The sequence below is a fragment of the Geotrypetes seraphini genome, chromosome 8 (genome assembly GCF_902459505.1).
Source record: "Geotrypetes seraphini chromosome 8, aGeoSer1.1, whole genome shotgun sequence".
Taxonomy (NCBI): Eukaryota; Metazoa; Chordata; class Amphibia; order Gymnophiona; family Dermophiidae; genus Geotrypetes; species Geotrypetes seraphini.
The window spans coordinates 69,301,299-69,373,387 of NC_047091.1; the positions used below are offsets into that span (position 1 = coordinate 69,301,299).

Sequence of the window (72,089 nt, forward strand, 5' to 3'; positions counted from 1 at the left end):
CACAGCATATTCTCTCATGCGGATGATGTCATCCACGAAACTTGGCATGGATCGTCTAAAGTGAACTGTCACTTTAAGAAATCAAAACACTGCCCGTACCACGCATGCATGGGTGCCTTTCCACCCACTGCCAGCTCTCAAGTCCATCAGTTCTTTGTTTTCTGCAGTACGGAGAAGCCATCTTTTGGTTTTCTCTTTACATGTTTTTGGCGTGTATTGTTTGCATTTTTCACATGTATATTATATGCTTTCTGTGTGTATTAGCTACATATGTTTTGTGTTTTCCCATTTTAAATTTATTTTCTATTTATTTAATTTGCCAGTATAACTGAAAAGGTTACTTTTAGACCTCAGCCTACTAGCCTCCTCCATTCACCCTCTGAGGAACCTCATGTGGGCAAATTTTCTCTCAGGGTCTTTCTCCTCCTGATAATTTTTAAACTTTTGGGTCAGTTTTGAAGTGGCATCAAGGATGTCTAGCTCCGACATGGAGGCTCCTCTTTGCATTCCTACTCCAGGGCTGTCGACTTCAACATCCAGCTCTACCTCAGCTACTTTGGTACTGCTTCTGTACCAAAATGTCTATTCCAAATAGATTGCTTCTGTACCAAGAAAGCTAACACAGGAGTCTACTGTGAAGATAGTTATTGTGCGGTAGGCAGCTCAAATTGTGCTTGTTGCTGCACTATTGCCCCCTCCAATGTTGCTGCAACATTAAGCATCTACTCTGGCAAAAAAATAAATGACCGGATGTCTCTGCTCCAGTGCATTCTATGCCGAATACCGCACAGACATCAGTTCCAGTATCTGTGCAGCAACAAGCACAATTTGTGCTGCCTACCGCACAAGCACTATCTTCACAGTAGTCAGTGCATTTTGTGCCGCTTGTCACACAAACAAAATCTCTTCAGCAGTAAGTGCATTTTGTGCCACCGACCGCACAGTTACTCCACTTCAAGCAACAGTACCATCTATACCAACTACCATACAGGCTCCTGCTCTTCCAGATCATCCTAATATGCTGCTGTGAAATGGGCTAGCCGGGCTACTGCAGTCGCACTCTGTACTATAAATCCTGTCAACACGCCCCTTGCCTCGACTGGGTCTGAGCAAGGTAAGCGAGATAGCGTAGGCCACCACTCTCAGACTCCTACACATGCATTGGACTGGCATCAGCACCCAAAATAGTGGTGGTGGTGGCAGCGATACTTCACTCATACAGTTTCCACATTTTTTCCTTACTTGAATGACTGGTTGATCAAAGCCTCCACACCCCAACAGACTTTGCACACAACAATTCAATTTCTCGAGTTCCTGGGATTTGCAGTTAATTATCCCAAATCCCATCTGGAGCCCACTCAGACTTTGGAATTTATTGGAGCTCTGGACACAAACTAGACACGTGCTTTGCTCCCTCAGCAGAAACTTGCCACAGTACTTCAGCTATACCAGGGAGTCTCTTCTCGTCATCACATGTTAGGACTTCCAGGTCACATGACCTCCACAGTATATGTGGTCTCATTTGCCCATCTTCACCTTAGATATTCTCAGTGGGCATTATCCCAGGACAAGCAGGCAGCATATTCTTAACTGATGGGTGACGGCGAGTGCCTTCCCTCCCGACGGAGACGCGCGGTCCCCAGTTAAGATAAGCCAGCTAAGAAGCCAACCCGGGGAGGTGGGTGGGACGTAAGAATATCTGCCTGCTGTCCCTGGATAACACCTGTTACGGTAAGTAACTGTACTTTATCCCAGAACAAGCAGGCAGCATATTCTTAACTGATGGGTGACCTCCAAGCTAACAAAAAGAGGGATGGAGAGAAGGTTGGCCATTAGGAAAATAAATTTTGTAAAACAGATTGGCTGAAACGTCCATCCCGTCTGGAGAATGCATCCAGACAATAATGAGATGTGAAAGTATGAACTGAGGACCAAGTAGCAGCCTTGCAGATTTCCTCAATAGGCGTGGATCTGAGGAAAGCTACAGACGTTTCCATAGCTCTAACCTTATGGGCCGTGACAGAACCTTCCAGGGGCAGTCCAGTCTGAACATAACAGAACGAGATGCAAGCAGCAAGCCAATTGGATATCGTATGTTTAGAAACAGGGTGACCCAACTTATTGGGATCAAAAGATAGAAAAAGTTGGGGAGATGATCTATGAGGCTTAGTGCGCTCTAAATAGTAAGCCAAAGCACACTTACAGTCCAAAGTATGCAAAGCCTGTTCCCCAGGGTGGGATTGAGGTTTCGGGAAGAAGACAGGCAAGACAATGGACTGGTTGAGGTGAAAGTCAGAGACAACCTTAGGGAGAAACTTTGGATGTGTACGTAGAACCACCTTGTCATGGTGAAAAACTGAAAGGTGGATCAGCCACTAGTGCATGCAACTCACTGACCCTCCTGGCAGAAGTGAGGGCAATAAGGAAGACCACTTTCTAAGTGAGAAATTTGAGATGAGCCTTGGCCAATGGTTCGAAAGGAGGCTTCATGAGAGAGGAGAGAACCACATTAAGATCCCAGGTAATGGAAGGGGGCTTAAGAGGTGGTTTGACATTGAAAAGGCCCCTCATGAACCTGGTAACCAGAAGATGAGCTGTGAGGGGTTTTCCTTGAACGGGCTCATGAAAAGCAGTAATGGCACTGAGGTGAACTCTGATTGACGTAGACTTGAGGCCAGGTCCGATAAAGAAAGCAAGTAATCCAACAGCTGTTCTACCGGTAGTGAAGTGGGATTATGATGATGAAGGAGACACCAGGAAGAAAAACTAGTCCACTTTTGTTGGTAACATTGAAGAGTGGACAGTTTCCTGGAGGCCTCTAGAATGAAATGAACCGGCTGAGAGAGAGACAGGAGCAGTGGTTAGGCCGAGAGAAACCAAGCTGTCAGGTGGAGAGATGGCAGGTTGGGATGAAGTAGAGATTGCTGATGCTGAGTAAGTAGAGTAGGAAATACTGGCAGCAGTATGGGTTCCCTGGAACTGAGCTGAAGAAGAAGGGAGTATCAATGTTGACGAGGCCACTGTGGGGCGATGAGAATCATGGTGGCCTTCTCCCTCTGAAGCTTGAACAATGTCCGCAACATGAGAGGAAGGGGAGGAAAGGCATAAAGAAATCGGTCCGCCCAATTGAGGAGAAAAGCATCTGGTGTCAGGCGATGAGGGGAGTAGAGTCTGGAACAAAATAGGGGCAGTTGATGATTGTGGGTGAAAGGACACATTTGAAAGGATAAGTTTTCTGTCTCTGTCTATGCTGGAGGTAATCAAAAACTTGATGTTTGGGAAGAGGTCATTTAATCATGTTAACGAAGTTAGCTGTCTGAGACAATGAAGGCTCAACCCCCCACTGCCATGTACCGGTTGAGATAGATAAAGGAAGCTTTGAACACCTTTTAATTTAAACAATGAAGTACATATCCTGCTCATTCACCCACACCACCCTTTTCTATTGTTGATTACTTCTTTGAAGCCTATGTATCCTGTCACCAGATATGGTTTGTACTTACGTCATCTGCTAATACCACTGACCCATGTTAAAAAAGTATAAAAGCTGGATGTACTAATAAAAGATTAGGCTATCCCTTTAGGACACTGTCTGCGTATTCTTTCTTTCTAAGGGGAATTGCCTCCAGACGTCTGAATAGATGACAGAGTGTATGCAGGACGATTTCGGGACCAAGAAACGGATCTTGTTCGTTTCAATTTGGGGACTACGTCCGGGATGGACTTGACATTACCAATATTTTGTGAGTATTTCTGAATTTTGGATTCTGTTCTTTAATACTCACTGGTATTGGCGTCCTGTTCCAACCCTTTATTTATATTGTAGGGTTTTTGGTAAACCCGCCGCGGTTACTGTTCTTTTGGGAAGAATAATATTAATGTGGAGTTTTCGGTAAGCTCCCGCCGCAAAAATAAGCAGCTGCCATTCTTTCAGGAAGAATGAAATTAAGTGAAGACTTTTGGGAAGTCTCTATTGTGGATTTATAGAAACGTCTGCTCATTCTGTCATCTGTACCATTCTTTGCATGTGCTTTTCTCTTCTATCGCTTAGATAAGATTTTATAGAGTATAAGATTATATTGTATATTATTAATGTACCTCGCTTATAAGGTAAGGTAAGTGAAAATTTCTGCACTGTTATATTTTTGTTATTGAAAAAATTCCTGCATTGTGATATTGTTTTTGTTATGGGTCATAAAGGCACTTAGGATTCTCCCCCTCCTAGACAGATGAGACTTTGTTCGCTTCAGTAATAATACTAATTATAATGGTAATAACTTTATTCTTCTATACCGCCACAATCTTGCGACTTCTAGGCGGTTTACATTCAAGAGAGCTGGACATTCAGCGATTTACAATATGTGGAGGGAGTACAGAGACTATTAGGAATCAAAATTACAAAATATAATGTTTGCTAAGAATTTCGGAGCGGACCTGTAAAGAAAAATCGCAGCTTTCCTGAAAAAAGGGAAAAAATTACAATGTACAGTTTGTTTAGAGATTCAGAAACAGCAAGAATTAGGATTTCAGAGAGCATTGTGAAAAGAAACAGAGTACTTGGTGAGGCTCTGTTTAGGTGATGTATCTGTCGAATAGGGTAGTTTTTATGAGTTTTCTAAAGGCATTGTAGGTCAGTTCGGCTTTATTAATGTGACTGTCTAACCAATGTTGTTGTTTATTTGCATGGAGCATGAAGGTTCTGTCCAGAAAGGTTTTGTATTTACAATTGGTTATGCTTGGGTATGCAAAAAGATAGCTGTTTCTGGTTTGTCTTGTTGGGTTGTGGAGTGCGAAGTGGGTTTGTAGATACGTAGGTGCTAGTCCCCAAACTAGCTTGAAACATATGCAGGAGAACTTGAATAATATTCTTGCCTCGACTGACAGCCAGAGTGCAGTGGTTTGTGGTGGGGGATGACATGGTCATTCTTTTTTAATCCATATATCAAGCGGACAGCTGAGTTCTGAATGATACCCAAATAAACGATATTACAATAGTCCAGGGTAGAAAGCACTAGTGATTGCACTAGTAATCTAAACGATAGTGGGTCGAAGTATTTTTTGATGGTCTTTAATCTCCATAACATCGTGAAACATTTTGTTGCCACTATATTCGTGTGTTCAATCATAGTGAGGTGTGTGTGTCCAATGTGACTCCCAATAGTTTTATTGTGTTGGTAATTGGGTAATCATGGTCTTTTATATGTAGCTTTGAATTGGTAATTTTATCCGTTGGGCTTGCAAGGAAGATTTTTGTTTTTTTTCTGTGTTAAGTTTCAGTTTGAAGTTGCTTGTCCAATGTTCTATTTCGGTCATTATATGAGTAATGTATTTTGAGGTTTCATTTGTTATGCTGTTCACTGGGATTAGGATGGAGATGTCGTCTGTATATATGTAATAGATCAGGTTTAGTTTTTGCAGTAAGTGTCCTAGAGATGATATGTAATAGTTGAATAGGGTAGGTGAAAGTGGTGAACCCTGTAAGGCTTATGTTGCCCGTGTGTGTGATACTCTCCTCCCGGCTCACATCTTTCTGTGTCACCGGTCCTTTCCCGTATGTGTTTGCACTGCTTATAGGTTTAAATTTCTGCCGTTTCTTGTGCTGTGTCGCCGGAAAGAAAAAAAAATTTCCGTTTTAGGTTTCAGGTTTGTTTGGGGAACTTACCGAAACAAAATGAAAAAGGGTAGAAATACATTTGTGTATTGAGGCGTTATCTTTCTTTCTTAGTGATGCCTTTATATAATGCATTGCAACAGGATCGAGATACAATGCAGATAGAATTGGAAAGAGTAAAAAGTGATTTGACAGCCAGAAAAAAAACAGTGTTAGTGCATAGGGATGTCCTGACTTTCTGTATCTAAATACCAAGGTCACTCAAACCTTCACAGCCCTGCCGGACTCCTATCACTTTCCTGTGGACTCACTTTTGGAGACGCAGGATAAGGGAAAGAAGTCAGACTCTGAATTCAGCTTGAGGTATGTGGCACCTTTGATTTTGGACACTTGTGGCCGCCCCAATGTTAATACTACCAAAGAGGGTCAGGATAAATTAACTTTAATTAATACAGGGGCCAGAATCAGTTTTACAGATAGAGCAAGAAAAAATATGGAAATTTGTGAGATTCAAGTTTCAAGTTTATTTTTAACTTATTGAATAGCTTAATTTAATTTGCTAAGCGATTTACAAATAAAAACAAAAGGTGTACACATAAGCTTATTTATAGTAAATTACATGAGTCTGACATATTGACATACAAACTAACAGATACATAAGGAAAAAAGGGCAGAACTACAATTGTATTAATAAAGCACAAAAGAAGACATGAATGGTGAAAACAATAGGAATGGGGAATAAATAAATTAAAGGCGTCTTTAAAAAGGAAGCTCTTCAGATTGCCTTTAAAATGGTTTAGGTCATTTTATTCTCTTACATGCTGAGGTAAGGTGTTCCATAATTGTAGGGCCATTACAGAAAAGATATCATGACGATGAGTTCCGATAACTTTCAGTGATAGAATTGTTAAGAGTTTTTGATTAATGGACCTTAAAGAATGTGATATACTATGGGGAATAAGTAGTTATTAATGAATTGGGGTTCGTTCAAAGACAGTGTTTTAAAAACTAAAAGTAGGATTTTAAAGGTAATGCGATGAGCAACAGGAATCCAATGTGATTCGAAAAAGTTTAATGAAACCTGGACCCAAGAGGCAGGTCTTAGTGCCCATGCAAATATGGATTCCCTATTTATTCAGACTTTCCTTTCTAACCTCCGTTCTCCTTTGCAGATTCTGGTCAAACAAATTATTTCAGAATGGCCCACTAGTTCTCGTGCAGAATTTCAGATTGGAAAAAGGAGCAGTGCGGGGTTTGACCCCCCAAACCTCAGGTTCCTTAGGCTGTAGCGCTAACCACTACACAACACTCTCCTACGCTTTGAGATCTCTAAGCCTCAAGAAATCCTGCATTATCAGGGCCAGCTACCTACCTGGGGATCGCGCCTGTCCGCTCCTCGCGGAAGAGGGGATCACGGGTTTCGTAGGGGACGGGCCCCTGCCTCCGATCGAGGTGGTAATGATCCATCCAGAAGTACTGGATGTTTTAATTGCGGAGACCCTGGTCACTGGCTTAATCAATGCCCATCTGGCTGGTGCCCAAAGCCGCCCTTCGGACGGACTTTGGTGCAAAGAGGGGAAACCCTGTATACCAGCTGCCCTTGTTATTGTTGACATGTTCTTCCGATAACCTGAAGTTTTTTCCCCACTACAAATGAAACTGCTCAGACTATGGTGAACATTTTACTTTGCGAAATCATCCCTAGGTGGGGATGTCCCACATACATCAACTCAGATAATGGTCCTGCTTTCACTGCCAGAGTATACAAAGATTTAGCTATCGCACTCCGCATTGAGTGGAAATTTCATCTCCCATATCACCCACAGAGTTCCGGTATTGTCGAACGCATGAACAGGACTATTAAAGACAAAATCTGGAAAGCCACAGCTGGCACATTTGTGAATTGAAAAAAATTCCTTCCTATTGTTTTAGCTGAAATTAGGATGTTGCAAAATTAAAATTTTTTTCTTTTCTTAGCAGCAGTTCGGATATATACATAGCCATCCCAGTTTTGGCACAAGGATATTTCTGGTGTTTTCCAGGGATCCTCTTTGTCACTGCAGAGATAAAGATGATTCAAAGAGACATTAGCTTTTCTAAATATGGGGGCGCCTCGAGGCTGGCAGGACTGGACTCACTGCAGGATCAGCAGGAGGACGCTCCAGGGAAGAGGAAGACTTCTTAGCCGGCTTACCTGGGGGATGCAGGGTCGCCATCAGGGCAGTACTACCAGTCCTGCATTCAGGGGCCCGGAGGTGACAGGGGGCCCGGGCTCCCTCAGGGTCCTAAGCAGTGTTCCCTCTAAGGCAGCGGTCTCAAACACGCGACCCGCGTGTGGCTCTCCAGGTTTTATTTGCATCATTCTCTTCCTTTTGGAGCAGCAGCCGGCTCGTTCGTTCAAAGCCGCGGGTTGGCGGCTCCTTGCGCTATCCACTCCTGCATCGGAAGCCTCTCTGACGTCACACCATCTGAGAGGCTTCAGAGGCAGGCGCGGATCTCGCAAGGAGCTGCCACCCGCGGCTTTGAACGAATGAGCCGGCCAGACACGCTGCTGCTCCAGTGGCGTACCAAGGGGGGGGGGCGGTCAACTGTTCTCGTCTAGAGCAGTGGTGCCCAACCTGCTTCTCTTCCCTTCTCACTGCTGCCATCGGGGATCAGGCCGGCACCGTGTCTTTGATCTCCCTGCTTCTCTTCCCTGCTGGGCCGACCAACTCTCGCGGCAGCCCGACGTCAATTTTGACGTCGAGAGAACGTTCTGGCTAGCCAATCGCTGCCTGGCTGCCCGGAATGTCCTTTCCGACGTTAGAATTGACGTCGGGCGGCGAGAGTTGATCGGCCCCGTGCAGAAGAGAAGCAGGGAGATTTCGGCCTGTTCCCGATTGCAGCAGCGGCAGCAGCCTATTCTGCGGCGGTGGTGGCATGGGGGAGGCAGGAAGGAAGAAAGAAAGAAGGTGTGTGTGTGTGGGGGGGGGAGACAGGGAGCCAGAAAAAAAAAACAAAAAATGGGGCACGGAGGAAGGAAGGAAGAAAGAAAGAAGGAGGGGGGACAGGGAACCAGAAACAAAGCAAAAAATGGGGCACGGAATCAGAGAAAGACAGACATAGAGAAAGAAAGAAAAAGTTGGGGGAGGGAATGAGGTCTGGAGGAGAGGAAGCATACAGGAGGATGAAAGAAGGGAAGAAATATTGGATGCACAGTCAGAAGAATAAAGTGCAACCAGATGAAATTACCAAACAAAGGTAGGAAAATGATTTTATTTTCAATTTAGTGATCAAAATGTGTCTGAATTTATATATGCTGTCTATATTTTGCACTATGGCCCCCTTTTACTAAATCGCAATAGTGTTTTTTAGTGCAGGGAGCCTATGAGCGTCGAGAACAGCGCTGGGCATTTAGTGCAGTTCTCTGCGCTAAAAACTGCTATTGTAGTTTAATAAAAAGGATGGGGGGTATATTTGTCTATTTTTGTATGGTTGTTACTGAGGTGACAATGCATAGAGTCATCTGCCTTGACCTCTTTAAAAAACCCAGAATAGGAATGATAATTAACATTTTCTCAGCGTATAGTGTGCTTTGTGTTTTTTAATTTTATTTTTGGTAGATCATTTTGACTTGGTCATTTTAAAGTAGCTCGCAAGCCCAAAAAGTTTGGGCATCTCTGAGCTAGAGCGTTGAAACTGTGTATTTCTATTTTATCCCCCCTTTTACAAAACTGTGGAGCGTTTTTTAGCGCCAGCCGTGGTGGTAGCAGCTCTGATGCTCAGAATTCTATGAGCGTCAGGGCTGTTACCACCGTGGCTAAAATCCACACTACAGTTTTGCAAAAGGGAGAGGGGTTCGTTTGTGATGACATATTACATACTAGGCGAAGGTGTTTTCTGTGTTCTGTGTGTTTGAAAGACATGGTTTTCTGTTAGGATTGACGATGTAGGATTGATCTGTGCTGGTCTGGCTTGTTTAGTTTTACAATGGGTGTATTGATGTGCTGCTCACTGCAATAAATAAGATGCTGCCTTTTCCTAGGTACTCATGTGTGACGTGGCTTGTTACTAAAAATCATGTTTTTCTTACAGATGGGGGGGGGGGGTGCCAAAAAATGATGGGCCCCGGGTGTTACATATGCTAGGTACGCCACTGTATGTAAAGATACCAGAAAGCTGGCGTAGCAAAAACTTTAAGTAAATTGTTATTCTTCTAAGTTTTGAGTATTTAACCCTCCCACAATCTCACAGGCACTCGTTTCAAGTTTCAAGTTTATTGAGATTTTGATTTAAACGCAATATCAAATATTTTCAATGCGTATAACAAAAATAAATTTGGGGAAATAAATAAAACCATTTGAACAATAAACATACAAACATATCCATAGATGATTAAAAATACATAAGGAGTACAAGGATAAATCAGTACATTTGTTTAAAAATGCGTCCTCCGTGCCTGCTCATAAATTTATGGAGTATGTAACTTGTCGCTCATGCATATTTTTTTTTGCACACACCTCATCAATCCTTAGAGGAAACATTGGTCCTAGGCCACCATAGCACAAATTCCTGTATTAAGCTTCTGCTGTGCACAACAATAAACAATAAACACTGCTGTCATACTTTTTTTTGTCCCCTGCCGATTTCCTGATAGCACTCCCCCGGACAAAAGTGGGGGGGAAGGGGTGCGTGTGGGGGCCCAATAGGATTGCTCAGTAAGGGGCCCAGAAATTTCTGATGGCGGCCCTGGGGGGATGCAACCCCGGAGTAAGCTCCGACGGTGTCGAAAGAGTCGGTGCTGATTTAGAAGGGGCAGCCGACGTCGGAGTGGATGTCGATGGTTCCGTCCCGGCACCGAAGAGAAGTCGTTGTTGGATTTGGCGGTTCTTCAAGGTGCGCTTTTTAAGAGAAGCGCAACGGTGCAAGAGGAGGCGTTGTGATCCGGACCTAGACACTGAAGGCACCAGTTGTGGGGGTCGGTCAAAGAGATGGGCCGCGCACACCGCTGACACTTCTTGAAACCTGGCTGCAGGGGCATGAAGGTGAACACGGCCTCCGCTAAATCGAAGACGGAGGCTTCGATTGTGCCAACAGGTCCCGCCGGGGCGAGGCGAAGAAAAGATCCAAAAATAAAGAAAAATTCTTTTTTTTTTTTTTTTTAATACTAAACTGAAAGAAAATGAGGAAGAAAAACTTCCAGACAGAAAAAAACGCACGAGCGGGAAGGCAAAGAGGATTTTCAACGGCTGTTGAAAAAAACTCATCTTCTTAGCTCCGCGGAAGCTAAGAAACTGGGGACCGCGCGCCTCCGTCGGGCGGGAAGGCACTCGCGCGTGCGCGGTGCGGCCTGCTGGAACTTTCTAAGTTCTTAGAGTGCAATCACTCTAAAATTGTCCGTACCGGGGCTCCGTCGGTGCCGTCACCCATCAGTTAAGAATATCTGCCTGCTGTCCCTGGATAACACCTATTACAGTAAGTAACTGTGCTTTATCCTCCCAGTGGTCTCATGCAACTGGTCTTCTCTCCCAGCGCTTGTCAGAGGCTCACTTCTGTGGTGGATGTCTTCAACCAATCTCTCCAGAGGTCTCCTGTTTCAATTACCACCTCATCAAAAGATTCTGATGACAAATGCTTCCATGTTAGGATGGGGAGCTCACTTAGATGGTTTCCACTCCCAGGGATCTTGGAGTTCTGTGAAGACACATCTTCACATCAACTTCTTGGAACTGCAGGCAATTTGCAATGCCCTATTCACATTCTAAGATCATCTCAGTCAAGTAGTACTGATTCAAACAGACAACCAAGTAGCCATGTACTACGTGAACAAGCAATGTGGAACAGGATCTCAACGCCTCTGCCAAGAGGCCATTCAAATCTAGTCCTGGGCCATTGCTCACAACATCTTCCTGAAAGCAGTCTACATAGCAGGAAAGCAGAATATATTGGGCAACAAATTGAGCAAAATTCTGCAACCACACCTTCATCTTGTGACAGATATTTGTGGCTTGGGGGACTCCAGAAGTATTTATTTATTTATTTAAAAAATTTAGACACCGTTTAAACCTAAACAGTTTACATCCTTACATACATAATTCAGTAAGACAAATAAAATCAAACAAACATTAACATATAACCATCAGAAAATCACTTAAAGTGCCCACCAAAAGAACAATCGCAAAGATCAGTTGCTAGAAAAATGCATTTTAACAAATAACTGCGTTTTTAATAGTTTTCTGAAATTACCCTTGTCATAACATTTTCGTAATTGACCTACAAGTGAGTTCCACAGTTTGACCCCTCACAGCAAAAGACCATTTTACTGGTCCCAGCATATTTTGGTTTAACATTTGTTTTTAATAACGCTAAATTCTCAAAACACAGAGACATAGATGATAAAAAGTTTTGACGACTGACAATCACAAGTTCCCTTGTTTCTGCTGCAGGCTCCAAGCTCCCAATCACTTGGAAATTAATGTTTTATCCTCGACTGGTAAGGCAGGTTTCTCTATGCATTTCCTCTTATCCCCATACAACTGCTCAAGCTTCCTCAGGAAACAGCTACCATGATACTCATTGCAGCTTGGTGGCCACATCAGTCTTTGTTCCCTCTCCTACAAATGAACAAACAGGAACCAGTCACTCTGCAAATCTTTCCAATATTGCTGACACAGAACAAGGGCTCTCTATTGCATCCCAATCTACGTTCTTTAGCTCTCACAGCGTGGTATCTCACTCCCAACTAGTAGATACTCTTTCGCTGTCTCCAAGAAGCCTTACATGCAGTGCTGCTACCACTTCAAGTGGACTCACTTTTCTTTGTAGTGTACTGGCAAATATCTAGATCCAGTGACATGTCCTCTTCCATCCATACTACATTATCTCCTACACCTCTCTGATTCTGGACTAGAGATTAATTCAGTAAGAGTTCATCTCAGTGCTATAAGTGTTTTTCACACAAGCCCTGGAAATGGAGGAGAGGAAGGACCAGAGCTTGAAATCCCAAAAAGTACTGGATCCGTGATCACTAAGAGGTGTAAGGTACTGGTAGTTGGCGATTCCCTTCTGAGGGGTACAGAAGTGTCCATCTGCAGACCAGACATGATGTCACTAGAGGTATGCTGTCTGCCTGGTGCCAAAATCCAAGATATTACGGAGAGTTTGCCGAGACTCATCAAGCCTGATGACTACTATCCGGTGCTGCTTATCCACATTGGCACTAATGATACTGCCAGGTACCCCTGCAAACGTGTCAAAAGTGACTTTGTGGCTCTGGGAGAGAAGGTGAAGCAGTCAGGTGTGCAGGTGGTGTTCTCGTCCATCCTCCCTGTCGAGGGTAAAGGCCAGGGCAGAGAAGCTCGCATCCTAGAGATGAATGCGTGGCTACGTGGGTGGTGTCGTTTAGAGCGTTTTGGCTTCCTGGACCATGGGATGATCTTCCAAGGACTGCTGAGCAGAGATGGTGTGCATCTATTAAAGAAGGGAAGAAGTGTCTTTGCCAGCAGACTGGCTAATCTACTGAAGAGGGCTTTAAACTAGAAGAGATGGGACAGGGTGATCAAAGCTCCCAGGTGAGTATAAGCCCTCAAGTAAGTAAATCACTGAATACCTCTACACTAGTGGTCTCAAACTCAAGTGGGGCCACATTTTGGATTTGTAGGCACTTGGAGGGCCACAGGAAAAATAGTTAATGTCTTATTAAAGAAATGACAACTTTGCATGAGGTAAAACTCTTTATAGTTTACTAGTATTTTAGTCCGTTACATTAACGGGTGCTAGAATATATGTCTGTCTTTCTTTATTTCTGTCTCTCTCTCCCTCCCGCTGTCTTTTTTTCTGTCTGTCTCTCTCCCTGGCCCCCTTTGTCTGTCTGTCTTTCTGTGTCTCTCCCTGCCCCTGTGTCTTTCTTCTTTTCTTTCTGTCTCCCTTCCGCCCGCTGGCTGTCTTTCTTTCTATCTATCTGTCTCTCTCCCTGCCTCCTATGCAGCAGCATTTCTCTCCCCCCACTTCCCTATGCAGCAGCCACAGCAGCATTCCCTCTCCCTAGATTTCCCTGTGCAGCAGCATTTCCCCCACCCTCTTCCCTGTGCAGCAGCAGCATTTCGATCCCCCCCACTTCCCTGTGCAGCAGCATTCCCTCCCCCTCCATTTCCCTCCCCCCACACCACTTCCTTGTGCAGCAGCAGCGTTTCCCCTACTACCCCTTTTCCCTACCCGCGGTCTGGCTGGCTCCTTTAGTCTCTTGCCGCCCCCCCCTCCCCTTCCCTTTAGGCGGTCCCAACAAACCTGCCGACTCCAGCAACGTCTGCAGCACTCTACACACGCTGCTTCGGGGCCTTCTACTGCCCTGATTTACTCTGGCACGTCCCTAATGACATCATCAGAGATGCGGCAGAACAAATCAGGGCAGTAGAAGGCCCCGAAGCAGCGTGTGTAGAGTGCTGTAGATGCTGCTGGAGTCGGCAGGTTTGAAATCGGGACCGCGGGAAGGGAAGGGGGAGGCGGCAAGGGACTACGTGAGCCAGTCAGACGTCGGGAAGGGATGGGAGGGTCAGACAGCTAAGAACTTACTTTTTTTAAGTTTAAAGGTATCGCCGCAGCTCCTCTCGATCCCCGCCAGCGTCGGAAGCCTTCTCTGACGCTGGTGCGGCTCGTGAGAAGAGCCGACACCGCGATCTTGTAGAGAGCAGGGAGTCCAGCACTGGCGGCCAGTCCTGCCGGCGAGTGTAGTTAGGTGCTGTAAGGCTGGAGACTCGCGCATGCGCACTCCAGTGATTGGCTGGCCCGGAACTTCCTCTACGATGTTAGAATTGATGTCGGGTGGAGAGAATTGGTCGGCTCCGCGCTGGGGAAGATAAGCAGGGAGAGCTAAGACCTCGGCGCTGGCCTGTTCCTCTATTGCGTGTGGAGTGTGTGGCGCAGTGGTTGGATCTACAGCCTCAGCACCCTGGGGTTGTGGGTTCAAACCCCGCGCTACTCCTTGTGACCCTGGGCAAGTCACTCAGTCCTCCATAGCCCCAGGTACATTAGCTAGATTGTGAGCCCACCGGGACAGAGAGGGAAAATGCTTGAGTACCTGATTGTAAAACCGCTTAGATAACCTTGATAGGCGGTATATAAAATCCTAATAAACTTGAAACTTGAAACTTGGGGGAGGACAGTGAGAAGGGAAGGGAAGCAGTTTAGGGACCCCTGCTTTAGGCGAACCGCGAGCCATTTGCCGACATTCCCTCCAGAGAGATGCAAGTCCAATTACAGCAGTCGCAGTCTGTACGCGATTGTCCTCTCCACAATCGGAAAACTTGTAAAGTGGAGAGGACAGACCGCGGGCCGCAAAATAGTCCCTGGAGGGCCGCAAGTTTGAGACCGCTGCTCTACACGGATGGGAAAAGGGGGCAATGTCTGGAAAGCGGTATATACTAATACTCAAAGTATGGGAAACAAGATTATCCCAGGACAAGCAGGCAGCCTATTCTCAACACGTAGGTGATGTCATCCACGGAGCCCGGATTCGGACAGCTTCACAAGCAGACTCGCTTGTAGAACTTTTAGAAAGTTCGTGACTGCCGCACCGCACATGCATGAGTGGTTTCCCGCCGAACGTAGGTCGCACGTCTCCTCTGTGGTACCTCAGTTCTCGTTTATCTGCGGAGCTAAGAAGCACCTGTTTTTCTTAGCTCTGCCCCAAATTCGAGTTGTGTCTTCTCGCACCATGGCTTTTCTTCTTTATTTCTTTTCGTAAGTCGTGCGATGCACTTCTTAAAAAAAAAAGTTAAATTTTTTTTGTCGGTTCTTGTCCGGTAGGGCTTGGGCTCAGGCCCTGCCACTGACCCTTGTTTGGCTGCAGCCATATTTTTTTCTATGTCCCAGCCTGTTACAGGCTTTAAAAGGTGTAGCCAGTGTAACTGGGCGATTTCACTCACCGACCCGCACCGTTGGTGTATTAAGTGCTTGGGACTCGAACATTGCCCTGAGTCATGCCCATGCTGTGCTACCCTTCAAAAAAGAGCTCTTCGGAGACGTCGTGTCCAGATTCAGCAGCTCTTTGGTCTCATAGAGCCGTCTACGGAAAAGGCCTCAACCTTGATGGTGGCCTCATCGGCCAAGTCCTTGACCTTCAGCAAGCCGCCCTCTTTGGTGAAGGCCTTGTCTGTTGTGCCTCCTAAGGCCTCGTCCTCAGGCAAGTCTGCTCTTCCCTCCGCAGGTACGCTAGCTAAGAACCTCCAGCTGAGTCTCAGGCAGTCCAGGCAAAGAATGCAGTCATGCTGACCTCTACAAGACCTCCTACGAGGTGTGCCTCCAAAAACAGGGAATACTCATCTTCGAAGTCACCCTCTGTGGAGCGCACCTTCTAGACCAGAGTCATTGGTCTCGGTGCTTGTCTTCAAGGACATGCTGCAAGCCATTTTAACCAGGCAGCTCACCTCTGTGTTTGCTAAGCTTGCCCCTGCCTCGGTCCTGCTTTCTGCGAGCCAGTTTGAGCATTCTGTCGAGGCACAAGAAGCTAAACCTGTTAGGTCTCGACCTTTGTCCTCCAGTGACTTCTCGCCTCATCCTTCCAGGTCCAGGTCTCCAGCTACTCAACCTGCTCGAGAGGTGGTGCACAAGCCTCGATCCAGGTCTCGTTCGAGGCATTCCTTTTCATCGAGGCACCTGCCTCCAAGGAAGGATATGGAGTCTTCTATACCTTGTTCTTTGAGACCCATCGAGACTCCCTCCAAAACCAGGCATAGGTCTCAAACTAGAGAGCTGCACGGGAACGGGGACGAGGGGGATCCCGCGGATTCCCCCTTCGGGTCACAGGGATCCCATGGGGACGCCCCCTAGGGTTGCTGGGATCCCGTGGGGACGCCCCTTGTGCTCTCAGGGATCCCGCGGGGTTCAATGCCATTCCTACCTGCCCTGCTGCGAGGCCTCATCTTCCATTTTCTTTCTGCCCTGCTGCAGCACACATAGCCAATCGGAAGTCTTCCCCGATGTCAGCGCTGATGTCGGAGGGAGGACTTAAGCAAAGCCCTCCCTTCCTCCGACGTCAGCGCTGACATCGTGAAGACTTCCGGTCAGCTGTGTGCAGCAGGGCAGGTAGGGAGAAGGCAGTGGCTTCCAAAGCTGGGGGGGGGGGGGCGGTCCGCCATGGGTGCAGCCGTGGGGGGAGTGAGTGTGCATAGCCGGTCAGGTCCCCCGATCGATCGACATCAGGCCCGGCCGACAAACCTCCCTGCCCTGTAGCCGTGAATCTAAATTACCTTCTTACAGCAGCTTCAATACTCCAGCTGCTGTAAGAAGGTAATTTAGATCCACGGCTACAGGGTAGGGAGATTTGTCTGACTGGGCCTGTTCTGTTGTCGGTCGGGTGGGGAAGCGCCACAAAGGTAAGGAGCAGAGAGGGAGAAAGGAAGGAAAGGTGGAGTGGAGAAGAAAAGACGCTTAAGGGAAATGGGTAAAACTGAGGGGGGAGAAGGACGCTGAAAGCACTGGGAAAGACAAAGGGGTGGAGAAGGATGCTGAAAGGACATGGGGAGGACGGGAGGGGGGGAGGACTCTGAAAGCACATGGGGAAGACAGAGGGGGGAGAAGAACCCTGAAAGGACAGGGGGGGAAAAGGACGCTGAAAGGACATGGGGAAGACAAAAGGATGGAGAAGGACGCTGAAAGGACATAGGGAGGACGGGAGGGGGGAGAAGAACACTGAAAGCACATGGGGAAGACAGAGGGGGGAGAAGGACCCTGAAAGGACATGGGGGGAAGACAGGTGGGGAGAAGGACGCTGAAAGGACATAAGAACATAAGAACATAAGCAGTGCCTCCGCCGGGTCAGACCATAGGTCCATCCTGCCCAGCAGTCCGCTCCCGCGGCGGCCCAAACAGGTCACGACCTGTCCAAATCACCAGAAGGGGCCCCCATGCCACCTTGGTTTCCTATTGAGTCCTATCTTCCCATCAAAGTCCTAGCCCTCCGGTCTTGCACATGCACGACCTGGTCGGGTTTCTATACTTATTTTCTGGTTAGCTTTCTCAGTATCCCACGATCCCTTTATCCCTCAGGAATCCGTCCAGTCTCTGTTTGAATCCTTGTACCGTACTCTGCCCAATCACGTCCTCCGGTAGCGCATTCCAAGTGTCCACGACCCTTTGGGTGAAAAAAAACTTCCTTGCATTCGTTTTGAACCTATCTCCCTTCAGTTTCTCCGAATGCCCCCTCGTACCTGTTGTCCCCTTCAGCCTGAAGAATCTGTCCCTATCCACCCTCTCTATGCCCCTCATGATCTTGAAGGTCTCTATCATATCACCCCTGAGCCTCCTTTTTTCCAGAGAGAAGAGCCCCAGCCTATCCAACCTCTCGGCATATGGGCAGTGTTCCAGCCCTCTTACCAGTTTCGTTGCTCTCCTTTGGACTCTCTCGAGTACCGCCATGTCCTTCTTGAGGTACGGCGACCAATATTGAACGCAATATTCCAGATGCGGACGCACCATCGCTCGATACAGTGGCAAGATGACTTCCCTCGTCCTGGTTGTTATGCCCCTTTTTATGATGCCCAGCATCCTGTTGGCTTTTTTTGAGGCCGCTGCGCACTGTGCAGATGGCTTCAGTGATGCATCCACCAGCACTCCCAAGTCTCTCTCAAGACTGCTTTCTCCCAACAATGCCCCCCCCAATTTGTAGTTGAACAACGGGTTTTTTTTCCCTATATGCATGACCTTGCATTTTTCCACGTTAAAGCGCATTTGCCATTTGTTCGCCCAGTCTTCCAGCTTGTCTAGGTCCCTTTGCAGGTCCTCACACTCCTCCCTGGAGCTAACTCTGCCGCACAGGGGAAGACAGAGAGGGGAGAAGGATGCTGACAGGACATGGGGAAGATGGAGGGGAGAAGGACGCTGAAAGGAAATGGGGGAGAAGACGTTGGCAGGAAAGAAGACAGAGATGCCAAACTATGGGGGGAGCATAAACTAATTACATTCTTCATGGAAAATAGCACAGCTAAATTTTCTCACCAGGCTTTTACAGAAGTTACATTTATATAATACACTTTCTTGCTCCCACCAGTTGGCTAACTACTGTCTTAATTTGCTGTATAGTCCCTATATTTACATTGCTGCACAATCTCCTATGTCCAAGTATTTAAATCTACTGTATAATCTTATACTGTATAGCGAAGCCCCCACTGTCTACGTTACGAAAATGAATTATTGTGGGAAAAAGGGCGAGAGCCTTCGGAATCTCCTATCACGTGATTTCTAGCAGCCTGGAGCATTTAATGTAAACCGAAACTCTGTTGCCTAGCTCCACAACCCGTGGGTGGCACCGGGAAGACTTTAAATAAAAGAAGGAAGGGCCTCGTGCGCAAGCTTTCAAGCTGTAGTCATGTAGTTTACAACTGGCAGGCCAATCAGCTGAGTAGGAGCGGAAGGGAGGCAAGGCTCGTGCTCAATCCCAAGGTTAAATTAAATCTCATCGTATTCGTGTCCAAGATAGCTGGTTTCGTTATTATATTCGTAACTTCTCCGCTCTTCTCGTATGATGCACATATATTTATATATTATATTATTTTAAATCGTTTCTTTCTGAAGATGGATCTCTGCGCCCGAACCGGCAGTAAGAACTATAACAGAATCTCTAATGTCTTGCTGGACAGATTTTTCCCGAAGGATACTGTGAGTAGCAACAGGAACACTTTAAAACCTACAAAAATTTAGAATAAGAGTGGGGGTTTAATCAGGTTGTCAGGCTATTCCTATTGATTATACATAATGAATATTTGTATGCCTACTTCCTCCATTATTTGCCAACTCTCTTTCATGAGGACCAAAGTTCTAGGTAGAAGGCATGGTAGTGTGGACCTAGAGGCTGTATTTCCAGGGCCAGCCCTGCCACTAGGTGGCAGAATTTGGAGGCCAGTAACCTGAGTTCACCTAGCACAGTGTTCTTCAGTGAAAGGCCTGGCGGATCTCTGGGGTGACCCCATTGTCATGCTATTACTGTATTCCCCACTACTCTCTGCTTCTCTATCAAGCTTAGGGTCAGAAAGGGGGAAGTAGATGGGAAGAAGAGCTGCATGCTTGGAAGATAAGTAATTTTCTCAGTAGAATAAAAGAATACATTTGGAAACACTCACCTCCTTAATGATACCCCAGAGATGTTGCCATCTACTTTGGACTCAGGCCCACCCATCAGTGGTGCACCCTTGATTGCACAGACATGGAGGCTCCCATGGTCTTGCATTTGCCTCCCTGCCTTAATAAGCATCTCTCTCTTGAAAGGGTTGCCAGCAGTGGCAGTGATTCCCACATGGTGCCTGTGGCTCAGAGCCTCTCCTCTGCCATGTCCCACCTGTCTCTGACACAATTTCCTGTTTCTGCCTGCAAAACGGCAGAGGGGAGGCTTCAGAGTCAGTGGCAGACAGCGTGTGGGAATTGTGGTCGCTGCCAGCAATTCTTTAGAGAGTGAGACACTTGTTAAGGTAGAAGGGAAGAGGAAGAAAGAGAAAATAGAGGGATAATTGTTGGAGGTGGATGGGAGAGAAGGAAAGACATGCTGCCTTGGATGGGAAAGATAGAGGGAGAATTGTTAGAGGTGGATGGGAGAGAAGGAAAGACATGCTGCCTTGGATGGGAAAGATAGAGGGAGAATTGTTGGAGGTGGATGGGAGAGAAGGAAAGACATGCTGCCTTGGAGGGGGAAGATAGAGGGAGAATTGTTGGTTGTGGGTTGGGGAGGGAAGGAGAGATACTGCAGGGGGAGAGGGAGAATTGTTGGATATAGGGAGGAAGAGAGAGATGTGGCTTCAGGTGAGAGTTATGTTGCTCAAGAGGAGGAGGGAGGGTGAGAAGCTGTAAGTGAAGGGGGAGGAGAGGGAGAATTATTGGACATAACGGTAAAGGAGGAGGGACGAGAAATTTTGGACCCAGGGCACATGGGTAGGAGAGAGAGAGATTTTGGCTATAGGGGGTAGAGTAGAGGGAGGGAGGGAGAGATAGAGGGAAATGTTGGATCCAGGGGCAGAAAGGAGTGAGAAGAAATGCTAGACCATAGGGGAGGGATTAGGAGGAAAGAGGGTAGGGACAGGGGGATGTCAGGCTATGAGACTAGTGAGGGGAAAAAGAGGGAGTAGATGGTGGGCTAGAAGAGCGGAGGAGAAAGTCGCTGAAAATTTTATTTTTATTTTATTATTTATGTTTAAATCTGTTTATTAAATTTTTAAATGCAGAAAAACATCAACCAAACACAGTCAGAAATCTCCAACAAATCCCCACCCACCCAACTTCCCCCCCCCCCATGGGAATAGTTACAGTAGAATCCAGCAAACCAGTATGTCAGTTCAAAAGTCTGCTTTGCACCGTTGGCGTTAAGGTAGAGCAAAAGGGTAACCAACACTTGAGGTACAACATGCCACGTCTGGAGTTCATATCCGTAATGTCCAATCGTTCACATCCCGCAAGTTGGATCATTTGGATCCGCCAGTGCGAAACAGTAGGTGTATGAGGTGATAGCCAACGCTGAAGAATAGTTTTGATGCCCATCAGGATGGCCTTCCGAGCAAACTCAGTTGCTCCAGGACGAGTCGGTTGCAGAGATAGCTTCAAAGTGAAGAGAAAAGTGTTCGTAGGTATCCAAGTACAGTTCCAGAAAGCAGCAATATGTAGGCAAAGACGTGTCCAAAAGGCCCGAATACCGGGACACAACCAAAACATATGACCTAAGGACGCTCGAGGGGCCGCACACTTATGGCAAGCATCAGATGTACAAATGCGGGCATGAAAAGCTCTAACAGGAGCAAAATAGGCTCTAACTAAAAATTTATAATAACGTTCCCGTTCAGTCACTGCAACCAAGGATTTGGTCCCTTGGAGAATGCTTCTCTTTACCATAGCTGCAGAAATGGAAAACTGTAAGTCTGCGGACCACTTGGCGGCCAGGGTTTCATAATCCAACTCTCCAGCCATCTCCTGCAGAGAACGATGATGAAAACGCAAAGGGATGCACACCTGAGCAGTAAGACTGAAGGTTTCAGACAGCTTCTCCTGAACATCCTCTCGTAAAGCCGAGCCAGGGAGTGAGTGAACATAGTGTTGCAATTGTCCATAGGAAAACCAATCCCCAGCCACCAAGGCGGAGGAATCACATAGCGTTTGAAAAGATTGAAGAGTACCATCAGATTGGAGGACATGAAACAAGTAGTGCATGCCCCTCCCCGGCCACCTGGGATTAGCGTCCAGACCCATACCAGGGAGAAAGTCTCCATTGCCAGTAATTGGTAAGCACGGTGTCACATCAAACCGAAGAGTCAATTGGGAGCAGAGCTGTTTCCAAATTTTTCGTATAGGAAGGAGAAGTAGATCTCCATATGGTTGCTTCCGGGGGGGGCAGGCACTTCACATGAAGCAAGTAGCTAAAATGATAAGGAGCAAAAGAACCACATTCCACCCAGTGTTCCCTCTAAGCGGGCGGGTGTTGTGAGCAAACTTTTTTCACCGTGAGCCAAAAATATCGGGCGCCAGCAAGTTATGAGCCAACTCGCCCGATTCTCCTCTCGCCGCCCTGCCATCTGCCGTACGCCTCTTCCGATTGTGCGCTGTGACGAGAAACGTGTGCGCTGCGATGTAATATTTTGTGCGCCAGCGCAGCTTAGCGGGAACACTGGTTCAAATGGTTTTATTTATTTCCCCAAATTTATTTTTGTTATACGCATTGAAAATATTTGATATTGCGTTTAAATCAAAATCTCAATAAACTTGAAACGAGTGCCCGTGAGATTGTGGGAGGGTTAAATACTCAAAACTTAGAAGTTTTTGCTACGCCAGCTTTCTGGTATCTTTACATACAGTGGCGTACCTAGCATATGTAACATCCGGGGCCCATCATTTTTTGGCACCCCCCCCATCTGTAAGAAAAACATGATTTTTAGTAACAAACCACACGTCACACATGAGTACCTAGGAAAAGGCAGCATCTTACATATTGCAGTGAGCAGTACATCAATACACCCATTGTAAAACTAAACAAGCCAGACCAGCACAGATCAATCCTACACCGTCAATCCTAACAGAAAACACACAGAACACAGAAAACACCTTCGCCTAGTAAGGAATATGTAATCACAAACTAACCCCTCCCTCTTTTACAAAACTGTAGTGTGGATTTTAGCTACGGAGGTAACAGCTCTGATGCTCATAAAATTCTGAGCATCAGAGCTGCTACCACCAAGGCTGGTGCTAAAAACGCTTCACAGTTTTGTAAAAGGGGGGATAAAATAAAAATACATAGACAAAGGTTAAATTGAACCAGCAAGAAGCTGGACTCTGCATACAATGCTTCACAGATACAGTGACACATGTCTCCTAAAGCAATAAATAAATAGAAATTTTTTTCTACCTTTGTCTTCTGTGGTTTCTCCTTTCCTCATCTTCTTGTAACTCTCTTCCTTCCATCCACTGTCTGCCGTCTCTCTTCCCCTATATGGCATCTTCTCTCCTTCTATGCCCCTTCCAGAAACTGTATGCCTCCCCCTTCCATCTCTCCTTTCACCCCATTGGTCTGGCATCTCTCTCCTCGCCTTCCCTCTCCCACACCTCTCCTCATAGTCTGGTATCTCCCCTTCCCTGATTCTCTGGCATCTCTCTCCTTTCCTTTTCTTCCATCTTTCGCTCCCCCTCCATGCTCTCACATCTCCCCCTTCCTTTTCCCTTAGACTGGCATACCTTCCTCCTACGCTCCAAGCCCTGGCATCTCCTTTAATTCCCTCCCTCATCTTCCTTCTCCCTCCAGCTGGGTACCGCAACACTCTTCCCTGCAGCTCTGCACTTCCCCACAATTGCCATGCTTCGGTTCCTCTTCTTCCTTCCTTCCTCCTCTCCCCCCCCCCCGCGGGACCCTGCGGCACCATCAACTCTTACTCCCTCTAATGTCGGCCCTGCAGCTCCAGACTTCCTCGCACCTTCTCCCCTCCCCCTTTGGATCGCTATTATTTTAAATGTTATAGCCGCGGAGCTGTATCCATCAGTGGAGATGTCTAACCTCGGCCTGCCCCGGAACTCTTACTGCAACAGTGACTTCCTGTTCCTGCCTAGACGGGCGGCTGCTGCAGTAAGAGTTCCGGGGCAGGCCGAGGTTAGACATCTCCACTGATGGATACAGCTCCGCGGCTATAACATTTAAAATAATAGCGATCCAAAGGGGGAGGGGAGAAGGTGCGAGGAAGTCTGGAGCTGCAGGGCCGACATTAGAGGGAGTAAGAGTTGATGGTGCCGCAGGGTCCCGCGGGGGGGGGGGGGAGGAAGGAAGGAAGAAGAGGAACCGAAGCATGGCAATTGTGGGGAAGTGCAGAGCTGCAGGAGCTGTTATAGCCGCGGAGCTGTATCCATCAGTGGAGATGTCTAACCTCGGCCTGCCCCGGAATTCTTACTGCAGCAGCCGCCCGTCTAGGCAGGAACAGGAAGTCACTGTTGCAGTAAGAGTTCCGGGGCAGGCCGAGGTTAGACATCTCCACTGATGGATACAGCTCCGCGGCTATAACATTTAAAATAATAGCGATCCAAAGGGGGAGGGGAGAAGGTGCGAGGAAGTCTGGAGCTGCAGGGCCGACATTAGAGGGAGTAAGAGTTGATGGTGCCGCAGGGTCCCGCGGGGGGGGAGGAAGGAAGGAAGAAGAGGAACCGAAGCATGGCAATTGTGGGGAAGTGCAATCCCCCCAATGCGTCCCCTTACCTTACCTCCCCTTACCTTTGCGACGCGTGTGTGCGCTGTGAAGAGAAACTTGTGCGCTGCGATGTATTATTTTGTGCGCGAGCGCAGGCCAGCGCAGCTTAGCGGGAACACTGATTCCACCCCTGTATCAGAGAAATAGGATGTAGCACAAAACCAATCATTCAAGTGCCTAATTTGACAAGCCACATTAAATCTACCTAGGTGTAACAGTCCAAGTCCCCCCTGAGTTGCAGGTAAAAATAAAAAATGTAAGGGAATACGAGACCGCTTGCCACCCCACAGAAAAGAACGGAGAGAACGATGATGTTGTCGCAGATGGTAGCGCTGTAAAAGAAAAGGTAAAGTTTGGAAAAGATAAAGCCACTGGGGGACCATAATCATGTTGTATAAGGCGATTTTCCCCATAATAGATAACGGATAGGAACGCCAAGCTCACAATTGGCGTTCTGTGCCAGTCAACATAGGAAGGACATTGATAGAGTAGAGCGTAGTCAGGTCCCTAGGTATATTTTATTATTTATATACCACTTATAGCCTAAATGGTGGGCTCACAATCTATCCTGGGGCAATAGGGGATTAAGTGACTTCTTCAGGGTCACAAGAAACAGTGTTGGTTTTGAACCCACAACATCAGGGTACTGAAGAATGGTGGAACCTTATGGGAGAGGCATGAGGAGGAGGGGACAGGGCCAGTGTTAGATATGCTGGTGCCCAGGTCACAAAATAAGGAGGGTGTCCCCAGTCCTTCTCCTGGCCCCTCTCCCTATTTCATGACTTACCACTATTACAACACATAAAACAATTTTAAATTACTTCTTCACACACAAAACTCAGACAGATCTTCACCAAATACAGAACAAGAACAAATTTGAAATATGAATCACCAAAATTAAACTGAGAACTTCAAGAAAGTAAATTTGGAAAGTAATACAATATGGGAGAAATAAAACAGAAATGTGCTTTATTTTGTACAGAACACAATCAGTGACACAACCAGAAAGTGTGTGTGTGTGGGGAGGGGGAGCTTAGTCCTGCTCCCACTTAACATTTCCTTTGCTGTGGTTAGTGGGATCCTCAAGCCTCACCAGCTGACAACCAGCTTCTCCCCCTCAGGTCCAGTGACCAGTACTCTCCCAAGCTCTGAAGCCAGCAGCAGCATTTCAGAGCTGCTGCAGCCTCCACCTCCACCAGGGGTGGGTGTGGTGAGGGGTGAAAGAGATGGGGAAAATGCAGACCAGAGGTGGGGGGAGGGATCAGTAAAACAAATTATGAAATGGGATGGGAGAGAGAGATAGAGATGGTGGACAATGGAAGGGAGGGATTACAAGGGCTTAGGCAGCCCTCAAATTTGGAGAATCAATAACTTTACAACTTATAGAGAATGTGACTAAGAACACATGCTTTGCAGAATCTAAGAAAATTAATCATAGATTTGAATGGGTAAATATCTGCAGTGAACGGTAGAAGAACTGGTTAGCAGGCACAGGTGTTCTGAGGTAAGGTACGTTTATTTATTTATTCAATTTTCTATACAGTTCTCCCAAGAGAGCTCAGAACGGTTTACATAAATTTATTCAGGTACTTAAGCATTTCTCCCTGTCTGTCCTGCTGGGCTCACAATCTATCTAATGTACCTGGGGCAATGGGGGGATTAAGTGACTTGCCCAGGGTCACAAAGAGCAGCATGGGTTTGAACCCACAACTCCAGGGTGCTGAGGCTGTAGCTTTAACCATTGCACCACATACCACAAGGTCTGTCAAAGAGACCAGAATTGATCCAGTTCATGAAAAGAAGCATCTTTACTGCTTTCTGGATGGTCAGTAGGTTATCAATTGCCCTAATGGTAGGAGGGAGTTGATTCCATAATTTAGATATGGCTGGAGGGTTGGAAAGTTTTGAGTTTCCGTTGCGAATGGAGGGACTGCTGAGAGTAGTATATTGGGTTTTTCTTCGCTACACAGTCAGGTGTCATATCGTGGAAGTGTTTAAATGCTAATACTAGTTGTTTGAAGTAGAGAGCTGCACGGAGGACAATGGGAATCCCGCGGGACCAGCGGGGATCCCACGGGTTCCACCCCGGGTCACGGGGATCCCATGGGTATGCCCCTTCGGGTCACAGGGATCCCATGGGGACCCCCTTGTGGTCTTGGGGATCCCGTGGGGTTGTAGCCTGCTCAAGGCGAGAGGCTCGTCTTTTCCTGCCTGTACACATAGTCGACCTGAAGTCATCTCCCTGATGTCAGAGCTGACGCCGGAGGGAAGGCTTTGCGTTGGTCATGTGCAGGCAAGCAAGCCGGAGCTCCAGTCCTTTTCAGTCCTCCTCTCCCACATCCAGTTGGTGCTGCGAAGAGGTTGAGTGCGTCCCCCCACTCCATCCCTCCTCTGGCCGCGTTATCTCGGCACCACTCTCTGTACCCCTCGCTCTGGCAGTAGCAGTGAACAAGGCTGCCCTGGAACTTCAATAAGATAAGTTGCTCTGCATTTCATATTCTGCTCTTTTCACTGGTTTTCAGCATTATATCTGTTTAATTTCTCCTCTCATCCCTGTTTCTTACTAAAAAAAAAAACAACAAAAAACCCTTCTCTTTCCTCTGTTAAATCTTATTTCCTCTTTCCCTTTCCCTTCATAGGAATAAGGGTAAGACTTATAGTCCCACCAACCCCAGGGACCACTATTCATATATAGAGACCCATATAATCAGGACTACTCAAATCAAGTCACTTCACAACCAATCAAGATGACCTTTATTCTATGCAATCACTGTGGTGCTTTAATTCCAAGACATACTATTTGGAGGCTTAAGGCTTGCCCCATCTGTCTTCAACTTGCCAGTATTAAGGAGGAGCTCTGCAAACTTAAACAGGAATTGAATACAATTAAAGCAGCTTCCATCACTCCACAAAATCATACCAACATACCTCTACCTCAAAGAATAAAACAGCCCAGGAATAAATGGGTCACAGTAGGCTCAGGAAGACTGCGACATGTAACACAGAAACATCCACCTTCACTAATATAACCTCTACAGAATTCCTTTGCTCCACTAGTGCACTGCGATACTCAAGAAAACAGAAGGGAGGTGGGACTGGAACCAATGAAGGTAACTCAAGAGAACAAGCGCACCCTAAGTACAAATAAAAAAGCCAAAAACAGAAAACTATTACTGTTGGGGGATTCCATCATCAGAGGCATTAACCTTGGAACACAGGGCGAGGAGACCAAAATAGTGAAATGTCTTCCAGGATCTTCAGCTACCAAGAGTTCCAGGCAAATACTGACTATAATTAAGGAAGAAACTAAGGATTTTAACACTGATGTTGTTATCCATCTGGGAACAAATGACCTGGCCAACAACTCCACACTTGCAGCACAGAAAGTTTTTCAGGAGCTTGGTGAGGGCGTAAAACCTTTTGTAAAGACTTTAGCTTTTTCTGAAATACTGCCTGCATATGGAAAGGGAGAGCAAAGAGTGAAAAACAAAGAGGACTTTAATAGATGGCTCAGAGCCTGGTGTCATCAAGGCTTCAGGTACATAGGAGGATGGGGAAATACATAGAAGGACAAGAAGCTATATTGCACTGATGGGCTACATATTACTACAGCAGGAAAAAGAAACCTTGCAGAGAAATTTAGACAATATTTTTCTAGGCATTTAAACTAGAAGGTGGGGGTGGTGTATGTACGAAGGACAATTATAGAGACCACCCCCGGCAAAAGAAAAGATGTGATAGTAGTAAAGACTGCAACATAAGCAATATCAGCAACTCATTTCTTAGTATTGCAACGGAAAGTGAAACGACACAAAAATCCATACGAAAAAGGAGATTATCGCTGAAAAATAGCTGGAAAGCGATGACCACAAATGCTCGCAGTCTAAGCAACAAAGTTCATGATCTGCAAGCCCTGATGTTAGAGGCAGATCTAGATATTGTTGCTATCACAGAGACATGGTTCAGTGAATCACATGGATGGGATGCAAACATACCGGGATATAATCTTTTTAGGAAGGACAGAGATGGTCATAAAGGTGGAGGAGTAGCTCTCTATGTAAAGATCAATATCCAAGCAACCGAAATGCAAGGGACCTGGGGAGAGGAAGAAGCGATATGGATTGCTCTGAAAAGAGAAGATGGAACTTCTATCTATGTGGGTGTAGTCTACAGACCTCCGACTCAATCGCAGCAAATTGATAAGGATCTGATTGTGGATATCCAAAAGTTTGGAAGGAAAGAGGAGGTTCTGCTGTTGGGAGATTTTAACCTGCCGGATGCAGACTGGAATGTTCCGTCTGCGGAATCGGAAAGAAGTAGGGAAATTGTGGATGCCTTTCAAGAGGCTCTGCTCAGACAAATGGTGACGGAACCCACAAGGGAAAAAGCGATATTGGATCTGGTCCTCACAAATGGAGAGAGTATCTCTAATGTTCGAGTGGGTGCTCACCTGGGAAGTAGCGATCATCAAACGGTTTGGTTTGATATAACGGCTAAAGTGGAGAGCGGCCGCACGATACTTAAAGTCCTAGATTTCAAACGTACGGACTTTAATGCAATGGGAAAGTACCTGAAGAAAGAGCTGTTAGGATGGGAGGACATAAGAGAAGTGGAAAGACAGTGGTCTAAGCTGAAAGGAGCGATAAAAATGGCTACGGACCTTTATGTGAAGAAAATCAATAAAAACAAGAGAAAAAGGAAGCCGATATGGTTCTCCAACCTAGTGGCTGAGAAAATAAAGGCGAAAGAGTTGGCGTTCATGAAATATTAAAAAACCCAAGAAGAAGAGAGCAGAAAGGACTACAGGGTGAAACTGAAAGAAGCCAAGAGAGAGATACGTTTGGCGAAGGCACAGGCGGAAGAACAAATGGCTAAAAATGTAAAAAAGGGAGATAAAAATTTTTTCAGATATATTAGTGAAAGGAGGAAGATAAAAAATGGAATTGCTAGGCTAAAAGATGCTGGGAACAAATATTTGGAGAGTGATGAGGAGAAAGCAAATGTGCTAAACAAATACTTCTGTTCTGTGTTCACAGAAGAAAATCCTGGAGAAGGAAAGGACCGAGATTGTCTGGCAAAGTTACACAAGAAAATGGAGTAGATTCTGTGCCGTTCACGGAGGAGGGTGTTTATGAGCAACTTGAAAAACTGAAGGTGGACAAAGCGATGGGACCAGATGGGATCCATCCCAGGATACTAAGGGAGCTCAGAGAGGTTCTGGCGAGTCCTATTAAAGACTTGTTCAATAAATCTCTGGAGACGGGAGTGATTACTGGGGATTGGAGGAGAGCGGATGTGGTCCCTATTCATAAAAGTGGTCACAGGGATGAAGCAGGAAACTACAGGCCGGTGAGCCTCACTTCAGTTGTTGGAAAAATAATGGAAGTGTTGCTGAAAGAAAGGATAGTGTACTTCCTTGAATCTAATGGGTTACAGGATCCGAGGCAACATGGCTTTACAAAAGGTAAATCGTGCCAAACGAACCTGATTGAATTTTTTGATTGGGTGACCAGAGAGCTGGATCGAGGACATATGCTAGATGTCATTTACTTGGATTTCAGCAAAGCCTTTGATACAGTTCCTCATAGGAGGCTGTTGAACAAACTTGAAGGGCTGAAGTTAGGACCCAAAGTGGTGAACTGGGTCAGAAACTGGCTGTCGGACAGACGCCAGAGGGTGGTGGTTAATGGAAGTCGCTCGAAGGAAGGAAAGGTGACTAGTTGAGTCCCTCAGGGTTCGGTGCTGGGGCCAATCCTGTTCAATATGTTTGAGTGACATTGCTGAAGGGTTAGAAGGAAAAGTGTGCCTTTTTGCAGATGATACCAAGATTTGTAACAGAGTAGACACCGAAGAGGGAGTGGAAAATATGAAAAAGGATCTGCAAAAGTTAGAGGAATGGTCTAATGCCTGGCAACTAAAATTCAATGCAAAGAAATGCAGAGTAATGCATTTGGGGATTAATAATAGGAAGGAACCGTATATGCTGGGAGGAGAGAAGCTGATATGCACGGACGGGGAGAGGGACCTTGGGGTTATAGTGTCCGAAGATCTAAAGGCAAAAAAACAGTGTGACAAGGCAGTGGCTGCTGCCAGAAGGATGCTGGGCTGTATAAAGAGAGGCGTAGTTAGTAGAAGGAAGAAGGTGTTGACGCCCCTGTACAGGTCATTGGTGAGGCCCCACTTGGAGTATTGTGTTCAGTTTTGGAGACTGTATCTGGCGAAAGACGTAAGAAGACTTGAGGCGGTTCAGAGGAGGGCGACGAAAATGATAGGAGGCTTGCGCCAGAAGACGTATGAAGAGAGACTGGAAGCCCTGAATATGTATACCCTAGAGGAAAGGGGAGATATGATTCAGACGTTCAAATACTTGAAGAGTATTAACGTAGAACAAAATCTTTTCCAGAGAAAGGAAAATGGTAAAACCAGAGGACATAATTTGAGGTTGAGGGGTGGTAGATTCAGGGGCAATGTTAAGAAATTCTACTTTACGGAGAGGGTAGTGGATGCCTGGAATGCGCTCCCGAGAGAGGTGGTGGAGAGTAAAACTGTGACTGAGTTCAAAGAAGCGTGGGATGAACACAGAAGATTTAGAATCAGAAAATAATCTAATATAATAAAATGATAGGCCGCGCATGTGCACTAAAAAAATCGTGTTCCCTGATCCCGTCGCGGAAACACGAGTGCGCATGCGCGGGTTGTACGTCACCTGCTCTCCACCTCGCGCCGCCGCAACTTTCAAAATTCCCTGCTGATTGAGCTCGGATGTGCGAGTGTGACCTACTGGAGGGCCCGGTACAGGTCGGAGTCGCTCCGGGGGAGGGGGCGGCTTCCGAATAAACAAGATGAAGCGGCTCGCTCCGTCGATGGGTCGAAGAAAACGCGTGGCGGTGCGCGTCCGAAACTTGCTGCCCAAGGAGGTGTCTACACAGTACCATTCAGCCCGACGGGTTGAGCCTACCATCCAACCCTCCCACCGCCAGATGAACACAAACCTCCGGCCTGCTCCACAGCACTGTAAACATTCTGCTTCCAGCCTTCTACTGTCTTCATTTTCACTGCCGAGGAAAGTGTAGAGTGCTGTGGAGCTGCTGCAGGCCGGTGGTTTGTGTTCGTCTCACGATGGCAGGGTCAGTGGGGTCGACTGCATGGCAGCGGTACTGGCGTGGGGGGTGGGGGGGTAGATATAAACATGCTGTAAATAGCGAATTCTACTGTATGGGAGAATGGAGGGGGGGTTGAAATTAAAGGTTCTACTGCACAGGGGGATGGGAGGCAGGCAGGCTGGCTTCGGTGAGAGGGTGTGGGTGGAACAAAGTCTAAAAGGCATTGAGGGGGGCATTGGAAGGAGGCACTGGGGGCACTAAGGACATAGGAAAGGGCACTAAGGACACGGGAAGGAGGCACTGGGGGGCACTGAGGGCACTAAGGATATAGGAAGAAGGCACTGAGGGCACTAAGGACATTGAATGGGACATTAAGGACATGGAAGGCGGCACTGGGGGCACTAAGGGAAGACAGAAGGGGTCATGGAGAGACAGTGAGAGGGAAAAGGGGCTGCTTCGGGGGGGAGGTCTGTGCTGGGGGCAAACAGCTTTGCTCTGGGGTGAATACAGAAGGGGCCCACGGATAGACAGTCAGGGAGAGAGAAAGGGGGCTGCTTTGGGTGGAGGGGTGTGCTGGGGGCAGACAGTTTTGTTTAAGGAGGGGCGAGAAGATAGAAGGACACAGGCAGTGGCCAAGGAGAGAGAGAGAGAGAGAAAGAAACATAGACAGACAGACACATCTATTCTAGCACCCGTTAATGTAACGGGCTTAAAGACTAGTATTAAATATTGAACTAGGCCAGTTACTGGGCAGACTTGCACAGTCTGTGTTTGTGTATGGCTGTTTGGTGGAGGATGGGCAGGGGAGGGCTTCAATGGCTGGGAGGGTGTAGATGGGCTGGAGTAAGTCTTAACAGAGATTTCGGCAGTTGGAACCCAAGCACAGTACCGGGTAAAGCTTTGGATTCTTGCCCAGAAACAGCTAAGAAGAAAAAATTTAAATTTAATTTAAAAATTAAAAAAAAAAAATTTAAATTGAATCAGGTTGGGCAGACTGGATGGACCATTCGGGTCTTTATCTGCCGTCATCTACTATGTTACTATGTTACTATGCTGGAGCTGAGCCTTCCCTCTGCTCCGCTCCGCAGGGCTGTGCTGGGCGTGTTCTGGAACCGAACAGATCACGCCATAGTGCAGCCCCACTTTAAGCCTCTTCCCCTTCGCCGATTCAGACTCCAGGGATCCCCCTTCCTCCTCCTTGGAGCCCCCGATGGCAGCGATCTGTTAAGCAGCTGTTGTTGCAGTAGCCAATAGTGTGGGTGAGCAGGAGAGTCGGCAGGGACGTGAGTGACTGGTCCTTGGCATTCGCTTGTTTTTTGATCAGCTAGCCCAGTAGGTGTTCCTGATTTTTTTTAGTGAATTGCTGCCTTCCTACATTTGCATGCCATTCCCCCTCATTTGCATGTGCGAATTGGATTGGATGCAAATCAGATCGGGAGTAAGGTTAGTGAATCGGGTCGGGGTCGCAAACTGGTCAGGATATGAACAGTGTTCTTAGTGAATCTAGCCCTAAGTCCCCTTATGGCCTAAGGCACTAGGTGCACAAAGGCAGTAGGGAAATACCTACCTACCTGTACATTCAGGAGTTTAATCACCCAGACCCCCAATACGTCTATCTTTAAGCCCTATTCTCAAAAAAAAAAAAAAAAAAAATCACCCAAGTCCCAAATGCTCAAAACAAAACCTTTTAGGTGTGCATGAATCTCTAACCGGCATCTGTTAAGCGCCGGTTAGAGATTTGTGGACCTGTCATCCCCCCCGTAATGATCGCCAGCAGGAGAGATGCCCAATCTCTTCTGCGGCGATCCCGTGAACCCTCGCGTAATGTAACCCTCGCGTAATGTTCCCTGGCAGGAGGGGTGCCCAATCCCTCCTGGTGACACCCTGCGACCCCTCCCCAAGCATTTGCCTCCACCCCCTCCAGGACCTCCCTAACCCCCACCAGGACCCCATCCGGACCTCCCCTAACCTGATATTGTTGGCCTGCCCCTTCCCAGTGTATCTTGGGATGCATCAGAGAGGGGCCTAAGTGCCTGATTGGCCCAGGTGCTTAAGGCCCCTTAGGCACCTTGGCCAACCGGAATGTTAGACCCATCTCCCAGTGCATTCCGATTAGCCAGATTCCTTAGGCCACCCTCCCCATAGGAGGGGCTTAGGGGATCTAGCCAATCAGAATCTTAGGCCATTCCCAGTGCATTCTCTCTCTCTTCCCCCCTCTCAATCCCCCCCTCTCTCTCTCCATGAGTCCAACTTTTTGTCATTTTCTCTTTCCCTCCTTTCTTTCCTCCTCATCCATCTTGCCCTCTCCATGAGTCCAACACTTTGTCCCTCCTGCACACTTTTCCCCTCTGTCCTTGCCTCTTCCCTCCAGTGGCATCCCTCCTTCCCACCCCTCCAACCCAACATGCTCTCTCCCCATGCACCATCTCACCCTTCCCTCCAGTGTGTAGCACCTTTCCTTTCCCTCCCTTTCAGCCAGGTCCAGCATCACCTCTTCTCCCTTCCTTTTACCTCCCCCTAGCAAAGGCCCCAAGGCTCCCTGATTAAACCGCGGCTAAACTACTGCTAGCGACAGCTGTTTGCCAAAATTAAAACCACACAGAGCTGCTGCTGCTGGTCCAGGGGTGTGGAGTCCCGGAAGACATGCGTCGAAGGCAGGAGTCCCAGAAGACACACGTCTAGAAATCAGCTGACAGAGGCACCAGAGCTACGCCACACTCAAAATCTCAGAAGGCACAGTAGTGTGCTGTGGCACACAGTTTGCGATACACTGGTCTAAGTCAAAATGTATAAGTTCCGTTCAGGCAACCTGTCAAACTTTTCGATTATGGCTGCCGGACGACTAACTGTAGGTTGGCCCATATCCCACCTACTTCCTGCCTTACCCACTCCTCCAAAAATGCCCCTTTTCACTCTGGGTGGCCAGAAGCAGGGAAAAGGCCTAAACTAGTTTTAGATATATCTAAAACACTGTTTGATTATTGGTACTTGGACAACCAGGTTGTCCAAATGCCAATTTAGGCAGGTTTTTAGACGTATTTATTTTTTGATTATGAGCCCCATAGTGTTTATTTTTCGAGGAGCTACCTGAACTAACGAGGGAGTCTCCCAGTTTTTAAATTAAGCATCTTTTATTACTCTATGTAATGGCACTTATACACTCTGTAGGCAATATTTCATAGTCCAGGAGTTCAAGCACTGCAGAGTGTGAACTAGAGCATAATAAACTTATTGGAAAACTAAAGAAGCCAGATTAGTACAGATCCACACTGCAAAATAGTTAATACTAACTGAAAACCAGGACTCTTTCATATATGCAGAACACAGGCAGACCCTTACCCAGTATAGAATAACTAACCATGAATTTAAAAGTAGAAATATGTAGACAAATGTTAAAACTGAACCCCTAAGAAGTCACAGTGCAACACCAGAGAGAAAGTGATGCATGTTCCCCTGTACTGTGCAAAAATGTAAAAAGAGCAGACTTAAATTTCAAAAACTGACATATTCCAATTACTATATTATAAGTTAACAAACGCAAATAAAACAAAAAGTAGCAAATATGATGTAATTTTATTTGAATAACCGCCTCTTCTATGAAACTGTGCTAGCAGTTGCGCTGAATGGCCCGCGCTGCTCCTGACACTCATAGGAACTCTATGAGCATTGGGAGCAGCGCGGGCCATTCAGCGCTGCTCCCTGTTCTAGAAACTGTTACTGCAGTTTCGTAAAAGAGGGGGTAAATAAATTTTTAAATCAGCTTTCAGAGGCCAAAACCACCTTCCTCGGGTCAGAATAATATACTGCAGTTCGGGTATCTTGTTCTGAAAGGAGGAAGGAGGGTTTGCTTTCCAACAATCAGTCAAAAAAGTATTAAAATTAGTCCAATAAAAATATAATCTTACTTCCATTTTCTATATTTATAAATGTAAAATTTCACATCTACCATTCTACTTTATCCTATACTAAGGGTAGGCAATTCCGGTCCTTGAGAGCCACAGGCAGGTCAGGTTTTTGAATATCCACAATGAATATGTATCAGATGGATTTGCATGCACTGCCTCTGAGATGTAAATCTATCCGCTATAATAAAACCCTTAGCGTGCATGCGCAGTTGAAACTCCCTGCGTCTGTGCTTCGTGATCTGTGCCTCCATGCTGCCGCATGCGCAGCAGGAGCCTGCAGCAGTTTCTCCATCGTCCTCCATCTTCATGCGCATACGTGGCAATGGCTTCCCCCCTCCCACACCCCAGCCAACCTGTGCCTCGATAAACGGCAAATGTCCAGGACTCTAGGGGTCAAGGCACCGCTGCCAGGCGCACACACAGGAAGGAGCAAGAAGTAAAAGGTAGGAGAGTGCGATCGAACATCTTGCCTGAGAGAGGCAGAAAGAAAGACAGACAGCAGGCAGGGAGAGAGACAGACAGAAAGAAAGACAGACAGAAAGGGGGTCAAGGAGAGAGACAGACAGAAAGAAAGACAGACACACGAAAAGACAGGAGGGCATGGAGAGACAAAGAAAGAAAGACAACTGGCTGGGAGAGAGACAGAAAGAAAGAAAAAGACAGGGGGCATGGAGAGAGACAAAAAGAAAGACAGACAGACAGCGGGCAGGGAGAGAGACAGAAAGAAAGAAAAAAAAGAAAGACAGACAGAAAGGGGGCCAAGGAGAGAGACAGACAGAAAGAAAGAATGACAGACACACAGAAATACAGGAGGGCATGGAGAGAGACAGAAAGAAAGAAAGAAAGAAAGACAGACAGCAGGCTGGGAGAAAGACAGACAGCTGGCTGGGAGAAAGACAGACAGCTGGCTGGGAGAGAGACAGAAAGAAAGAAAAACAGACAGCGGGCAGGGAGAGAGAGAGAGACAGAAAGAAAGACAGGCAGAAAGCGGGCAGAGAGAGAGAGAAAGAAAGAAAGAAAGACACAGAGAAAGACAGGAGGGCATGGAGAGACAAAAAGAAAGACAGCTGGCTGGGAGAGAGACAGAAAGAAAGAAAAAGACAGCAAGCAGGGAGAGAGACAGACAAAGACAGACACACAGAAAGACCCATGGAGAGAGACAGAAAGAAAGACAGACAACGGGCAGGGAGAGAGATAGAAAAAAAGAAAGGCAGATACACAGAAAGACAGGAGGGCATGGAGAAAGAAAGACAGACATACAGCTGGCTGGGAGTGAGACAGAAAAAATACAGATATACAGCAGGCAGGGAGAGAGAGACAGAAAGAGACAGACAGCGGGCAGGGAGAGAGAGACAGAAAGAAAGAAAGACAGACAGAAGGGGGCCAAGGAGAGAGACAGACAGAAAGACCGGGGCAGGGAGAGACAAAGAAAAAAAGACAGGCAGGGAGAGAGAGACAGAGGGCAGAGAGAGAGAGAGAAAGAAAGACAGGCAGACAGCGGGCAGGCAGAGAGAGACAGAAAGAAAGAAAGAAAGAGACAGAAAGGGGGCCAAGGAGAGACAGAAAGAAATAAATACAGACACACAGAAAGACAGGAGGGCATGGAGAGACAAAAAGAAAGACTTCTGGCTGGGAGATAGACAGAAAGAAAGAAAAAGACACACAGAATGACAGGAGGGCATGGAGAAAGAAAGAAAGACAGGCCTACTGCTGGCTGGGAGAGAGAGAAAAAAATACAGACAGCGGGCAGGGCGAGAGAGTGACAGAAAGAAAGAAAGATAGTGGGCAGGGAGAGAGAGACAGAAAGACAGATGGAAGGGGGCCAAGGAGAGAGAGAGACAGACAGAAAGACAGGGGGGCAGGGAGAGACAAAGAAAAAAAGACAGGCAGGGAAGAGAGAAAGAAAAGTTGGGCAAGGAGAGAGAAAGAAAGACAGCGGGCAGGGAGAGAGACAAAGAATGACAGACAGCTGGCTGGGAGAGAGACAGAAAAAAAGAAAAAGACAGACAGTGAGCAAAGAGAGAGACAGACAAAGAAAGAAAGAGAGACAGACACACACAAAGACAGGGAGTCATGGAGAGAGACAGAATGAAAGAAAGGCAGACAGCGGGCAGGGAGAGAGACAGAAAGAAAGACAGACAGAAAGGGGGCCAAGGAGAGAGGCAGACAGAAAGAAAGACACAGAGAAAGACAGGGGGCCAGGGAGAGAGAAAGAAAGAAAGAAATGCCTCAGCGCCCCATTGTGCTAAAAGTCTACACATCTATTCTAGTACCTGTTAATGTAACAGGCTTAAACACTAGTTTCATGCATATTTATTGTGGATACCCTGAAAACCTGACCTGCCTGTGGCTCTCGACCAGAATTGCCTACCCCTGTCCTAAACTAAAAACAAAACTTGTTGATTTTTACCTTTGTCTGATCATTTACTTTTTCTGGTTTCTGCTTTTCTTGGCTTCTTAATTCTCTTGCTAAGACTTCTTGTCCATTTGTCACATTTCTCCTTTCTTCTCCTTTTCCTTTCAGCTTTTTTCAATTTTATTTTTCTGTCTCCTTCTACTATACTTTCCAATTTCCCCCTTTTTTTCTGTCTACTTACAGTTTGCCATATCTATCCCTTTCCCCTTTTATCCACTCTGCCTCCTCTCCCCTTCTGCATCCAGCTATCCCCTCCCACCCAACCGCTGCTTCTTCTCTCGACTAACAGCAGTGGCAACAAAACAAATATGAAACCATCACAGAGCCACTTCGTTCATCCTTGCGACTGCCAGCTCTGCTCTGGAACTGATATCAAGAGGGAGGTGGGTCCAATAGTCACAAGGATGAACAGAGTGGTCCTGCAATAACATCATTTTTGTCTTCGTTTTGCTGCTGTTGCCTCTGTTTAGTCTGGAGAAGCAGTTCGAGCTGGATGTGGGTGAACGGGGCAATCATCATGTGCCTGGCTCTGATTTTTGGGGGTGCCGTACTGCCCGTGGCTTCCCCCATTCAATGTCTTTCCTAAATTTCAAATCTCATATTTCCTGTATTGTTGGTATATCCTTTTATCCTTTGACAAATTTGCTTTGCAAGGTCTTATATTAACCAACCATCATTATGTCTTCTCATCCACTCCCCTGTTATTTCCCTGCTAGATTATTGTAATTCTATACTACACGGCTTACTCCATTACCAACTGATGATTACAGCTCATCTAGAAAACTTCCATCAAGTTAATACAAAGAGATTTGATAGCATTACTCCCCTTTTTTATACTGTACATTGGTTACCAGTCCAGTATTGGATTGCTATAAAATTATTCTCTTAACCTTTTACACTTTTCAGTCAAGTCTTCCTCTCTCTTTATTCAAACACCTTAACCTTTACTCCCCAAACTGTTCTTTATATTCCTCCCATCATTACCTCCTTGTTGTCTCCTCTTTCCTTCAAACTTGCTCACACTCTGCCAGAACCTCTGCTTTTTCAGTCTGTGTATCTTTCCACACAGTCTTGCATCTTTCCACACAGTTTTGCATTCCACTGAAAACAACTTGCAATCCCAACTAGGGCCCCCTTTATAAATCATATTCTCTCTTCCTCTTCCAGACCATTTCCCCCCAATCCACACTTCTTTCCTAATCCATACTCGTTCCTATTCTTCATCCAAACTTCACTTATTGTCTTTTTTGTTAAAAACATAAATTCACTCACTCAGTTCCACTAATTCTCATTTCTTTCTCTTAAGCAGAAAATGTTATGGAGTACAAATCTATCTCTGTAACTCTCGTTTAAAGTTACATAAGATTATTGAATGCTCACCTACAGGGGTGCTAACTTTGCTTGCTTTGTGGTGTTTAATATGGTGCCTTTTCTTTAGCATCTGTCTCGTATCCTGAGTATAGCACCTTCACATTTTCTTCATTGCCAATGACTTGACATCCTAATGGCAGCAACTCTTGGCTGCCTTCTGTCTTTAGTCATTGGCAAGGTGAATTGCTCCATGCTAGCATCACAAGCATTTGCAAAATGCAGGATCTGGCATGTTGCACAAAATTAGCAGTCAGGAAGTGCTAGATCATGAATTTTTAAAATGCTTGCAGCTCCCTGCTTTAAGAGGGCTGCTGACATTTGGATGTTTACAGGTTTTTTTTCCTGCTCTCTGGGCAACTGCCTAAAAGGCCCAGCTTTGGATGCCCCTTCCTTTTTCAAACAAACTAGTGTTAGAAAAGAGCTTTGAGAAAACTGAGATCCATTCTGGCTGGGAAGTCTTGATATTATGATTTTTATTTGGTCAAGAGACCTGGTGTTTTGGCCACCCTTTGTAATTAGGCAGTTTAGTGATTGAGGAAAATGTCTATTTTGGTTACTAGGACCTTGGTATAAATGCAAGCAAACCGGATCGAAGAGAGAAGAACAGAGCGGCAGCTCAGCGCAGTCGTCGGAAACAAATGGCAAAAGCTGATAAGCTGCACCAGGTGAGGTACTTGAGGGTCTGGGGGTGGGAGATGACTTGGTAAGATCCTTCAGGTTCCTAGAGGTAAAGTCCACAAAGCATTATTAAGGCAGATCTGGAAAAAGACTGCAGCATGGAATATTGCTATTTTGGGGGATCCTACCAGACATAGGAGCCAGCTCTGTGGGTGTTTGAGTACCCTCAATATTGAACATACTCTTTGACTTCGTCCAGGAAGAGAGAATTTATAATGGGTTTAGCACTCCCAATCATTTTGAAAGTTGGCCCCTCTTCTTTCAGGGATTTGTGACCCAGGTTGACCACTTTTGGAAAAGGGAAATTGGACTCGACCTTTGGTTGGACCCGATATGGCATTTATGTGCCTAAGTCACTGTCCCTTTTCTGATCCTGATCAAGTCACTTATCCACTGCAGTTAAGCTTTTTGTTTGGTTTTCCTAATCTTTATCTCGGACCTAAAAGTGATATTGTTATATTGAACTAATTCTATTTCTGTTTGTCTTGCCATTTCCCTCCTGCTCCTTACTTCAAATTCAGGTTTGTAAATGTAGATTTAGGCCCAGTTTTCATAAGTAAAGCAAGAATAATTTGTAAGCCAGAAGTATTAGGAAATAGAAAAAATATAGCCTTATGGCCCATCTAGTCTGCCCATCCTCAGTAATCATTATCTCTTCCTTTATCTAAGAGATCCCACATCTTGAATTTAGTCACAGTATCTATCTCCATTAGTTCTTCTGGGAGACTGTTCCATGCATCTACTACCCTTTCTGTAAAAAAGTTTTAGGTTTATTAGGTTTCTATATACCGCCTCAAGATTATCTAAGCGGTTTACAATCAGGTACTCAAGTATTTTCCCTATCTGTCCCGGTGGGCTCACAATCTATCTAATGTACCTGAGGCTATGGAGGACTGAGTGATTTTCCCAGGGTCACAAGAAGTAGCGCGGGGTTTGAACCCACAACCCCAGGGTGCTGAGGCTGTAGCTCCAACCACTGCGCCACACACTCCTCCTATTACTTTAGATTACTCTTGAGTCTAGCACCTCTAAACTTCATCCAATGCTTTCTCATTTCAGAGCTTCCTTTCAAATGAGACTCATGTGCATTACGCCACATAGGTATTTAAATGTGTCTAACATATCTCCCCTCTCCCGCCTTTCCTCCAAATTGAGATCTTTAAGTCTGTCCCCATACTCCTTATGATGAAGACCATGCATCATTTTAGTAGCCTTTCTCTGGATTGATTCCATCCTTTTAATATTTTTTTGAAGGTTCGCTCTCCAGAATTGTACACAATATTCTAAATGAGGTTGTTAGGAATAAAATTACTTCTGTTTTTGTAATTCTATGTGTATGTGTGTTTATCTTTTTCGCTATGTTTCACTCCAGAGGTCAAGTTTATTGTAGAGTTATTAATATCAGGAAGCTTACCCAAACATGATAGCAGAAACCAGAAATGAGCTTAAATAATCAATTTGGTTTATTAAGAAAATTAATTTGATAATTACAAGGGAAAAATTAAATACAATGAATCTGTATACAACAGGCTTCACATATAAGTCACAGATTGTGATAACAGTAAAACTTTTCTAAGATACCTACCTCTTATTCTATGTATACTTAATCTATGAATAAACTAGTTTCTTCCTATAAATGTAACTAAATTCTTAAATCAAATCAAAGGGAAACCATACATTACCTAATTCTTTCTCTCTATATAAAAGCCTGGATCCTGCAGAAGAAGGGGACCAAATCAGGAACAGGCCCAGTAGAGCAGCCCCCTCCCTTCTTCCCCGAATAATCTTTTTGTGTATACATTTTAGATCATGTGATGGGTGGAAAGTTCTAAAGTCGTGTATACATGTCTTCAGGGCCCATGTCCTTCTTTGCACAACTTCTCCAAGGGTGGGGTACAGAGTACATGACAGCAGCCAACCTCCATCAGCCATCATGTGTTATCCCTTACACCTCTTCTTACAATTGATGCATTCGATATCATGCCAACACCCCTGTCCCTAGATCTCTTCATAGCTAAAGTCATCTCAACTCAACATCTTGGGGGTGGGACATGACACAGACAATCTTATTTGCTTCTTGATTCAGCCCACTGGATATTCTGCATGACCCCATGTTCCAGTTCAAACCAAACACATGATTTATTGCCAATTCATCAGACAGCTCAGCAAAAAGCCTTCTTGCTAGTCTGACAATTATGAAACAGGATAATAGTAATAATAATTAATTTTCTTATATACCGCCCAACCAGAAGTTCCGGGCGGTTCACAACAAGAGAACTGAGGCATATCAGTGAAGATGCAGGGTACAGTAGAATTCAGTAGAATACAATGCTATACAATACAATACGATACAATGCGGAATGATACAAAGCAAAATCATCGCACAAATTTGCCAAACAGATAGGTTTTCAGTGATTTTCTAAACTCATAGTAAGATTGGGAGTGGGCAATCAGAGGACACATCCAAGAGTTCATTCTCCCCACTTGAAAGGCTAGACTTTTGTCTAAAAAAACTTTTAAAATGGAAGGCTTTCAGAGTAGGGTACATGAACATGCCCGAGTTTCTTGTGTTCTTGCTTGATGTGACTAGTCATCTCAAAAAGAGAGTAAAGAAAACGCTTCCTGCCCGCCATTTTAATTCCCCACTAAATCTATCATCCTGCTAACCCCAATCATGTTAATAAAATAATGTGCTTAGTTCCTTACAAGGTCTCACCAGAGTCTTATACAGGGGCATCAATACCTCCTTTTTCCTACTGGCCATACCTCTTCTTATGCACCTTAGCATCCTTCTAGCTTTCGCTGTTACCTTTTCAACCTGTTTTCTTAAGATCATCATACCCAAGTGCCACTCTTCTGTCATGCACATAAGATCGTCACCCCCTAAACAGTTCGCTCCTTCAAGTTTATGCAGCCCAAATCCATGCCCTTGCATTTATTAACATTAAATTTTAGCTGCCAAATTTCAGACCATTCTTCAAGATTTGCTAGGTCGGTCTTCATGTTATTCACACCATATGGGGTGTCTACTCTATTGCAGATTTTGGTATCATCCGCAAAGAAACAAATCTTACCTGACAGCCCTTCAGCAATATCACTTTTAAAAATGTTTATAAAGAACATGCCCAAGAACAGAACCTTGAGGTAAGCCACTGGTAACATCTCTTTTCTCAGAGCGATCTCCATTGACCTCTACCCTCTGTCGTTCTTGATCCAGCCTGTCACTTTGGAGCCCATCTCAAGGGCACTCACTTTATTTATTAGATGTCTATATGGCACACTGTCAAAGGCTTTGCTAAAATCTAAATACACCACATCTAGCACATTCCCTGTACCCAATTCTCTGGTCACCCAGTCAAAGAAATTGATCAGATATGTCTGACAGTATCTACCTCTAGTGAATCCATGTTGCCTCTAGTTCTGTAATCCACAGAATTCCAGAAACTTCACCATTCTCTGTTTTAAAAGCATTTCCATTAATTTGCTTACCACAGAAGTCAGACTTACTGGCCTGTAATTCCCTACTTCTTCCTTACTTCCACTTTTGTGTAGAGGGGCCACATCTGCCCTTCTCCAGGCCTCCGGTACCACTCCCAACTCTAGAGAAGCATTGAAAAGGTCAGCCAGCTAAGCCACCAGAACTTCCCTAAGTTCTTTCAGCACCCTCGGATGTATACCGTCCGGCCCCCTCGCTTTGTCTACCTTTAGCTAGCTCCTCATGAACACAACCCTCTGCAAATCAATCTGGGTCTACCACTCCTCCATCCTTATTCACACATTTGTCTTCTGCGGTCCCGCTCGCAGCGCTTCAGCCCTGAACACAGAATAGAAATGTTTAAGCAATTCAGCCTTTTCTTTATCGGCTTCTATGTATTCCTCCCTTTCACTTTTGAGTCTCATAATGCCACTTTTGTACTTCCTTTCACTGATATATCTAAAAAAGGTCTAGTCTCCCCGTTTTACTCCCCGTTGTATGTTTGCTTTCCTGACTACTTGACCAGCCTCTCTTAACTTTTCCAGATATCTTTTCCTGTCTTCCCCTTTCTGCAATCTTTTGTACTTTATGAAAGTTACTTTTGAGAACCAAAGTGGCCTTTTTTCCTCTTATTGCCTCACAAAAAAGTTTGTCACCCTTACAATAACTCCTTTCAGTTTTGCCCACTGCATTTTTATTCTTTCTAGATGTTCCCATCCAGACAACAATTCCTTGACATAATCTCCCATCCGAACAAAGTTAGTTTTTTATAAAGTCTAGAACCTTTACTTTTGAATGAGCCCTCTCTATACCCATCTTAATTTTAAACCATACCATGCAGTTATTACTGGATGCCAGATGATCATCCACTGTAATATCAGAAACACTTTCTCTGTATGCAGTAAGTCCAGCTGGAACAGTTCTCCTTATAGAGTCTCCAGTTGTGGACGCGATGGTCTCAGCCATCTCAAAGCGCCATACCGTGCCTGTTGAGGGCGGTGCTGCCTTGAAGGACCCAGAGGAGCATAAGTTGGAGTCCCTCCTTAAGCAGAGTTTTGATGTGGCAGCTCTGGCACTCTAGGTGGCGATGTGTGGCGGGCTGGTGGCTCAGGCGTGGCTTTGTTGTCGGTTCCAGACTCTTCATCTGGTTCAAGAGGTGCATCTGGATCAACCACAGTGGGCAGTACTGCTCATGGATGCCAGTATCCTGGGTTGGGGGGGGAGCTCAGTGTCTGGGCACTCAGCTCAGGGCACCTGGTCCACAGAGGAGGCCTCCTGGTCAATCAGTGTTCTGGAAACCAGAGCCATCTAGCTAGCGCTGTTGGCCTTCCATTCCTTCTGGACGGGCAAATCAGTCAGGGTTCTGTCCGACAATGCCACAGCGGTGGCATATGTGAATCATCAGGGAGGCACCAAGAGCACCTTGGTGGCACAAGAGGTGGCTCTGTTCATGGTCTGGGCAGAGGCGCATCTTCTGGACATTTCGGCTTCCAACATAGTCGTTATGTGTTAGATCCAGGAGAATGGTGTCTTAAGTCCCGTGGCGTTTCAGTTGATAGTACAAGCTGGACCTGATTGCCACGAGTGTCAACACCAAAACTCCCTGCTTCTTCAGTCGTCGCAGGGACAGTCAGATTGAGGGTCTGGATGCTCTGGTTCAACCATGGCTAACGGAGGGGCTGCTGTATGTGTTCCCTCCATGGTCATTAGTGGGCAGAGTTCTTCTTCTCATTGATCATCATCCAGGCTCCGGATTGGCCCTGGCATCCGTGGTAGGTGGAGCTGGTGAGGTATCTGGTAGTGGACCCTCTGCTTCTGCCTCTCTCAACCGACCTTCTGACTCAGGGCCCCATTCTAATGTTGGATCCGGGTCCCTTCTATCTTACGGCTTGGTTCTTGAAAGGGACTGCATAGGTAAAAAGGGGTATTCTGATAAGGTGTTTTCAACCCAGTTGGGGTCCCGTAGACTTTCCACCTCTCGGGCTTATGTGTGGATTTGGCATATCTTTAAGTAACAGTGTGGGGCGCGTGGAGTGGTCTCTTTTTGCGCTTCCTTGCCTAACATTTTGGAATTCTTGCAGGATGGCTTAGACAGGGGTCTTGCTTGGTCTTGTCTCCGAGTTCAGCTTGCGACCTTGTCAGCTTTTCGTGGGTTACTGCGTGGTCAGCGTTTGACTGCCATTCCTGATATCATTTGCTGCTTGCGGGCGGCCAAATTGCTCAAGCCTCCCGTGTGGCCTTCTGTGCTATCTTGGGATCTTAATCTGGTCCTTCCGTGCTGGTGCACCTTCCTTTTGAACCTTTGGATGCCTGCTCATTGAAGGACCTTACCCTCAAAGCGGTCTTCTAGGTGGATATTACATCTGCTAGATGTGTTTCTGAGCTGCAGGCTTTCTCTTGTAGGTCTCTCTTCCTGGAGTTTTCTAGGGAGCAGGTCATGTTTTGACCTGTTCCTTCCTTTCTGCCAAAGGTAGTTTCTCCTTTTCATGTCAATCAGGTAGTGGTCCTTCTGGTGTTGGGTAGTTGGGAGGGATCTTCTGAGCAGAAACAGTTGCGCAAGTTGGATGTCAGTTGAGTCCTTCGCTCTTATGTGCAGAAGACCCAGGAGATCAGGAAATCAGATCATCTCTTTGTCCTTCTAGCAGGTTCTCATAAGGGGATGGCGCTTCCAAGGCTACCATTGTGTGCTGGATTAAGGAGACTATTGCTTCCGCTTACCTTCTTCAGAAAAGCCTATTCCTGAATTTCTCAAGGCTCATTCCACTTGGGGTTAGGCAGCTTCTTGGGCTGAGTCTTCTTTAGAGCCTCCAGTGGATATTTGCAAGGCTGCAATTTGGTCTTCTCTGCATGTCTTTGTCAGACAGTACCATGTGGATGTTCAGGTGCATCGGGACACGGTATTTGATGAGCGTGTTTTGGTGTCTGCCCTTCGGGGTTCTACTTTGGTACGTCCCATTCGTAAGGACTATACCAGTCTACCAGGCGATACAGGAGAAATTAGGTTCTTACCTGCTAATTTTCTTTCTGTAAGACTGTAGACAGGTATAGTCACCCACCCTATCTGTCTTTATGCAGTGATTGCGGGTTTTTGCTCATGTGCAGAATTTGAATTTTTCTGCAGGTTCTAGTATTTTGCTAGGGCTGAGGAGATACAAGAACAGTGGTGATAGCTCAGCTGGCTTAGCTGGTGAGCTGTGGGGACATTTTATATACTGGTACCTGGTTTCTAGTTTCTATACATGTTCCAGCAGTTGTTTCCATGTGTTTGTTGTTTTACACTCCTGTTCGGAGTATGTTTACTGTTCTCAGTTTGGATCTGTTTGGCTATTCGGCAGACTGAAGTGGTGGTGGAGGGGTGGGGGGGAGCCTATCCTCATATACAAGTTTTGGTCTCAGTCTCCACCTGCTGGTCACAGTAAGGTATAAACCCATTCATAAGGACTATACCGATTTACAGGCTAACAGAAAAAAAATTAAAAGGTAAGAACCTAATTTCTTATATTGTCTGGAGTAGCCTACTTATTAGAACAACTTCCTCGGCACCCTGAAGTTGAGTTCAATTCCTACTGCAGCTCTTTGTGACTCTAGCAAGTCACTTAACACTTCATTGCCCAGGTACAAAATAAGTGGCCATCTAGGGGATTAGGGATAGGGATTTGATAAACCATTTGGACAAGGAGTATGACACAGTTTACAGTCAGATATGCAAGCATTTTTCCTATCTGTCCCAGTGGGCTCACAGTCTATCTAATGTACCTGTTAGACGTAAAAAGACTTGATTTTGATTTTACGTTTATTTTGCTCTTTTACTTTTAAACATTATATATTTCCATTTTATTTTAAGTAATAAGTGATTTTATGTAACTAATTTTTAGTTAATTAGGATTATAGATCATAAGCTGCCCAGAAGGTTTTGGCCCTTGGACAGGGATAGTAAGATTTGAATAAACTTGGTAAGTGACTGCCCAGGGTCATAAGGAGCAGTGAAGGTGGTGGTGGGGGAGGGGGGGTTGTTAAAATATGTAAACCACTTTGATTGTAACTGCACAAAAAAAGCTCTCTCACTCATATGTTTACAAATTCAGTCTTCCAGTTTCTTCTCATATGTCTTATGGCACAAACTGTACTGTATTTGTTGCCTTCCTCTGAACCACTATGTCCTTGAAGAGATATGGCTACTTTGATTTTTATCTTGAAAGCTGGTACTGTATATCAAATTTTCTATAAACATAAGCATGGTACTCAGCGATGTTTTGTAGAGCGGCATCAACTTTAACCTGCTGAGTTTATTTATGAGCCTCTATGAGGAACCATGGCAAAGGCCTTACTGAAATTCAATTCTCTGGTCATTCCGTCAAAGAAATCAGATTTGTTTGGCACAATTTTCTTTTGGTGAAACCATGTTGCCTCAGATCTTGTAACCTGTTGGATTCCAGAAAACTCACTATCCTTTCCATGAGCAGCACCTCCATTATCTTTCCAGCTTATGGGGCTCATTTTCAAAGCACTTAGACACATATACAGTACCATAGGTTTCTATGGTACTTTGTGTATCTAAGTGCTTTGAAAATGAGCTTCTATGTGTCTAAAATAATGGCTTTAGTATGTTTGGATTTTCAGAAGGCATTATACACAATCATACTACCAGTGGCATAGTGAAGGCGAGAGGTGCCTGGGGCAATGGTGCCGCCCCTTCACACGCTCCTGCTCCCTCCTGCCTAATGCACGCCACTTCCCTTCCCCCATACCTCTGTAATGTTCCTGGCACGAGCAGCAACCCCCAACCTGCTGTTGTGACAGCGTCAGCTCTTAAGAACATAAGAATTGCCGCTGCTGGGTTAGATCAGTGGTCCATCATGCCCAGCAGTCTGCTCACGCGGTGGCCCTCCGATCAAAGACCAGTGCCCTGAGACTAGCCCTACCTGCATGCTTTCCGGTTCAGCAGGAACTTGTCTAACTTTGTCTTGAATCCCTGGAGGGTATTTTCTCCTATGACAGACTCTGGGTGAAGAAGAACTTCCTTAAGTTCGTACGGAATCTATCCCCTTTCAATTTTAGAGTTCCCTCTTGTTCTCCCTACCTTGGAGAGGGTGAATAACCTGTCTTTATCTACTAAGTCTATTCCCTTCAGTACCTTGAATGTTTCGATCATGTCCCCTCTCAATCTCCTCTGTTCGAGGGAGAAGAGGCCGAGTTTCTCTAATCTTTCGCTGTACGGCAACTCCTCCAGCCCCTTAACCATTTTAGTCGCTCTTCTCTGGACCCTTTCAAGTAGTACCGTGTCTTTCTTCATGTACGGCGACCAGTGCTGGACGCAGTACTTCAGGTGAGGGCGCACCATGGCCCGGTACAGCGGCATGACAACCCTCTCTGACCTGTTTGTGATCCCCTTCTTAATCATTCCTAGCATTCTGTTCGCCCTTTTCGCCACCACCGCGCATTGCGCGGACGGCTTCATTGACTTGTCGATCAGAATTCCCAAGTCTCTTTCCTGGGAGGTCTCTCCAAGTACCTCCCCGGACATCCTGTATTCGTGCATGAGATTTTTGTTACCGACATGCATCACTTTACACTTATCCACTTTGAACCTCATCTGCCATGTTGATGCCCATTTCTCGAACCTGATTATGTCACGTTGCAGATCTTTGCAATCCCCCTGTGTCTTCACTACTCTGAATAACTTCGTATTGTCCGCAAATTTAATCACCTCACTCGTCGTACCTATGTCCAGATCATTTATAAAGATGTTGAAGAGCACGGGTCCAAGCACCGAGCCCTGCGGCACCCCACTAGTGATGTTCTTCCAGTCCGAGTATTGTCCATTTACCCCCACTCTCTGTTTCCTATGCTCCAGCCAGTTTTTAATCCACGTGAGTATTTCACCCTCAAATTCATGGCTCGCAATTTTTCGAAGTAGTTGTTCATGCGGGACCTTGTCGAACACTTTCTGAAAATCCAGATATACGATGTCTGTTTGCCTGTTTACTCCCTCAAAGAAGTGCAGTAAGTTTGTCAGGCAAGATTCTCCTTTGCTGAAGCCGTGCTGGCTGGTCCTCATCAGATTGTGTCCATCAAGGTAATCAATGATACGGTCCTTTATCAGCACTTCTACCATCTTTCATGGTACTGAAGTCAGACTCACTGGCCTGTAGTTTCCCGGATCTCCCCTCAAACCTTTCTTGAAGATCGGCGTAACATTCGCCACTTTCCAGTTTTCCGGAATCCTTCCTGATTTGATTGACAGATTGGCTATTAGTTGAAACAGTTCAGCTATAACCCCTTTCAGTTCCTTGATTACCCTCGGGTGGATGCCATCTGGTCCCGGGGATTTATTGTTTTTGAGCCTATCAAACTGCCTGCATACCTCTTCTAGACTGACTGTCGACCCTGTCAGTTTCCCGTCTTCGTTTCCTGTATACCTGTCGGCTTTGGGTATGTTGGATATATCCTCTTCAGTAAATACAGACGCAAAAAATGTGTTCAGTTTGTCAGTGATGGCTTTGTCCTCCTTCAGTACTCCCTTTATTCTCTGGTCATCTAACAGCCCCACCGCTTCCTTCGTGAGTCGTTTCCCCTTAATATATTGAAAGAATGGCTTAAAATTTTTTGCCTCCTTGGTTATTTTTTCCTCATAGTCTCTTTTGGCCCCTCTCACCGCCTTATGGCACTTGCTTTGATGTTTGTGCTTTTCCCAGTTTTCATCTGTTTTTGTCCTTTTCCATTCTTTAAACAAAGTCTTCTTGTCTCTGATCGCTTCCTTCACTGCTACAGTGAGCCATGCCGGTTCCTTGTTCTTTTTCCTCTTGGAACCCTTATTGATACACGGTATATATAGATTTTGCGCATTGGTGACTGTGTTCTTAAAAAGGGACCATGCTTGCTCTAGCGTTTTTACAGTGCTTATCCTCTTCCTAATCTTCCCCACCATGTCACTTTTGCTTCAAGCAATTTGATTGTTCCATATATGCGACTGAGGTATTCTGTTAGTATGAATTTTCTATGCAGCCTTCTGTAACTATTTGGTTTGAACATTTTCCCAGTAGATATATTGATATTTTAGGGTCCTAAAATATCATAGGTAGGTGTGGCAGAGTCCAGTCCAGACTCACCTGGAACACTGCCCATATGCACTCAAAACAGCACAAACAACCACTGTGAAAAGGCGCAACAAGAAAATTTTAATTTTTCTAGAGACCTGAGTCTGTTTCCTCACAGACTCAGGAAAGGCATAAACTGCTTAGTTTTCATAGCTTTAAGTCACTTCCACATTTATTTTCCTTATGGGCTTGGCTTACCCTGCTTCAGTAGAGATCAGTTACCCCTGGAGGTTCTTGCACACGTCCCAAACCTTTCCAAGGCTCCCTCAACCTATAGCTAGGAAAGGGGAAATCTCTTTGTTCTGGGATTCTTTCCTTCCTCAGAGACTTTTCTCTCGTGTGGAGACCTCTCCCCAATGATTCTCCTCTGTGGCAGATAAACACCTCCCTGCTGAACCCCGTCCCCTGACTCAGCAGGGCTACCTTGTTAAGGTAGCTCAGCACTGAGCTGTAAAGACCAGTGTGGTCTGAGATATGTAGTCTGCTCAGTCATGGGCTGGCAGCCCCTGCTGTATGGAGGTGGAATGGTAGCATTAGAAAAGATATAACCCCTTACTTATTCACAGTAAGATTCATGTTTTAGAAGTTAGTGCTAGCATGTTCTGTTCTGATGGCTGCATACTAGGGCAGGGTGGCAGAAAGCAGGGCAGTAGGAAAGGACGTGAGCGACTGGTCCCCAGCAGTCGCTTCTTTGTTGATTGGCCAGCCCAGTCGGTGTTCCATATTTTGGTTAGTGAATCACTGCTCTTCCTTCTTTGCATGCCGTTTCCCCTCATTTGCATGCGCGGATTGGATCGTATCGCTGGATGATCGGCATAGAGGTTAGTGAATTGGGTCAGTACACGATCGGTGGGCTTAGTGAATCTAGCCCTTAGTCTAATTTTTCTGCTGTCTCATGAACATTCATTGAAGAGGGGTTCTGCTCTCTGTAAGTTAGATGTCAGCTAAGTGATGTGATGGATTTTTTTCTTTTGACAATCCTTTTTCTTATAGCGCCCTCATGAGGCTGCTCATCTCTTATCCCTTCATATAAAAGTTGTATTTCATATATAGATACATATGCCTTGTACTGTTTTTCTTCTCAGTTAATTTCCATAAACAAATCCAACTTTTGGTTTTCTCAGAACACTTCACTTCAGCAATAGAAGCAGTCTATAAATCTGTATACTTTGATTCTCGTTACTGAGAAAACTAAAACTGGGAATTTAAGCTTCCCTCAGGGTTCTGTTACATATGCACAAGAGCCAACACTTTAGCTGTTGATTCCCACTAACCACAAATCTGCAGAAGGGTGTCATTTTAAGATCTTGAACACCTCTTTTGCAGTGGAGAACAGCTCCCTCTTCAGTTTTTCTTTTTGCAAGCGAGCTCAGATGGTATGTTCTGATCTGCTCTGCTTCTTTTTGCTATTTTTCTGTTGTTTGTTGCTCAGAGGGTCCCCTTCTTGGGCTTACTCTGCTGGGGAAAGGACGCAGTCCCACATGGGTGGACTGCTGCTCCCAGGCCAATCTCATCGAGTACCTGTGGAGCCAGCCTGTTTGTGTCACTTCAGGAGCTCAGGGTCCATTCCCCCTGGGAGCTGCTCATCTGTTGATTTATTCAGAGGCTTGAGCACAGTCTGTGGGGCTCCTGTGCAACAACCCTCTGGGTATCAAGGAGCCAGCTATGAAGCTTCTCTCCCCCCCCTCCCCATTGTTGTGTGAGGAATTTTGGGGGTAGGAATCTATGATTGAGGTCTGTTCAACTGGCAGTGAGAAGATTTCCATCGATGGTTGAGTTCTGACAATATCTGAGGCAGAAATCCTTTCCTTGCAGTCAGGCTGCTTCAAGCTGACAGGCACCAGAAGTCACAGTGAGCACTCCCATTATTCCCTAAGGGGAAAATCAGAGGGGAGGGGAGGTGTCTGAAAATTTCATTTTTCAGGGTTTCTGTGGTTAGGATTCTCCTCCAAAACCCTAAAATTGCTATTTTTAAAAATTTAGCTCCAATGGCCTGGTTTTAGTGCAAATTTGCTGATGGTGGCCATCTTGGATTTTTAGCAATATATATAGTGCTCCCCCGCAAATTCACGGTTGGCGATCTTGGTCATTCGTGGTATTTTCCGACCGCAAACCGCTGACCAAGAGAGGACGGCAGGAGAGGGCAACTGGAGCACCGGCGAGTGAAGGAAATCACTCGCTGTATGCTCCGACCGCCTCTTCCTGTACTAAAGTTAAGGCCCAAATTTAGTACACGAAGAGGCAGTCGGAGCATACAGCGAGTGATTTCCTTAACTCGCCGGCGCTCCGGCTGCTCTCCTGCGTCTCCCGCTGCCCTCTCCAGTCTCCCCCCACGAAAAACTGTATTTGCGGTTTTTCAAGATTCACGGGGGGTTCCTGGAATGGAACCCCCTCGAATATTGGGGGAGTACTGTGTGTGTGTGTGTATATATATATATTATAACTGAACATATTCCAACCACATTTAACATCCATGCAGGAGGCCCTGGAAACAGTTAAAAGCACAGAAAAATAAAGTCACCTGGTACTCACCAACGGGGAAAGCGTCTCAGAGGTCTCGATAGGAGATACGCTAGCCTCCAGCGACCACAACATGGTATGATTCAACCTCGGGAAAGGTTTCCCTAGATTAAACATGAAAACAAAGGTACTCAAATTTCGAGGCACTGACTTCGGACGCATGGGAGATTTTGTCCATCAGGCACTGCAGAACCAAGCTGAGACAGATGATGTTGAGGCTATGTGGTCAACCCTGAAATCTACCATACACGAAGCAACAAGCATCTACATTAGATCAGTAAATAAACGGCAGAGAAGCAATAAACCCCAATGGTTCACCGCTGAAATCTCGTGCCTCGTTAAAGAAAAGAAAAAAGCATTTATTTCCTACAAATGAATGGAGGAAATGGAATCCAAACTAGAATATACGGCCAGGGCTGCAGCGGTCAAAATGGCAGTTAGGGAGGCCAAACTTCGAGTGGAAGAAACTTTAGCGAAGAACATTAAGAAGGGGGACAAATCCTTCTTCAGATATATCAGCGACAGAAAAAGAAACACAGGATAGTACGCCTAAAAAAACCAGATGGGTCTTACGTAGAATCAGATTCCGATAAAGCCAAACTTCTGAATGAATACTTCTGCTCGGTCTTCACCCGTGAGGCACTGGGGCACGGTCCACACTTGCAGGCAAAGTAAAGAGCGGAAGACCCGTTTCGGAATTTCAAGTTCACACCCGGAGACGTCTACTGCGAACTGACAAAACTCAAGGTAAATAAAACCAAGGGACCGGACAATCTACACCCCAGAGTGCTCAGGGAGTTGTGTGATATCCTGGCGGAACCGTTATCCGTACTCTTCAATCTTTCCCTCAGTACGGGGAGAGTCCCTCTGGACTGGAAAACGGCTAACGTTGTTCCACTGCACAAAAAAGGTTGCAGAGCAGAGGCTGTAAATTACAGACCGGTGAGTCTAACATCAATAGTGTGTAAACTCAAGGAAACACTAATTAAATTAGACACGATCCTGAATGAGGAGAATTTACGGGATCCCAGTCAACATGGATTCACCAAGGGTAGGTCCTGTCAATCCAATCTCATCAGCTTCTTTGACTGGGTAACAAGGAAGCTGGACTTGGGAGAATCCCTAGACGTAGTGTACCTAGACTTCAGTAAAGCTTTTGATAGCGTCCCTCACCGTAGGCTGTTGAGCAAGATGAAATCGATGGAGTTGGGAGAAACACTAACTGCATGGGTCAGTGATTGGCTAAGTGGTAGACTTCAGAGGGTGGTGGTTAACGGTACCCTCTCTAAAACGTCACAAGTGACAAGTGGAGTACCACAGGGCTCGGTCTTGGGCCCGCTTCTTTTCAACTTATTCATAGGGGACCTGACTCAGGGGCTTCAAGGTAAAATAACACTATTCGCCGATGACACCAAACTATGTAACATAGTGAGCGGCTCCAATTTATACAATAGTATGACGCAGGACCTGCTTTTGTTGGAACTTTGGTCATCGACCTGGCAGCTGGGCTTCAACGCCAAGAAATGCAAGGTCATGCACCTCGGCAGCAGAAATCCGTGCAGAACTTACACCTTAAATGGTGAGACCTTAGCTAGGACTACAACAGAACGAGATTTAGGAGTGACCATCAGTGCAGATATGAAAGCTGCCAATCAAGTGGAGAAGGCTTCATCTGAGGAAAGACAGATGTTAGGTTGTATCTACAGAAGTTTCGTCAGCCGGAAGCCTGAAGTCATCATGCCATTATACAGAACCATGGTGAGACCACATCTGGAATACTGTGTGCAATTTTGGAGGCCACATTACCGTAAAGATGTGCTGAGAGCAGAGTCAGTTCAACGTATGGCCACCAGGATGGTCTCGGGGCTAAAGGATCTCTAATACGAAGAGAGGCTGAACAATTTGCGGATCTACTCTCTCGAAGAACGCAGGGAGAGGGGAGACATGATCAAGATGTTTAAATATATCACCGGATGTATCATGCTGGAAGAAGATATTTTCCTTCTCAAGAGACCATCAGCCACAAGAGGGCATCCATTCAAACTCAGGGGCGGGAAATTTCATGGCGACACCAGGAAGTATTTCTTCACCGAAAGAGTGGTTGATCATTGGAACGAGCTTCCAGTACAGGTAATCGAGGCCAACAGTGTGCCAGATTTTAAGAGTAAATGGGATGCTCATGTGGGGTCCCTAAGAGGGTGGAATTAAGGATGGGTCATTAGGAGCGGGATCTCTAGGAGAACAGACTATGGGGGGGGTAGGTCAGTAGAGTGGGCAGACTTGATGGGCTATGGCCCTTAACTGTCGTCATTTTTCTATGTTTCTATGTTTCTAACAAAGGTAGGGAAAATGATTTTATTTTCAATATAGTGATTGAAATGTGTCAGTTCTGAGAAAGGAAAGATAATAATAATAATTTATTTCTTATATACCGCTATATCATGAAGTTCAAAGCGGTTTACAGTAAAGATACATTTTTACAGTACATGGGATACAAACGGTTTACAATAAAGATACATTTTGTCAGTACATGGGATACAAGTGGTTTACAATAAAGATACATTTTGTCAGTACATGTTATGCAAGGGGAGAGTTAGTCTCAAATCTAGAATTGGGGAGGCGAGGTAGAGAGGAGTGCTGTAGCGAGGAAGAGGAGGTTGGGCATTTAGAATTTGTTAAACAATCGAGTTTTCAGGGATTTTCTAAAGCCTGCGTATGTAGTGGCCTCAAGTGTGGGTTTTCCAAGCCAAGTGTTCAGCCTAGCTGCCTGGAAAGATGTGATATATATATGCTCGTAATCCAAAATGCTCGTTTATCAAAGCAAGTTTCCCCATAGGAAATAATGAAAACTCGCTTTGATGCGTTCCCCCCCCCCCCCCCGAGAACCAGCATTGCTCCCCCCAAAGGCCCCCCTTGCGATCCGGCACACACCCCCTGCGATTCGGCACCCCCCCCCCCCCCTGCCATGATCCGGCACCCACCCGACGCGATTCGGCATCCCCCGCCATGATCCGGCACCCCCGCTGACGCGATTGGGCACCCCCGCCACGATCCGGCACCCTCCCGCCACGATCTTCGCATGCTCTGAACGTGAACTCGCAGGCCTTGAGCATGCTCAGATGGTCAAGGCCCTGCAGAAGAGGAGGCCGATCTTCGGGCACCGGCACCAAGCACAGGACATGCCGGTGTCGGTGCCCAGATGAGGGTAAGAAGTGTCGGGGGGTGCCCAATCGCAGCGGGGGGGAGGGGGGGTGCCGGGTCGCATCGGGGGGAGGGTGCCGGATTGGGGGGGGGGGGCGCTCATAAATCAAGCCATGCTCGGTTTCCGAGGCACCGATTTTGCAAATGTTTTGCTCATCTTGCAAAACACTCGCAAACCGAGGTACCACTGTGTGTGTGTATATATATATATATATATATATATATATATATATATATATATACACACACACACACATATATACATATATATATACACACACACATATATATACAGTGGTGTACGTTGGTTTAAGAGTGCACCAGTTTGCGAGTGTTTTGCAAGACGAGCAAAACATTTGCAAAATCGGCGCCTCGGAAACCGAGCGCGCTTCGATTTGCGAGCGTCCCCCCTGCGAACCGGCACCCTCCCCCCCCCGCAATCCGGCACCCCCCCGCCGCTGCCATCGGGCCCCCCCGCTGCCATCGGCCCCCGTGCCGCGACCTGAGGTCCCCCCAACCCACCCGAACCCTCTTCTTACTTTTCTGTAGCCTCCACAGCGGCACCGGCACCAGCATGTCCTGTGTGTGGTGCCGATGCCTGAAGATCTGCTTCCTGTGCAAGGCCTGAGAGTTCACGTCGAACGTGAACTCTCAAGGCCCAGCACAGGAAGCAGATCTTCAGGCACCGGCACCACGCACAGGACATGCTGGTGCCGGTGCCGCTGCGGAGGCTACAGAAAAGTAAGAAGAGGGTTCGGGTGGGTTGGGGAGACCTCAGGTCGCGGCGGGAGGGGGGGGTGCCGGATTGCGGGGGGGGGCCTTCGGGGGGGAGCAATGCCGGTTCTCGTGGGAGGGGGGGAGCAGCGCTGCTGGCCTCGGGGGAGGGGAAGGTGGGGGGTGCAAACATATCAAAGCAAGTTTCCCTTACTTCCTATGGGGAAACTTGCTTTGATATACAAGCATTTTGGATTACGAGCATGCTCCTGGAACGGATTATGCTCGGGGAGGGTGTAGATGGGCTGGAGTAAGTCTTAACAGAGATTTTGGCAGTTGGAACCCAAACACAGTACCGAGTAGAGCTTTGGATTCTTGACCAGAAATAGCTAAGAAGAAAAAATTAAAAAATTTAAATTGAATCAGGTTGGGCAGACTGGATGGACCATTTGGATCTTTATCTGCCGTCATCTACTATGTTACTATGTATATGTTACTATATTACACACACATATATATATTTATACACACACATATACATACTAATATTTAAGCCCGTTACATTAACAGGTGCCATAATAGATTAGTCTGATCCGGTATGGCTATTCTTCTTATGTATTACCCCCATATTCAGGCTCCCATTTCCCCTTTTACCTTCCCTATTTCCACCTTTTTTGACCAACTTAAAATTCTGTCCCTTTTCTCTATCCTTTACTTCCATAGAACTCCTCCATTTCCTCTTTCCCCATCAACCTTCACTTAGGTTTTATTATTATTGATGACAATTTTGCATGAGGTAAAACTTTATAATTTATAAATCTTTCCTTTAACTGTTAAAGGAAAGATTTTAAAACTATAAAGAGTTTTTACCTCATGCAAAATTGTCATTTCTTTAATAAGACATTAGCTATTTTTTCTGCAGCCCTCCCAGGTACTCTATTTTTCCTGCGGCCCTCACAGTTAAAGTTTAACATCTTTCCTTTCTCAGAATTGACACATTTCAATCACTATATTGAAAATAAAATCATTTTCCCTACCTTTGTTGTCTGTTGACTTTATTTTTCTGTGCTTCTAACTGTTTCCAGGGCCTCCTGCATGGATGTTAAATGTGGTTGGAATATGTTCAGTTATAAACATTTTTCTTGATCTCCTGACGAGGCCACGGGCGAAACGGGTCCCATTGAGATCACGATTGATGTTTCATTGCTGTTTGAAGCTAAGTTCCACACTTATAATGTTTACAGAATTTTTATATGTATTATAATTATTGTTTTAACATGATAAGATTTTGCAGTAAGGTTGATGAGTGGTGATTGACAAATTAATCCCCCGAATGGATCAGCTTAGGCTGCCCTAAAGTGAGTTGGGGAATGAATTTCTGAGGTCTCACCACAAATGTTTTATATTTTGAAAGAAAGCTCAGCCTTACCACTCTTTTCAGTATTGATTAATGAATTATTTTATAATCTGTGGCAATAGTTATTTCACCCCACATTTTTGTTGTAACTATTTTTAGAAATGTTTTTACTGTAATTTGCTTTAAAATTTAAAAACTTATTATATGTAAGGGACTCTAATGTCCTTTGCCAGAGACATTAAGATGCCCTGGGGATAAAGCCAGGACTGGCTCAGTTTACTCTTGCTGCAATTTACTGGGCTAGCAACCCTCCTAGGGTTCCTTATTCTATCTTTACCTCTCCCCCCCAAGGCAGATTTTCAAAGATTATTTGTGTTTTTTATTTTGTCCAGGAACACGAGCAGCTGGAAAGAGAAAATGATACCTTGTGCAAGGAGATCCAGTCCCTGCAGCAAGAGCTGAAGCAGCTGACATGGGCCCTGAAGGAGCATGAGATGATTTGTGTTCTACGCTGCCCTGACTTCTGCTTGGACCTGTTACAAAATCCACTGTGGCCAGAGGAAGTGTTGGGGCTGAAGGGGAAGTAGCGTCACCTGCATTGCAACATCACCTCTCCCTTCTGCCTCATATTTCCATATCTGTATGGATGCTACCAATGCTTCATGATGCCAGAACATAGACCACCAGCGTGAATGGTTTCTCAGGATTCATGGTTCATGGGGCAAGCCCTAGCCCTGAACAATGCTAATGAGCATGTGTTCTGATTTTGTAACTTCTTGTAGAGCTACTATGGACTGAAAAATGAGCCAGGGACTGGGATGGGGGACAGGAGAATTATGGTTCTCTTAAAGGAGAAAGAAGGTAGCAGCTAAAATCTTGTGATCACTTGTTGGGTGGTGTCCTCTGTATTGTTGTTAAGGCACATGAGTTTTTAAAACCTCACAAGTCCCTTTATTCTATCTTTCATGTTGGCAAATTAAAAGTTGCCACAATGACCAAATCTTCTGTTTTTCCCAGTGGAAGTGGTGAGAAAAAAGTGACTATTACCATTCAAAAAGCCTGGTAAATGCACAGAGGATCCTAAGTAGTGGAGAAGTGAGGTGTAAAGCATGGGATAATCAGAGGATCCTTAGTGGTGGGTGAAGGAGTAAAAGATAAAGAACATAGGAATTGCTGTACGTGGTCAGACCAAAAATCCATCTAGCCCAGTATCCTCCTTCCAACAATCCAAGTCCAAAGTACCTGGTAGAATTCCAGATAATATCAGATTTCCATGCTACCAGTCCCAGGGATAACTAATACCTTTTCCCATGTCTACCTTAATGGTAGTTTATGGACTTTTCCGTAAAGAACTTGTCAAACCCTCTTTAAAACTCGTATACCATAGTCTAACTGCTTTGACCATATCCTCTCAAAATAAGCTCCAGAACTTAACTACTCAGAGTGAAAAAAATAATTTTTCCTGTTTGTTTTAAAAGTACTACTATATAACTTCGAGTGTCCCCTAGTTTCAGACTTTTTTTTTTTTTTTTAAAGAGTAAACAATTGATTCGTGTTCAGCTGTTCTACGCTACTCAGGATTTTGTAGACCTCTGTTGTATCTCCCCTTCAGCTGTCTCTTCTCCAAACTGAAGAGCTTTATCCTTTTTAGTCTTTTCTCAAATAAGAGGAGTGCCATTGCTTTAATCATTTTGGTTGCCCTTCTTTTTATCTCTTTTAAATTCTGCTCTCTTGTATAAGATGTGGTGACCAGAATTGCACAGGTGAGATCTCACTGTGGATCATTAGATACATACTCGTCTTATTTTTTATTCCTTTATTAATAGTTCCTAACATTCTGTTTGCTTTTTTTGGCTACTGCTGCTGCACACTGAGTAGGTTTTCAAAGTAGTGTCCACATCTCGATTTTTTTCTTGGGTGGTGAAACCTAATAATAATAACTTTATTCTACCTGCCATAAAGTTTTGGGCGGTTCATATCAAAGAAGATTGTGCAATCAGTGAACATACATATATCAGGGAAGAACAGCAATATAATCAAGTCACAAATTTGTTAAACAAGTAAGTTTTCAACAACTTCCTAAAGAAATAGTAAGACACTGCTTGAGGAATAAAAGTACTCAACCAGGAATTCATTTTTCCTGCCTGAAATGCAAATGTCTTTTCTAAAAATCTCTTGTATCGACAATCTTTTGGAGTTGGATACATGAACATGGAAATTTTTCGAGTATTCTTATTAGACTTGTGCAGTTTAAATTGGGAGGATAGGTACGCTGGAGCCAAACCAAATAACGCTTTAAAGCAAATACAGCCAAATTTAAACAGAATTCTTGCCTCAAATGGCAACCAGTGAAGCTGTTGATAGAAAGGGCTCACATGATCATATTTTTTCAAACCGATAATCAAGCGAACTGCTGAGTTTTGTATTATTCGCAATCTATTAGAGACCCCAAGTAAATAATATTATCCCAGGACAAGCAGGCAGCATATTCTTTACGCATGGGTGACGTCACCGACGGAGCCCACGGTACGGACCTTTTTACTAGAAAGTTCTAGTTGGCCGCACCGCGCGTGCGCGAGTGCCTTCCCGCCCGACGGAGGAGAGCGTGGTCCCCAGTTTCTTCGTTTCCGCGGAGCGAAGAAGACGTGCGTTTTTCAACTCCGATTGAAAACCTCTTTTTGCCTTCCCGCTCGCGTTCTTTTTTCGTTTATTTACCTTCGGGTTACTTTTTTATTTCATTTCCAAAAAAAAAAAAAAAAAATATTTTCTTTTTGTTTCGTTTTTTGTCTTTGCCCCGGCGGGGCCTGTTGTCACGATCCAGGCCTCGGGGTTTGATTTTGCGGAGGCCGTGTTTCCATTCATGCCCCCGCAGCCCGATCTCCCTCACTGACCCACACAATTGGTGTTTACAGTGTTTGGGACCGGAGCATCGGGCGGACTCGTGCACCCGCTGTGCCACTCTTAAAAAACGCACTTTGAAGAATCGCCAAATCCAGCAAAGTCTGCTGTTCGGCACCGGCCCGACTATGGACTCGACTTCTTCAACTGCGGCACCATCGAAGTCGGCACCGACCACCTCGACACCGCCTGACATCACATCGGCGCCACCGGCGCCAGGTAAGCCGGCTAAGAAGCCTTCCACCCTTGAGCGCCCTCCCACCTCGGTGGCGACACCGGCTCTTTCGGCTCCACGCCGAACTAAAAAGCGCTCCGCTCCGATATCGGTGAGTGCCTCGTCATCGGCCTCCTCATCGCCGGAGCGTAGAGCGGCACCCATGGAACCAAAGCAGAAAAAAGTGGTTCCGGTGCCACCCCTGGATGACCGCATTGCGGCCATCCTCCAGGATAAGTTGCAGGAACAACTCCAAACGCAACTTAAACAGCTCTTGCCCTCTATCCTGGCACCGCTGCTTTCGGTACCAGACCGGCCCGAGCCCCACACCGTCCAACCGGTATCCACGCCATCGGTACCTATGGACCCATCCATGCCCATTCTCTCGGCACCGCATATCCATGCCCATGCCGAGGCCGTCGCTCTGACGACATCCGATCCTCCTCGGGACCGAGCGGAACACCGGTCTTCCCGCGAACCTGACCGGCACCGTTCTTCCCGGGACCGAGACAGACACAGGTCTTCATCCCCCGGTACCGTCTCGGTACGCTCAGGCAAGTCTCGGTCTAAAGCTCATCATACCGAGCCTTCCACTCCAGTCTCTCGGCACGCACACACCGATGTCAGAGACCCGGACCTCTGGGAGGAATCTCCCCTCGGTACCGAGGAGGATGCATCGTCGTCGGACGAAGAGCCCTCGGCCCCCGATACCACATCTAAACCTGAGCAATCTTCTTTTTCGAAATTCCTCAGGGAGTTATCGGGGGCCTTATCTTTGCCTCTGGAATCTGATTCCAAGAAATCACAAGCTTTCCTGGAGGCATTAGATTTCGATCAACCCCCTAAGGAGTTCCTGAAGTTACCCGTGCATGACATCCTACGGGAAACTTTTTATAAAAATTGGGAAAATCCATTAACTGTCCCTGGGGCACCCCGTAAACTGGATAGCCTTTACAGGGTTATTCCAATCCCGGGATTTGATAAACCCCAGCTGCCCCATGAATCTCTCCTGGTTGAGTCCACTTTAAAAAAGACTCAGGGCTCCAGTGTCTATGCCTCTACCCCTCCTGGCAGGGAGGGCAAAACTATGGACAAGTTTGGCAAGCGGCTCTACCAAAATGCCATGCTTGCCAACAGGGCAAACAATTACTCTTTCCACTTTTCATTCTACCTGAAACATCTGGTAATGCAACTCTCCGCCATGCAAAAGTACATGCCGGAGCACAAGGTCCCACTATTCCAGCAGCACATCTCCAGCCTGCTTCAACTTAGAAAATTTATGGTACGCTCCATCTATGACTCCTTTGAGCTCACCTCTCGTGCATCTGCCATCGCTGTGGCCATGCGCCGCCTGGCCTGGCTCAGGGTCTCTGATCTGGATGTCAACCATCAGGACCGACTAGCCAACGCCCCATGTATGGGAGACGAATTGTTCGGAGAGTCTCTGGATACCACCACACAAAAACTCTCCGCCCATGAGACCAGATGGGATACTCTCATTAAACCAAAGAAGAAGGCCCCTCCTGCTCGGCCTTACAAACCACAGTCTTCTTACCAGCGCAGGTTCTCCGCTAGGCCGCTTAACCCGCCTTCACAGCAACCTAGGCGGGCTCGCCAACAACACCACAACCAGGCTCGTGCACAGTCTAATCAACCTGCCAAGCCTCTTCCTCCTGCCAAACCTTCTCAGCCCTTTTGACTCCTCTCTCCAGGGCTTAGCCAGTCTTCCACCCTCATTGCCTCTCCCTCAACCAATCGGGGGCAGGCTCCACATTTTTCTCAGCCGTTGGGAGGTCATCACATCGGACCAGTGGGTCCTCAACATCATCCGCCACGGCTACTCTCTCAACTTCCAGACTCTTCCACCAGACAATCCTCCCGTAGAGTCTGCTTCTCTTTCAACTCAAACCCCCCTCCTCCTGAGGGAGGTCCAATCCCTCCTTCTCCTCAATGCCATCGAAGAAGTACCTCTGGAACAAAGGGGCCGGGGATTCTACTCCCGTTACTTTCTGGTTCCAAAAAAGACAGGAGACCTACGTCCCATTCTCGATCTCAGGGACCTCAACAAATGTCTTGTCAAGGAGAAGTTCAGAATGCTCTCCCTTGCCACGCTTTACCCTCATCTCTCTCAGAACGACTGGCTATGTTCCCTGGACCTCAAAGAGGCCTACACTCACATACCAATCAATCCAGCTTCACGTCGCTACCTAAGATTCCAGGTGCACCATCGCCATTATCAGTACAAAGTGCTACCTTTTGGCCTCGCTTCATCACCCAGGGTGTTCACCAAATGCCTCATTGTGGCGGCGGCCTTCCTCAGGTCTCACAACCTCCAGGTGTTTCCCTACTTGGACGATTGGTTGGTGAAAGCACCTACGTCTCCGCTTGTGCTACAAGCCACTCATCAGACCATCTCTCTCCTCCACCTCCTGGGGTTCGAGATCAACTACCCCAAGTCGCATCTGCTTCCCACGCAGCGCCTTCAGTTCATTGGAGCAGTTCTCGACACCACACTAATGAGGGCGTTTCTCCCCTCCGACCGTCAGCGGAACCTGCTCCGCCTGTGTCGTCAGGTGCTCCTTCATCACTCCATTTCTGCCAGACAGATGATGGTCCTCCTGGGCCACATGGCCTCGACGGTGCATGTGCTTCCCCTGGCACGACTCCACCTCAGGACACCTCAATGGACTCTGGCCAACCAATGGTCGCAGACCTCGAACCTTCTTTCTCATCCCATCTCTGTGACATCGTCTCTTCAGCAATCTCTACAATGGTGGTTGAACTCCTCAAATCTTTCCAGGGGCCTTCTTTTTCATCTGCCCCCGCATTCCATGACCATCACCACGGATGCCTCCCCTTATGCATGGGGAGCTCACCTGGGAGACCTACGCACCCAAGGTCTTTGGACCCCGCAGGAGCGTCTTCATCACATCAATTTCCTGGAACTACGAGCCATGTTCTATGCTCTGAAGGCCTTCCAGCACCTTCTTTGCCCTCAGGTTCTGCTCCTGTGCACGGACAACCAAGTTGCCATGTACTACATCAACAAACAGGGCGGCACCGGATCTCGCCTCCTTTGTCAGGAGGCTCTTCGCATTTGGACCTGGGCCACGGCCCGCAGTCTCTTCCTCAAGGCTGTCTACATCCAGGGCGAACAGAACTCCCTGGCCGACAATCTCAGCCGCATCCTTCAACCTCACGAGTGGACTTTGGACCCTCCCACGCTCCACTCCATCTTTACTCGCTGGGGCACTCCGCAGGTGGACCTATTTGCAGCTCCTCACAACCATCAGCTGCCCCAGTTCTGCTCCAGACTCTTCTCTCCTCATCGTCTGGCCCCGGATGCATTCCTTCTCGACTGGACGGATCGGTTCCTCTATGCCTTTCCTCCTCTACCTCTGATGTTGCGGACTTTATCCAAACTCCGCAGGGACGGAGCCACCATGATCCTCATAGCTCCCCGGTGGCCTCGTCAACACTGGTTCTCCCTCCTGCTTCAGCTCAGCTCCAGGGATCCCATTCCTCTGCCTGTGTTTCCTACTCTACTTACACAGCAACATCAGTCTCTACTCCATCCCAATCTGTCTTCGCTCCACCTGACAGCTTGGTTTCTCTCGGGCTGACCTCTTCAGGAAATCTGTCTCAGCCTGTCCGTCTCATTTTGGACGCCTCCAGGAAACCGACCACCCTCCAATGTTACCATCAGAAGTGGACCAGGTTCTCCTCTTGGTGCCTCCGTCATCATCACAATCCCACCTCTTTAGCGGTGGAAACTGTTCTGGACTACTTGCTCTCCCTGTCCAACGCAGGCCTCAAGTCTACCTCTATCAGAGTCCATCTCAGTGCCATCACGGCTTTTCATGAACCTGTCTTAGGAAAACCTCTCACGGCTCACCCTCTGGTTTCCCGATTCATGAGGGGCCTCTTCAACATCAAACCACCTCTGAAGCCTCCTCCGGTCGTCTGGGACCTGAATGTGGTTTTATCTGCCCTCATGAAACCTCCCTTTGAGCCGCTTGCCACAACTTCGCTCAAATTTCTGACATGGAAGGTTCTTTTCCTCATTGCCATCACCTCTGCCAGGAGGGTTAGTGAGCTTCATGCACTGGTTGCCGATCCACCGTTCACTATTTTTCACCATGACAAGGTGGTTCTGCGCACCCATCCAAAGTTCCTTCCAAAGGTGGTCTCAGCTTTTCACCTCAACCAGTCCATTGTGTTGCCTGTTTTCTTTCCGAAACCTCATTCACATCCCGGAGAACAGACATTGCACAGTCTTGACTGCAAGCGTGCCCTGGCTTACTATCTTGATCGTACAAGGGCTCACCGCTTGTCCCCTCAGCTCTTCCTGACCTTCGACCCAAATCGTTTGGGTCGACCGGTCTCTAAACGGACGCTATCCAACTGGCTTGCAGCTTGCATCGCGTTCTGTTACGCTCGGGCCGGTCTGTCACTAGACGGCGCTGTCACGGCCCACAGGGTAAGAGCTATGGCCGCTTCTGTTGCTTTCCTCCGTTCCACACCCATTGAGGAAATCTGCAAGGCGGCCACCTGGTCCTCAGTTCACACATTCACTACTCACTACTGTCTGGATGCTTTCTCCAGACGGGATGGGCACTTCGGCCAATCTGTACTTCAGAATTTATTTTCCTACTGGCCAACCATCCCTCCTCCCTCTTTGTTAGCTTGGAGGTCACCCATGCGTAAAGAATATGCTGCCTGCTTGTCCTGGGATAAAGCACAGTTACTTACCGTAACAGGTGTTATCCAGGGACAGCAGGCAGATATTCTTACGTCCCACCCTCCTCCCCGGGTTGGCTTCTTAGCTGGCTTATACTAACTGGGGACCACGCTCTCCTCCGTCGGGCGGGAAGGCACTCGCGCACGCGCGGTGCGGCCAACTAGAACTTTCTAGTAAAAAGGTCCGTACCGTGGGCTCCGTCGGTGACGTCACCCATGCGTAAAGAATATCTGCCTGCTGTCCCTGGATAACACCTGTTACGGTAAGTAACTGTGCTTTACAGTAGTCAAAGGCAGATAGGATTGAAGACTAGACTAATAGCCTAAAAGATGCTAGGTAATATGGAACGTAGCATCAAGTAGCTGTGTACATCACTTTGCACTTGCCCACATTAAATTTTATCTGCTGTTTGGATATTCAATCTTCCAATTTCCATTTACATAATTACGTTACTTTGCTGCTTGTTCCCATTTCTGTATCTTTCATGTCAGCAATTTAAAAGTTGGCATAGTGCATAAACTCCCCCTCTCCCCCCACAGTTAATGTGATGGAGAAAAAGTCAACAACAGCACTCAAAATGCCTGAGCTAAGCAGAGGATCTTCGGAAGTGGAGGAGTAAAGGATAAAGCTTTGGATAAGCACAGAGCATTTTAAATGGTCAAGGAAAAGAAGTGTGAAAGAAAAGTCATTAATGAAATTGGGCAGATAATCTGCACTACATATATTTCAAAACTGTAAAACAATATGACTGTATACATTCTTCAACTGATTTGCTAGAGTAGGAGTATGGTGTCATTGCAGGGAGTGGTGATATATCTTAGGGAGGCTGTTGCATTACATGTTTAATTTTTTTTTTTTTAACTGATCTTGTCCAGCCTATATCTAAGGTAAGATTTTCAACCCAGACCTTGGGATGCACATAACCAGTTACGTTTTCAGGATATCAACAATGTAAATGCAAATGATATTTGCACAGAATGGAAGTAGTGCAAGTAGATTTTATCTCATGCATATATGCATTGTTGATATCCTGAAAATCTGACTGGCTTGGTACTTCCTGTAATCTGTGTTGAGAAACCCTGATCTAAGGTGACAGTCTGGGCTAGGAACTTCCATGCCCTTCACTATAGGAGTACAGTATGGTTAAGGGGCATATGGTAAAGAAGGGGCTGCTTCTGAAGCTCTGTACAATTGTAGACTGCAGTGTTGGGTAAGAGAGAGAACCTCTTGCAGGTTAGAAGCAATTTGGAGCCATGGGGGGGGGGGGGGGGGCGCAGGAAGCTTCCAACCCAGTGCATAGATTGTTTGAGATTTTTCTGTTTCTGTAAAACAGTCGGTTTTGCAGGATATTCATAGTGAAGGTAGGCTTAAGAAAATTTGTATATACCATATTGTCAGTGTATGCAAGTTTCTCATGCATAGTGATTGTAGATATTCTGAAAATCTGACTACCTGTGAAATTTCCAGGACAGCTTTAAGAAGTTTGGGTGGCCCTGTCAATGTAGTCCATGCAAGAATCATCTGTCTAAAGACAAGGCCAGAGTGGATGTGAATGAAGCAAGGATGGTTCCAAACCTTGGAGATGACTGCATTAAAATGTCTCTTATAAAATTAGAAGAAGAGTCTCAAGCTGACTATTCAAGGATACTGGAAGTCCAAAGCGGGTCTGCAGTAAAAGGCTTCCAGTGTTCCAGCTTTGATCCTTATGGGCTGCAGCCCTTGATCGACAAGCTGAAGGTCCATCTTTTCAAGGATGGTGGAAACTACATTTCCTATTCCACTCTCTCTACTACCTCCCAAGACATTAGCCCTGCCCTTTTTGTTTTATCGTTAATTGCCCTGTCGGTGTTATATTGGGACTGCTTATCTGTGTACAGCAAGCAGGGCTACAAAACCTCAGTGAGTTAGGACCCTGTTGACTTTACAGTGGAACTAGTCACTGGTCTCCAAATTGGATACTTGGAGGCTCTGAGCACTAAGGATGACTGAGTTAGTCCTGATTTTCTTTACAAGATCTCTGCATTGCTGGAGAGATTGGAAAGGCATGTATACAAATGTGTAGATGGAGAAGGGATGGAGCTCGATGGCAAAGTTTATAGTGATAGACATAGCATTGGGCTGTAGACCATAGATTACTGCATGGTACACAACTGCCATTAGCACTGAACCTGACCCTATGCATGACCTCACTATTTTCACTAAGAGATGGCTCTATGCCAGGGTTTCACAAACAGGTTCTAGGGATCCCATAGCCAGCTGAGTTTTCAGGATATCCACACTGAATAGGTATGAGATCAATCTGTGGCTAACCTGAAGTGTTGTCCTGTTGTTGGGTCCCCAGGGTAGAATTGGGAAGCTTTGTTCTAAGTATTACAAAGGACACTGCATTTTTTTTGGGGGGTGAGGGTGGGGGAGAGGGGAAGATAGAGGGTAAACAGCTAGCTCTACCTCATGACTCTGTTAAAAGTGTTTCTTGATCCAATCGAGGAGGCACACCTAACCAGTTGGCTTTTCTGAATTGCCACAGTGATTATACATATACAAACTCTGGGTCTTCAGTAATTGAAAAATACTGCTGTGAAATATTGTGAAGTACAAAATGTACATCATTTGCACAATAGCAGTTTTATCCCAGGACAAGCAGGCAGCATATTCTCAACATATGGGTAACGTCAACCACGGAGCCCCAATTAGGACAGCTTCACAAGCAGAAGAACTTTTAGAAAGTTTGCGACTGCCGCCGAGTGCCTTCCCGCCCAACGTAGGGTGCACGTCTCCTCAGTGTCTCCTCAGTTCTAAGTTTTCTGCAGAGCTGAGAAGCACTCGATTCAAGGCTCTGCACGAGAGTTAGTTCTACTCGTGCCTTCTCTCACTGCGGCTCATGTATTTTTCATACAGGGTCACTGTGTTTATCTGCGTATTTGTTAAAAAAAAAAAAAATTTGTTTTTTTGGGGGGGGGGGTTTGATCATGTCACGGTGGGGCCTACGCGGTGTCAACGCGCGATCTCCATCACTGACCCCACACAAGTGGTGTGTAGTGTTTAGGACCTGATCATTGTCCAGAGTCGTGCGCCCGCTGTGCTACACTTCAAAATCGAGCCCTTAAATCTCGTCGAGTTCAGATTCAGAAAATCTTCGGGGGAATGGATCTGTCTTCAACTAAAACCTCGACCCTGATTCTGGCCCTGACCTCGACTCCATTGAAATCTTCTACGGGGCCAAAACCTTCAACCTCGACCTCGCTCAAATCTTCCTCAATGGGGAAGTCTTCATCTTCGGGGAAATCAGCTAAATCTTCTCTTGAGCAGCCGTTATCCTCAGTGTCTCCATCAGGTAAGATAGCTAAGCCAACCCCTCCGGACATGCCACCCTTAAAACAGGTGGGTCTGAGGTTATCCAGGAAACGTGTCTCAAAATCGAGGCAACACTCTTCCTCGAGGTCGTCTTCCTCGGAGTCCATAGCCACACCAGTTGTACCAAATCCAGTGATCTCTGTGCCGGCTTTGCAGAATATGTTAGAAACTATTTTGCATCAGGAGTTTGGTAATATGCTTGCCAAATTGACTCCTGCCTCGACCCTGCTTCCTGCAGTCCAGCCTGAGCACTCAGCAGTAATACAAGGAGTTGAGTCCTTGAGAGTGCCTTGAGAAAAAACAACACATTCTATACAAGGAGTCGAGTCCTTAAGAGTGCCTCGAGATCATTCTACACACTCTAAACAAGGAGTTGAGTCCTTAAGAGTGCTTCGAGATACCTCTACACAAGGAGCTGAATCCTTCTCAGTGTTTCGACATCGTTCTCCAACTTCCAGTCCTACCTCTACACACAAGGCATTGCCTTCTTTGAGGCACAGGACGAGGACTCCTCAGCATTCATCTTCGAGGCTGGTTCAACTCGATCACGGGACTGTGATTCGAGGCATAGTTCTTCCCCACATCATTTATTGAGGCATTCATCGAGGCCCAAGTCTTCTTCTTGAGACAGGCCTCGTTTATCGAAACATCGGGACTCTTCGAGACCACCAACTCCTTTGTCAAGGAGATCTGTTGTGTAGCCTCACCATTCTCGTCAGTCGAGTTCTTCTCCTGTGAGGTTTTCTTCACCAGCTGTTTTTTCAAAACGAAAACATTATGTTTCCTCGACTCATTCCAGAAGTGGGCGTTCGTCTGCATTTTTGCCTATGGATTCAGATCTCAGGTATCAATACTCCAGAGAGGCTTCACTTTCGTTCTCTGCTGTGAATGGTACCTCGAGGGGCTCTCATACACCTTCTCAACGAGGTCATACCTCTTCAGATCTGGTGTCCTTTCAAAATTTCTTTGCCAAATGAGTAAAGATCTTAACATCACTTTGGAATCTGACTCAAAATACTCTAAGGAGTATTTGGAAGAACTGGGTATGTCTCATCCTCCTAGGAATTCTCTCAAATTACCCGTGAATGGCATCTTTCTCAGACTTTCAAAAGAAATCTTGATACGCCTTACTCCATTCCTGCTATGCCTGCAAAGATGGAATCTAGATATCAGATGGTTCATTGTAAAGGATTTGAGAAGTCTCAACTATCACTTCAATCTCTTCTAGTTGAATCCTGGAAAGTGGTCTTCCTTATTGCTCTCACGACTGTTCACAGAGTCAGTGAGCTACAAGCTTTAGTAGCGGACCCACCTTTCACAGTATTCCATCATGACAAGTTGGTCCTCCGTACTCATCCAAAATTCTTACCAAAAGTTGTTTCAGAATATCATCTCAATCAATCCATTGTACTTCCAGTGTTTTTTTTCCAAAACCTCATTCTCACCTAGAGAAACAGCTCTTCATACTCTGGATTGCAAACATGCTTTGGCTTTCTAGTTACAAAGGACTAAGCCACACAGATCTTCTCCTCAACTTTTTCTCTCCTTCAATCCAAATAAGTTGGGACATCCAGTTTCCAAGAGAACCATCTCCAACTGGTTGGCTGCATGCATCTCTTTCTGCTATGCTCAGGCTGGACTGCATCTAGAGCAGTGGTTCTCAACCCTGTCCTGGGGACCCCCCAGCCAGTCGGGTTTTCAAGATATCCCTAATGAATATGCATGAGAGAGATTTGCATATAATGGAAGTGACAGATAGGGATATCTTGAAAACCCAACTGGTTGGGGGGTCCCCAGGACAGGGTTGAGAACCATTGATCTAGAGGGTCGAGTCACAGCCCATAAAGTTAGAGCCACAGCGGCATCTGTAGCGTTCCTTAGATCTACTCCTATTGAGGAAATCTGCAAAGCTGCCACTTGGTCCTCGGTTCATACTTTCACCTCTCATTATCAAATTTATTCTCTTGAATTGCCAACACTTCCACCATCCCATTCTGGTTAGCTTGGAGGTCACCCATATGTTGAGAATATGCTGCCTGCTTGTCCTGGGATAAAGCACAGTTACTTACCGTAACAGGTGTTATCCAGGGACAGCAGGCAGATATTCTTTCAACCCACCTACCTCCCCTGGTTGGCTTCTTAGCTAGCTATCTGAACTGAGGAGATGTGCGCCCTATGTCGGGCAGGAAAGCACTCGCGCATGCACGGTGTGGCAGTCGCAAACTTTCTAAAAGTTCTTCAAGCAAATCTGCTTGTGAAGCTGTCCACATTGGGGCTCTATGGTTGGCATCACCCATATGTTGAGAATATCTGCCTGCTGTCCCTGGATAACGCCTGTTACGGTAAGTAACTGCTTTTTCTCCATATTACATACATATTTATTCTTTATGACAGTAACTGTGATGCCTTGTGTCACCATGTTTTTTATACCTTTGATTTAGAATGTTTGGGTGGCTGAAATAAAATTGTTTTGTATCCCTCTGTCACATGTGAAAAGCTGTAACTTTTGTTTAGCTAAATCTAATCCTATTTATTTAATAGAACTTTTATTTTCCAAGCAAACAAAACAGCGTATAGCTATCAAAATTCCTTTCAAATAAGATGTTCTGCCAGTACTTTCCTAGTGCAGGAGGGGAGGAAATCCCACATCATATCAAGTCAAACTGTGGCAACCCAGGTCATCTCAGGAGCAAAATATGCACTGTGAACACCTTATTTTAGAGCTTCCATTGGGTTTCTGTTTACTTTTACATCATTTTT

The 72,089-nt window shown here is 46.1% G+C and overlaps 1 protein-coding gene across 1 annotated transcript; it reads left to right on the forward strand.

Moving 5' to 3' along the window:
• Positions 1-18,897: 18,897 nt before the first annotated feature.
• Positions 18,898-59,117, forward strand: BATF2 (basic leucine zipper ATF-like transcription factor 2). Its single transcript, XM_033953960.1, has 4 exons — positions 18,898-19,027; positions 19,160-19,243; positions 39,641-39,745; positions 58,515-59,117. The coding sequence occupies exons 2-4, from the start codon at positions 19,160-19,162 to the stop codon at positions 58,707-58,709; spliced, it is 384 nt and encodes a 127-aa protein (XP_033809851.1). The 5' UTR covers positions 18,898-19,027; the 3' UTR covers positions 58,710-59,117.
• The last annotated feature ends 12,972 nt before the right edge of the window (positions 59,118-72,089 follow it).

Bases quoted from the DNA above. Each gene is read 5' to 3' on its own strand.
- BATF2 (XM_033953960.1), top strand. From the start codon at position 19,160: ATGGATCTCTGCGCCCGAACCGGCAGTAAGAACTATAACAGAATCTCT. The intron at 19,244-39,640 runs GTGAGTAGCAAC...TTTGGTTACTAG, and splicing joins GATTTTTCCCGAAGGATACT to GACCTTGGTATAAATGCAAG. The intron at 39,746-58,514 runs GTGAGGTACTTG...TATTTTGTCCAG, and splicing joins AAGCTGATAAGCTGCACCAG to GAACACGAGCAGCTGGAAAG.